At 44.4% G+C, this 72089-nt stretch overlaps 1 pseudogene; it reads right to left on the bottom strand.

Annotated features, from left to right (window-relative positions):
* Positions 1-27370: 27370 nt before the first annotated feature.
* On the bottom strand, positions 27371-39632 carry LOC147991367 (uncharacterized; annotated as a pseudogene).
* Positions 39633-72089: the final 32457 nt, after the last annotated feature.

Here is a 72089-nt window from a genome sequence, read left to right as displayed (position 1 = left end):
TGCAGTCCAAAGCACCCATCTAGTTTGCACACATCTAGGGGGAGCCCGTCTATATTCTAGAGAGGAGGGGTTTGCGTTTGCTCAGTATTATTTCCCTTTGTGCAAATCCCGTATTGTCATCAATCCACCAAAAAGGGGGAGATTGTAAGGGCATATTTATCCCTAAGGTGTTTTGGTGATTGATGACAATGCTTTTGCGGATTAATCGTGTGCCATGAGTTTCCCAGACGTTTCATCGCTAGGCACAAGACGGTTTGGTGCGCCTCGAAGACTATTGAAGACAACGTTTTTCTACGTTTCTTTTTGGTGGACTTGAGTCATAGGAAAGCCGTACTATTAAGAGGGGGTCCGCGTCGGAAAGGTTCGGGTGAAATCATCACGTACACGTTTTCTTCCTTGTCTCCACCTTTCCCATACGCATTGGAGCATCCTCCGTTTATCCTCTTTGCTTTGTCCTGGTTGCTGATATTGGGCTTGCGGTAGTACTGCTCCCTGGAGCGGTAGTACCGCAGGCACCAGCAGTAGTACCGTACTTAAGCATGGTAGTACCGCGGGAGCCCACGGTAGTACCGCTCCTTCGGAGCCGTAGTACCGTGGCCCCCAGGCCAAATGCCGCTTCTTCGCGGTAGTAGGGGCGGATGTAATTTTTTTAATCCGCGCCTCCGTGATAGTACCGCACCCCGTGCGCGGTAGTACCGCGCGCGGCCTGGCTTAGCTGCCAGGCGGTAGTACCGCTCCTCAGCGGTAGTACTGTGTCGGATTTTTGCATCGTCTGTTTTCCAGCGGAAGTAGGCACAGATGTATTTTTATTCATCCGCGCTCTTCCCAGGCTAGGATTTTCCTGCCTTGCGGTAGTACCGCAAGGGGGAGCGGTAGTACCGCGCCTGCGGCAGTACCGCCCTCAGCCCTTGTGCTACAGGTCTGTCCTAGCCCCTGCTGCTGCGGTAGTACCGCGGTCCCTCACGGTAGTGCCGCATGGCCTTGCGGTAGTACCGCTGGTCAGGGGCGGAAGTACCGCATAGCCTTACGATAGTACCGCTGGTCAGGGGCGGTAGTACCACAAGTCGTGGGCTGGTTAGGTGGATAACGGTTGGATTTTGTCCACAACTATATAAGGGGTGTCTTCTTCCTCTAGTTGACCACCTCTTCTAACCCTAAGCTCCATTGTTGCTCCAAGCTCCATTTTCACCCGATCTCACTCCCTAGCCAATCAAACTTGTTTATTTGCTCGGGAGTGGTTGAGAAGGCCCCGATCTACACTTCCACCCAAATAAATTTGATTCCCCCCACTAATCCCTTGCGGATCTTGTTACTCTTGGGTGTTTGAGCACCCTAGATGGTTGAGGTCACCGCAGAGCCATAGTCCAATGTGGTGAAGCTTTGTGGTGTCGTTGGGAGCCTCCAATTAAGTTGTGGAGATTGCCCCAACCTTGTTTGTAAAGGTTCGGTCGCCGCCTCCAAGGGCACCAATAGTGGAATCACGACATCTCGCATTGTGTGAGGGCGTGAGGAGAATACGGTGGCCCTAGTGGCATCTTGGGGAGCATTGTGCCTCCACACCGCTCCAACGGAGACGTACTTCCCTTCAAAGGGAAGGAACTTCGGTAATACATCCTCGTCTCCACCGGCTCCACTCTTGGTTATCTCGTGCCTTTGCTTGTGCAAGCTTATTTCTGATATATCTCTTGCTTGCTTGTGTACTTATCATTGTTGCATCATATAGGTTGCTCACTTAGTTGCATATCTAGACAACCTACTTTGATGCAAAGTTTAAATTGTTAAAGAAAAGCTAAAAATTGTTAGTTGCCTATTCACCCCCCTCTAGTCAACTATATCGATCCTTTCAAGGGTTTTGGTTGATTTGTGTCTTAAGGTGTTATTCTAGTACGAACTCTAGGATAGATTGAACAGAAAGAATAGCTTCGTGTTATTTTACTACGGACTCTTGAATAGATCGATCAGAAAGGCTAACTTTGAGGTGGTTTCGTACCCTACAATAATCTCTTCGTTTGTTCTCCGCTATTAGTGACTTTGGAGTGACTCTTTGTTGCATGTTGAGGGATAGTTATATGATCCAATTATGTTATTATTGTTGAGAGAACTTGCACTAGTGAAAGTATGAACCCTAGGCCTTGTTTCCTAGCATTGCAATACTGTTTGTGCTCACTTTTACCACTTGCTACCTTGCTGTTTTTATATTTTCAGATTACAAAAACCTTTATCTACCATCCATATTGCACTTGTATCACCATCTCTTTGCCGAACTAGTGCACCTATACAATTTACCATTGTATTGGGTGTGTTGGGGACACAAGAGACTCTTTGTTATTTGGTTGCAGGGTTGTTTGAGAGAGACCATTTTCATCATACGCCTCCCACGGATTGATAACCTTAGGTCATCCACTTGAGGGAAATTTGCTACTGTCCTACAAACCTCTGCACTTGGAGGCCCAATAATGTCTACAAGAAGAAGGTTGTGTAGTAGACATCACCCCCCTCTCCTGGTGCACCCAGGTGGGTTGTCCCCACCTGGTGGCCTCGCAGGCCCTAATTCCGGCGCTATAAAATCCTATTTTCGGAGAAAAAATCAAGGAGAAAGAATTATAGCAATCCACAAGATGGAGTCGCCGCCAAGCCCTGTTCTTCCTCGGGAGGGCAGATCTGGAGTCCGTTTGGGGCTCCGGAGAGGGGAATCTTCGTTCTTCGTCATCACCAACCCTTCTCCGTCGCCAATTCCATGATGCTCCCCACCGGGAGTGAGTGATTCCTTCATAGGCTCGCTGGTCGGTGAGGAGTTGGATGAGATTCATCATGTAATCGAGTTAGTTTTGTTAGGGCTTGATCCCTAGTATCCACTATGTTCTTAGATTGATGTTGTTATGACTTTGCCATGCTTAATGCTTGTCACTTTGGGCCCGGGTGCCATGATTTCAGATCTGAACCATTTATGTTATCACTAGTATATCCATGTTCTAGATCCGATCTTGCAAGTTATAGTCACCTACTATGTGTTATGATCCGGTAACCCCAGAGTGACAATAACCGGGACTTATTCCGCTAATTACCGTAGTTTGAGGAGGGAGCCACTCCTTCAATGCTAGGCATGATGATTTCAATGATGCTCACATAAAAGATAATAATTGAAACATAAAGAGAGCATCATGAAGAATATAACTAGCACAACGATGCTATTTCAATGATGCTTACAGTAATTCTATAAATAAACTGCTATAGAAAAAATAAATATAAAATTCTTGCCAAATTAGATGATATTGATAAAATGCTAAGATAAATGGTTTAACTTTCCATGATAGAACCAAACGAAAAGAACTCAGAGATCAATTGGGCAAGATTTTGAAACAGGAGGAATTGAAATGGTTGTAGAGATATGTAAAAAAAGAAGGTAGTAACACTAGATATTACCATGCCAAAGTTTATGGCAGAAGGGAAAAAATAAGATTGTTTCTTTAGAGCAAAATGAAGGGGTGATAGAGGGTGAGAAATAATTACTTACATATATCACATGTTTTTATAGAAAAACTTTTTGGGTATGCTACAGAATCAAAGAGTTATTTCAATATTTAGGAGGCTTTAAAACTTATAGAAATTTTCAGAATGGAAGAATTACAAACTGTAGTATTTCATATGTGAAAAAACAAGAGCCTCAGTCCTCATGGTCTTCATGCTGATTTTTATCGGTATTTATAGGAAGTTGTCAAATGAGATTTGAAAAGCCTGCTCGATGATTTTCATAGTGGGGTTCTTGACATTGCTAGATTTTATTATGGTATGATCAATTTAGTCCCGAGAACCAGGGATGCCAAACAAATCTAAAAATTCGGTCATGTAAGTTTACTGAATGTTAGTTTCAAAATTATTACCAAGGTTCTGATGAACATGCCTGGCAGAGTGGTTCCACCCCATATCTCCAATGTTCAGACTTCTTTGTCAATGATAGATACATTGTGGAAGGTGTTTTACTATTGCATGAAGCTTTAAATTATATTCATCATAAGAAACAAAGTTCTTTGCTCTTTAAAGTACACTTTGAAAAGGCTTATGACCAAATTAAGTGGCCTTTCGTTTATCAAATGTCAAAATTAAGAAACCTTATTGATAAATGGTGTGACTGGATCATGCACACTATGAGAGGGGGTCATGTTGGGGTCAAAGTGAATGACACAATTGGACCTTATTCTAAAGCTCACAAAGGATTGAGTCAAGGGGATGCTCTCTCTCCCCTTTATTTTTTGTTCTAGTTGTTGATGTTCTTGCCATTATCATGGATAAAGCTAAGTAAAATGACTTTGTAAAAGGGATGCGTTGTGAAAATGTGCAAAAGGGGGTAAATATGTTACAGTATGCTGACGACACAATCTTCCTTTTACAAGATGGTGAAAACAGTGCAAAAAATGAAGTTTATTCTGAGTGCTTTTGAACAAATGTCCAGTCTGACAATTATTTTCCATAATATATTTGGGGATGGTATTCATAAAGCTCACACTTACTAGGGGATCTTCACTTGTAGGTTATAAGTTGGATGATATTCTCCTGAGATATTGGAGAGTCCTCGTTTCCAATCTTAGACTTAAAAACAAACACCAGAAAAGGGGCGACTAACGAGATTGAGAAAATATGTGCTTACTGGCAATGGAGAGTGGTTAATATTGCTGGTAGGGTCACCTTGGTTCAGTCCTGCTTGACTAACACGCCATTATACATGATGTCATTTTATCACCTTCTAGTGTGGATTAAGAAGAAGTCTGATTTTTTAGAGTCAGATTAGTTTGGCAAGCACATGAGGATAATAAAAAATATCACCTAGTCATCTGGAAAACCCGTTGTGAGCCAAATGATCAAGGAGCCTTAGGAATCCTTAATCTAGAGCTTATGAATAAAGCTCTCCTTGCAAGATGGTTCCGAAAATATAGACTGAAAATGGCCCTGACAAGATATTTTGCTTAGCAAATATGTGAAAGGTAATTGCATTTCTGGAATTAAGCCTAGAATGGGGGTGTCGGTGTCAAAACCGGCGGATCTCGGGTAGGGGGTCCCGAACTGTGCGTCTAAGGCGGATGGTAACAGGAGGCAGGGGACACGATGTCTTACACAGGTTCGGGCCCTCTTGATGGAGGTAAAACCCTATGTCCTGCTTGATTAATATTGATGATATGGGTAGTACAAAAGTAGATCTACCACGAGATCAGAGAGGCTAAACCCTAGAAGCTAGCCTATGGTATGATTGTATGTTATTGTTGTGTCCTACGGACTAAACCCCTCCGGTTTATATAGACACCGGAGAGGGTTAGGGTTAGACAAGGTCGGTTACAAAGGAGGAGATATATATATCCGTATTGCCTAGCTTGCCTTCCACGCCAAGTAGAGTCCCATCCGGACACGATACGAAGTCTTCAATCTTGTATCTTCATAGTCCAACAATCCGGCCAAAGGATATAATCCGGCTGTCCGGAGACCCCCTAATCCAGGACTCCCTCAGTAGCCCCTAAACCAGGCTTTCAATGACGATGAGTCCGGCGCGCAGTATTGTCTTCGGTATTGCAAGGCGGCTTCCTCCTCCGAATACACCACGGAAGAATTTGAATACAAGGATAGTGTCCGACCCTGCAAAATAAGTTCCACATACCACCGTAGAGAGAATAATATTTCCACAAATCCAATTTGCTGGCTTGTTTTGGCAACACGACATTATGCCATGGACCGGTGATTATTCGAACCGTTTCCTTTAACTAGCCCCGCACATAACGCGAGACAGTTTTTTGACACGTCTTGTCAAAGTAGAGATCATGTCCCCCTTATTACGGGATTCTCATCAATACGGGCGTGGGTAACCCAACCGCGCCATCGATTACGGCGCTTGGGGGATAAGCGAGTTTTACCAGGCTAGTGGGGACGCATAGTTTCGTCCACCCATATAAAGGGATAAGGATTCACCCTTTCATCCACGCCTTCTTCCTCCTTTGCTCATCCATTTTCGCGCACTCGAGCTCCAGCGCCCAAGTCCGCACTTCCCACCTCAACCTTCTCCAACCATGTCCGGAGCGGGAGGCAGGTGGATGGTCTCCTTCGTCACGGAGGGACACATCAAGAAGCTGAGGAGAGCCGGATACCTGCCCGACGACATCGCGCACGGCTCCCAGATGAGGGGCAGCTCATCCCCACCCCCAGGCCCCATGAGAGGGTAGTGTTCCTTACCCATTTGCTCCGCGGACTGGGATTCCCTCTCCACCCATTCGTCCGGGGGCTCATGTTCTACTACGGCCTGGATTTCCACGATCTGGCCCTGAACTTCATCCTCAACATCTCAGCGTTTATCGTCGTGTGCGAGGCCTTCCTCCGCATCAAGCCCCACTTCAGCTTATGGATGAAGACCTTCAATGTCAAGCTGAAGGTAGTGAGCGGCCACCAGGCGGAGTGCGGAGGCGCCATGGTGGGAAAGATGCCCAACGTCACATGGCTCGAGGGCTCCTTCGTGGAGACCGTAAAGGGGTGGCAATCGGGGTGGTTCTACATCACCGAGCCGCGTGACCCCAAATGGGCAGCGGCCCCCGAGTTCCGATCTGGCATCCCCACGCGGCTCACCTCCTGGCAAGAGAAGGGCCTGTCCTGGGGTAGTTCGCGAGAGCTGACCGGACTGCAAACATGTATTCAAAACACGGTGAACAAGAAGCTCAAACTCGTCAACATAGTCCAGGTCATGCTCATCCGCCGGATCCTCCCGTGCCAACAACGGGCTTTCAACTTGTGGGAGTTCGACTCGGCCCAGCACCGAACTCTGAACAGGCTCTTCGACACAACTCACGAGGATGCCTGGAAGGTGCTATTCAAGGGTGCCGAGGTTCCCCCTCCCACTACCGAGGATCGCGGATTCTGCGCGAAGCGCCAAGCCAGCGCAGTAAGCTGTTTTACCTCTCACAGGATACTTGTTTTTCATAGTTTGACTCTATGCGGGATCTAAGCTCCCGTACCTTTGACAGGACTGGCAGGAGACGGCCGGACAGATCGACTGTCCGGGTCCTTTGCCCGAAGGCCCAGAAGACGCTCTCCTAACGAAGATGCTGACTCCGGCTCCTTACAAGGTGCCGGAGAAGACCAAGAAGGCCAAGGGAACCCGAAAGAGTTCCCGACGCCAGGCGTCATCGGACTCATCGTCCGATTACTCTGCGACACACTCCTCCCCCGAAGATGAGGAGGAAGAAGAAGATGCTCCCCCTTCAGTTGGGGGAGACAAGAAAAGGAAGGCCACCCCAACTGGGGAGGCCGAAGGGTCCAAGAAGGGAAGGACTCTCCTTCCGGACAGTTCCACCACCGCCGCTGAAGGCGAAGACGAGTGGCTGCTCAGGGCCAAGCCCCTGGCGAAATCGTAAGTATTCGGATACCAGAGTAACTCATAGCATTCCTTTGTCGCACTGCTTCCCCTAACGCCGAATATGATTATGCAGGCTGCCACGAGCTAGTATCGACGTATTGTCGGACGGCTCCCTGGGCTCGTCGGATATGGATAGTGATCCACTTCCGACCGCCACCTCCCCTTGCCCGGCGGACGACGCCGAGGTATTGTCTCAAGAGGCACCGGGTCGAGGGGAGACAGTCCCGGAGGCGCCTCAAGGCGACCTTCCGGACTCCGGGAGCAGAGGGAACAAAGCCCCTGAGGGCTCCGAGTTTGGCCCTCAGCCGAACACCGCGCCGGAACCTCCAGTGCTTCCTAACTCGGGCAGGCGGCCTCCTTCCAAGAGGGGCAAGACGCCTGTGCCGGTGACCTCTGTCCATCCAGAGGCGCCGGACAATCTGCTGGGAGCGCTTCGCAGCGCTTCCATCGACGAGGAGCACCGTACTATTATGAGTGCGGTGGTCCAGAAGGTTCAGTACACCAAGAGCGGATTGACTGAAGCCTGTGCCGGCCTTCTAACAGGCTTTGAGGTAAGTGTTTAAAATATAGGAAAAATATTACCGCATAGACAGTAGCCCCTGATGCTCTGTTCGGTGTTCATAAAGAAAAGCCGAACAGAGGATCAAACAATATCGCAGGAGTCTAATATAAGTATGTCAATATGCGTATGCAGGCTTCGCTGCTGGCATCTGCTACACTGACTGCGGAGGTCGCCACACTGAAGCAGGACCTTAAAGGGTCCAAGGACGAGCTCGGCCTTGCTATGAGGCAGCTCGAGGAGAACAAAGGTAAGTAGTACCTAGTCTATGGATATGTATAAAAAGAATGCGATTGCAAAATGACAGGATCATCATGAATTTGTCAGGGGCCACGACCGAAGTGGCGACCCTAAAGCAAGCGCTGTCCGAGGCCGAAGATAAAGCGGCCAAGGAGCACACCGAGCGGGAAAGGCAAGAGGCTCGGGTGGGCGAGGTGCAGCAAGAGCTCCAGGCACTCATGACGAAGCACGCGGCGTTGGAGCTTGACTTGAAGACGCGAGAGTCTGAGCTTGCCGCGGCCCTTGAGAGCGCAAAGAGTGCCAAGGCTGAAGCCCAAAAGGCCCTCCAGGAGATTGACGCGATGAAGAAAATAGCGGCGAGTAAGGCATTCTATATGCAAAGCAAGCATGTGAAATTAAATTACCTATTACTTACCCGAATCCGGAGCTCTCCAGGAGCATTCGCAGATTTGACCCACAACGTGTCGGATGCCGCACAGTTTTACCAGGCTGAGGAGGGAAGCTCAATGGAGAAGCTGTTCTGATCTCAGTATACTGGGACCGAACACCCGATGCCTCTGAGCGACCAGCTAAAGCAGTTGGTCGAGCTACACAAGGCGGCCGAACAGGCCATGAAGGGCCTTATAGTCCGTCTGTGGCCTGGCGACGCCCTTCCGAACATCTACTTCGGCCTGGTGAGGCGGCTTGTGGATGCCTGCCCACGGCTGGAAGTTGTCAAGCGGTCCGTCTGCATCGAAGGTGCACGCCGGGCTTTCGCCCGTGTGAAGGTGCAATGGGCCAAGCTAGACGCCGTGAAGCTGATCAAAGAAGGACCGCCGCAGGGCAAGGAGCATCGCACCCCCAAAATTTATTATGAGGGTGTCCTGAAGGGTGCCCGACTTGTAGCGGACGAATGTCCAATGGATGTAATATTTGAGTAAACTTGCTCCTGTGATCCTGTATGATGAAAACTTGTTTCATATGCGCTATGCAACGCTTGTTTGAATTTAAAATATTACCTTCTGTTTGGCTGTTTATCCAATCTGAGAGATGGCTAGTCCTCGGCTTCTGCCCCCATGCCGCGAGTGTTGGGGTGTTCGGGATAAACCTGAGCACTCTTGTTCACATTTTTGGGTCCTTCGAGGGAGGTGCTCAGCACAGCGAATAAGGCAACTGGACTAATAATGCTTTATCACTCTCACTTAGCCATAGAATTCTATAATTTTAAATTTCGGCGAAGCCCCTGGTATTCGGAAGGCCGAATTCGGGGTGCGATACACGCCTTTAAGCCAGACAGGACCGGCTCCTCGCTCTAAGCGGCATAAGTCTTTAGGGACTCGAAACCTCGCCGAATAGCAACCAGTCTCTCGCCTTATCATGACAGTCAGTTTTAGCTTTCTCTACTGAGGTGCTTAGCCCAGCAAAACCGGGGCACAATCACAGTAGTTCTCCTAGTGCTACCTTAGGTACCAAAACATAGGAGCCGGGCAAACCCAACATTTGACCAAAGACATGATTCTAAGCTGATGCATATAATGCTATAAGTTCAGGGTGCCGCACTTGTGAAAGTGTTCGGACTTCTCACACCATATTTGTGGGGTACTTAAGCCCCTGGTGTATTGGCCATACCAAAGTGTACGGTTGCAAGGCATCATTAATGAACACATATATAAAAAAAGAAGAATGCAATAATAGTCTTAATGCTATGCATTGTTTATTCAAAAAGGTGCGTTAAAGCAGAATGATACAGATAGTGCAATAAGCAAAAAGTAGGACTATGTCCCTTACAAGGGCAAGCTGAGGAATAGTATTAAAGCAAATATTTCACTCCTTATCGTAATCCACCTAGGAGTTCCGTGGTGTGACATAGCTTTCTGCCTCCTTGGTTGCTGCATCATGTGTTCGGCAATCATGCTGCCGGATAGGGTTTCCAGAGATTAAAGTCCTGAAAGAGAAAAATAACAAAGCGGGAAGCCCCTGGTGCAGTTTAAGCCGCGTATTGGGGCGTGCCTTAGTTGTGCCCCCCTCCCCGCCTGTGCCCATGGTATTTTTAATGCGTAATTATGTACGCGTGGCACGAATTTCGCCGTTTGGCTTGGGCCGGGGTGGGGGCCGCATTGCTACGCGAGCTCAGATCGTGCCGGGCGGTCTAGTTGCCGATTACTCCGTGCGCGCTTGAAGGTGTCCGGGTCTTGAAATGCCGAACTGGTGGATTGCCTTGAGAGGCTGCTTTGCGCTTCTGCTGCGAGGGCCGCAGTGTGCTCCTCCGTGCGGAGAGAGTGCTCCGTGTTTCCATTAATTGTGATGACCCCCCGAGGTCCTGGCATCTTGAGTTTGAGGTATGCATAATGCGGTACCGCATTGAATCTTGCAAATGCGGTTCGCCCGAGCAGTGCATGATAGCCACTGCGGAACGGGACTATATCGAAGATTAATTCTTCGCTTCGGAAGTTATCCGAGGATCCGAAGACCACTTCCAGTGTAATTGAGCCTGTGCAATGGGCCTATACACCTGGAATGACGCCTTTAAAGGTCGTTTTTATGGGTTTGATCCTTGAGGGGTCTATACCCATTTTGCGCACTGTGTCTTGGTAAAGCAGGTTCAGGCTGCCGCCATCCATAAGGACTCGAGTGAGGTGAAATCCGTCGATGATTGGGTCTAGGACCAGTGCGGCGAATCCGCCATGACGGATACTAGTGGGATGGTCCCTGCGATCGAAGGTGATCGGACAGGAGGACCATGGGTTGAATTTTGGGGCGACTGGCTCCAACGCATATACGTCCCTGAGCACATGCTTCCGCTCCCTCTTGGGGATGTGGGTTGCGTATATCATGTTCACCGTCCATACTTGTGGGGGGAACCTCTTCTGTCCTCCGGTGTTCGGCTGCCGGGGCTCTTCCTCGTCATCACTATGTGGCCCCTTATCTTTGTTTTCGGTAATTAACTTGCTGGCCTGCTTGAATACCCAACAATCCCTATTGGTGTGGTTGGCTGGCTTGTCGGGGGTGCCGTGTATTTGACACGAGCGATCGAGTATGCGGTCCAAACTGGATGGGCCCGGAGTGCTTCGTTTGAATGGCTTTTTCCGCTGACCAGGTTTAGAGCCTTTGAATCCGGCATTGACTGTCGTATCTTCAGTATTATCACTGTTAATGCGGCGCTTATGTTTGTTGCGACGTGACCTGCTATTGCCGTCCTTGGTATCCGAAGTACCATGGTTCTTTGATATGTTATTACTGCGAGCCAGCCAGCTGTCTTCTCCCGCACAAAAGCGGGTCATGAGTGTCATGAGGGCTGCCATAAATTTCGGCTTTTCCTGACCAAGGTGCCGGGCTAGCCACTCGTCGCGGATGTTCTGCTTGAAAGCTGCTAGGGCCTCTGCATCCGGACAGTCGACGATTTGATTTTTCTTTGTTAGGAACCGAGTCCAGAATTGCCTGGCCGATTCTTCTGGCTGCTGGATTATGTGGCTCCAGTCATTGGCATCTGGTGGTCGCACATAAGTGCCCTGAAAGTTGTCGAGGAATGCGGCCTCCGGATCTTCCCAACAGCTAATGGACTCTGCTGGCAAGCTGTTAAGCCAATGCCGCGCTGGTCCTTTGAGCTTTAGTGGGAGGTATTTGATGACGTGTAAGTCATCGCCGCGGGCCATGTGGATGTGCAGGAGGAAATCCTCGATCCATACCGCAGGATCTGTCGTGCCGTCGTATGATTCTATATTTACGGGTTTGAAACCCTCTGGGATTGGATGATCCATTACTTCGTCTGTGAAGCATAGGGGGTGTGCGGCGCCTCTGTATTGGGCTATATCGCGACGCAGCTCGAATGGGTCTTGCCCGCTGTGTTCGGCCCGGCCGGATTTACGTTTACTGTATCCGGCGTGACGTTTATCGTCTTGCATAGTGGCGCGCCCTCGTGATCCGTAGATCGATCTTGCATGTTTTGCTTTGTCCTCCAATACGTCTCGCAGGTCTGGCGTATTTCCCCATGCCTTTTTATTTGAATGGCGTCGGGGTGCACGCTGAGTTTTTGGCTGGAATGCCTCTCTATCGCAGCCACGAGGTGGCCGATCAGCCGCGTCATACGCTTCTTCCTCCAGTCGGGGTAGCAACCTGCATTTTGGGTAACTCTTGGAGGGGCGCTCGAGTTTATATTCCTCGGCCGCGAGGACTTCAGTCCATTTGTCAGCTAGCAGATCTTGATCAGCTTGAAGCTGCTGCTGCTTTTTCTTAAGGCTATTTGTCGTGGCTATAAGCCGGTGCCTGAAGCGCTCTTGGTCGACGGGATCCTCTCGCATGACGAATTCGTCATCGTCGAGGCTTGCCTCGTCTTCGGAGGGGGGCATGTAATTATCATCCTCCGCCTCTCCATCTGCCGCTCTCTCTGGAGGGCTGGCTCCTCCATCCTCCTGCTCTAAATCTTGCTGGAGGGGATTGTTGCCATCTTCGGCACTATCCGGAGTGTTATTATCTCTTGTGCCGGTATCAACACTTTTTCTTTGGCGGGACTTAGAGCGGCGCCGCTGACGTCGATGCTTGTGTTGCTTCTTGGAGGGGTCATACTCCGTTGTCTCGTCGCCATTACCTTCTCTGGGTGTGTCCACCATGTATATATCATATGATGAGGTGGCTGTCCGATGCACTGTGGACAGTGGTTCCTCTTCGTCTCCCGCATCGTCGTCCATACCGTCGATGTCTTCGGAGTCAAAGTCGAGCATGTCGGTTAAGTCATTGACAGTGGCTACTAAGTGGGTGGTGGATGGGTAGCGAATTTCTTCGTCATCCGCATCCCAATCCTCCCGGACATAGTTCGGCCAGGATCCTCCTGACAAGGAGAGAGATCTTAATGAGTTCAGTAAGTCGCCAAAGGACGAGTGCTGAAAAATATCCGCGAAGGTAAACTCCATGATCGGCGCCCAATCGGATTCGCTCGGAACGGGCACAGGCGGTTCGGAGTCCATGGCCGGAGAAGGATTCGGTAGTCTGACAACACGGCTCTCGTGCAGGGTAAGGTCGATGTTCGGCTCGATCGCCGCTGAGGGTAAGGCCTCCGTGGCGGGGTCTATCCACCCGTCCATGGACGGCGCAACTGGCTCCGAATTGAGAGTCGGAGCGGCTGCTGGTGAGATCTCCTGAACACGGTCTGATGGTAGAGCTAAATCGTACTCATCGTGACCGCGTGACGCACAAGGCAGAGGCTCGAATCCGTCGAAGATCAAGTCTCCGCGGATATCGGCTGTGTAGTTTAAGCTTCCAAACCTGACCTGGTGGCCAGGGGCGTAACTTTCGATCTGCTCCAGATGGCCAAGCGAGTTGGCCCGCAGTGCAAAGCCGCCGAACACAAAGATCTGTCCGGGGAGAAAAGTCTCACCCTGGACTGCATCGCTATCGATGATTGTAGGAGCCATCAAGCCTAACGGCGACGACACAGAGGAACTCTCAATGAAAGCACCAATGTCGGTGTCAAAACCGGCGGATCTCGGGTAGGGGGTCCCGAACTATGCGTCTAAGGCGGATGGTAACAGGAGGCAGGGGACACGATGTTTTACCCAGGTTCGGGCCCTCTTGATGGAGGTAAAACCCTACGTCCTGCTTGATTAATATTGATGATATGGGTAGTACAAGAGTAGATCTACCACGAGATCAGAGAGGCTAAACCCTAGAAGCTAGTCTATGGTATGATTGTATGTTATTGTTGTGTCCTAGGGGCTAAAACCCTCCGGTTTATATAGACACCGGAGAGGGTTAGGGTTACACAAGGTCGGTTACAAAGGAGGAGATATACATATCCGTATTGCCTAGCTTGCCTTCCACGCCAAGTAGAGTCCCATCCGGACACGAGATGAAGTCTTCAATCTTGTATCTTCATAGTCCAACAGTCCGGCCAAAGGATATAATCCGGCTGTCTGGAGACCCCCTAATCCAGGACTCCCTCAGGGGGATTCCCACTTCGGGTCGAGTTTGTTGAAGGTTAAAGATATTTTTTATCAACATTGTAAAAAAAAACTTGATGATGGTAGAAATACTAGGTTCTGGGGAGATTGGTGGGTAGGTGATAAACCTCTAAATCTAGCTTACCCCAAATTATAATTATCAGTTTTGATCATAACATCTCTGTAGCTGATGTTATTGAAAAAGGTTGGGATAGTTTTTCATTCAGAAGATCTATATATGGTGAATCTCTATACTTGTGTAATAGTTTAAAAACGAGATGTGAGGAAACTAAAATGTCCGGAGGTAAAGATCAAGTAAAATGGATGCTTACCTCTTACAGGAAACCCATTGTTAGATATCTGTATGTTTATCTCATCAAAGCTACTTGCGGTTTCCCACATAAATTCTCGTGGAAAAATAAAATCCCTCTAAGATTAAAATATTTTTGTGGCTTATGGGCAACAAAAGTATCTTGACTAGAGATAATTGTTTGGAAAGAGGTTGGAAAGGTAACAAAACTGTGTGTATCGTGGACAAGATGAAACAATTGATCATTTGTTTTTTGGGTGTTCTGCCTCTATGCTGGTTTAGAGGTTATTAAAACGTTCCTTTAATCTGAATTGCACATCTAAAGTTTGAATGAATGATTAGGTAGATGGATCAAAAGCTTTCCGAAATCTAACAAGAAATTTGTTCTTGTTGATATTGATGCGATGTTTTGGATGATTTGGAAATGTAGGCGTAGTGTAATTTTTGAAAGGAAGATTATTTCAAATCCCATTACAATGGTTAAGATAATGTGCTCTTGGATCATTGATTGGTCCTTTTGCAGATAAAGGAGGACGAACAAAAGGTGTTGATGCTGGGGAAAAATAACAGAGCGCATAACAAGTGAAGTTTAACAGGCTTCGCAAGGGTGGAGGTCTGCAATTATGTGGATCGATGGCTAGCTTGTTGCTGCTTCTCGCTGCTTCTGGGTGATCTGCTGCTTTGATCGGTTGCTTTTGGCAATGTGTCTTGTTCTATGTTTCTGGTTTTCCTAGGCTCAGTTTAGCTTTGCCCGAATGGTTAGTCTGCTTTGATATGGTTGGTCTTTTGGTGATGTTGAGTCTCAAACTAGCTTCAGGGCCATACGTTGCATGATGTGTATAGTCAAAAGATCACCATGTATGAATCTATGATGCATCTAGGAAAGATGCATGAAGGATGGCCAGAAATTGCTTTTGGATGCCAAGCTTCATGGAGGCCTCCAAATTCAAAATTCATGAAAAATTATATTTTTACATTAAAAAAAATCTGAAAAAAAATACATAGATAGATGGAGGCATAATGCACAAGTGTGTAACAGGACGAAATATATTGAAATGAGGGTTGTGCAAAAAAGACAAATATGAGACTTTTTAACACATGATACCGGTCATCCTCCCATTTTTGTACGGGTCGCATTTCAATGTATTTCATACTGAAATTTTACACACATACGTCTCTCATCCTTGTTTACTTATACAATTTTTTTCGGATTTTTTTGAAACCAAAATTTTTGAATTTTGAATTTTTCAAGAATTCGGCCTCCATGGAGGCCGAGATCCAAAACCCCGTTCTCGAAGGATGGTAGCATATACAAATTTAGTCCAACTAAAAAAAAAGGATGTAAACTTATAGTGACAACGGTGAGGAGTGCGGCAACTGTCTAGCCTAGGGAAAAAAGGCTGTTCTTACCCACCAACCACGTTACCAGGGTCGATCTCTAGCTAGGATCGACGACAGGCATAATGTGACTTATACTGTCTACTCCGAATACTCTGAAGGTGGTATGGTAGACCGCGTCCATTTGTTATTTTTTTCAGTCGATTCGGATACTGTCAGAGGAAATACAACCAGAAACGTTCAGACTTGAGGACGAGGCCGAGACGTGCATCAGTGCGTGCAGAACCGAGATTGGGAAGCACGAGGGGACAACGTACGGGCATCGCGCCGGGGCAGCATATGCCTTCTCTGGCCTTTTTAATCTCCTTTCCGCCGGGAAAGGAAGATTAAGGCGTGGGTGGATGCTGAGGCGATCCAGTCATGTCCGACGAGTGCTCGGTGCTTTCCTCCAACTGGACTGAACTGAACTGAACCATTTTAATTTGAGCGTCAACTGAACCCAACTGAAGTGGGCATGCGGGCGCGCAGTGGCAGTGCTGCGCGATCTTGGTCGGCTCCTTTTTTTAGCCCGCGTGGTCGGCGCCTTTAATGTACTGTTCATCGTCCATCTCGATGCACATGGAGGTGGTACTACCGCAACGCGACGCAGATGTGTAATTCTGTCAAGCACCGATGAGTGCTGATTTGGTAAGGTTAAGCAGGTTTGTAAAAAAGGGAAAACAGATGCTGAGGCTGCGTGATAACGCAAGAGGGATGGGATATGCGTACGTTGCCTTTTCGTGAGGCCATGTTCGTCGTCGTCGTCGTCCTTGTCGTCGTCGTGTGTTTGCTTGTGCTTTTCTTAACCTGCGTGACCACGAACTCGTCGTCGCTTTAGGGTCTACCCGTGCCTTTTCCTAGCCCTGCTCCCTTTTTCTCCACCGCGGGACGCCTTTCCATCGGAATCCCAAGAGTCTGCGTCCGTATGATGTGCCATGGTATGCGCCGGTATAATGCCACGGTAGTCCGAGAGTGGTAGGAGGAAAAGGGTGTGCTCGCGTACTCATGTGGAGTGGGCACTGGACAGATGGGGCGGAAGCTGCACCCGTGGTTTCCGGCCTCCCAGCTAAAGTGGAGTTTTCTTTTTGCGGAAAATAAAACTTAATTTCAGACGGAAAAAAGGAGTGGCGAGAAATACTCGACTGAGTTTGTGGGTTCATTTGCGTCAGTTGCCTATGTGCCCACGGCCTAGTAGTCTTCTCGGCTGAGCTGATAAAACGGGGCGCAGCTATGCGTAGCTTAGGCCAACTCAACGCAGCGACCCAAAATCAGGGGCGGGGCCAGAACATTTTTGGAGCCTGGGTAAATTGAGCCTAAGTGTATAATCTAGAATTCAAAAATCGGCTATTCAGATGAGCATATAATATATCACCAAGTGAAAACATAAACATAATAGTCACAGAAAATGTGATTTTGAAATAAACTAATATATAATGTATCAAATTTTCGTTTCATATAGCAAATAAGTGAAGACTTGACAACAAAAGATACATAACCGGTCTTCCATAGAGGCAAACTCGTCATGTTGACAACAAAAGTAAAAATATACATACCAGATGTCATCAGATGTGATTGTGCAATTTCTTTCAGCACGGCAAAAGCATCTCTCACTTGTTCATTTTTTTTCAAAAGAAAGACACACAACCAGCTTAAATCTCTAGTTGCCAAAATCTCTAGAAGGCACTACAAGATTAAAAATGAATTTGTAATTAAAACAAATTTAGTTGTGAGATGTTAATATATTCAAAATCAAAAGCAAGAATAGAGAGATCACATGGGACATACCGACATTGCACTAAAGAAAATCACGAGGCAAATGCCCTTTCCTAGAACTCATTGCAATAAATGTTCGAATAATATCCTTATCACAATTGGCTTGAATAATTCGTACTTTGTTACACGGAATCAAGTGTTGTCGCGTCCTCCAATACAGTTTTGAAAAATTCACTAACATATCATTATTCTGACAGAAAGCACTTATACAAGGGTTCATATATTATGCATTGATCATGAAGATCAATGCATCATACACCATGGATATCAGAAGGAAAAATACTTATATATAGATCCTATCTGTATCGATATGCAGAATTCCAGATGGTACCTAAGTATGAACTATGAAGCAAGTCCGGGATAGTTTGGCGGAGGATCTCATAGAAATACTTCGATTTTATAGTATCCAACAGCTACAAATTCAATTTTCTCTTGTCCCCAACAAGGAATCCCTAAATTTAAGCCCAAAGTCTATCAATGAGTCAATCCCAGCCGGCTAGACAAGATCAATTATTCAGAGATGAGAGAAAGGAGGGGTTGACGAACGAGGTAGAGTGCCTGGCCGTCTGGTGTCCACTCGCCGCCGGCCGTGCTTCTAGCAGTCTCTAGGGCAGCCGCCATCCCCAGTCGCCAGTCCGCGCACTGGCCGCCTGTGAGAAACAAAGGGACAAAGAGTTGGACTGATCTATCCGTCGATCGTACGAATTCCCTCGTGTCTTGCACTCGTGAAAGAGAAGTTGTTTCGGCCCGGGCTGCAGAATGCAGTACTATTGGGCTGTGAACATGTGAGAAACGAAGGCCCAAATTTGTTTTGCATGGGTAAATCCAGCTACCGAACATGTTTAGCCCTTTATTATCTGTAGGATCGCTGCTTTCGAGGAGCAAGCGAGCCCGGGCAAGTGCCCAGGGTCGCTGGGCGGTGCCTCCGCCACTGCCCAAAATGGACACGGATTTTGTCCGTTTGGGTCGCCAAAATGGATGGTTGACACGGACGAACAACCGGATACCACATATATATATCCAACATGGAAGATGCATTTCAAATGATCGAGGAAGACGTGGACGAGGAGGGAGTGGCCGTCGAGCTGTGCGCGTATCAAGGAGGCCGACGCCTCAAGCCCGGCGCCCAGGCAGACCGACTACTGCACAGTGTAGCCACACATGTTGATAGAGTACGCAGATCTCTCAAATAATAGCAGCAATCTCTCTTAGATATATGATTTAGTGGCGATTACTGATAGCGGTACAAGAATCGGTAGCTAGGGTTCGTCGCGAGACGGGAGGGAAAGGGGAAAAGAGCCGAGCCGTCGTTTGCCTGATCCACCAGATGCCTGAGCCTGCCCCTGTTCCCTCCTCAAGTAGACGCGTAGACGGGCTTCAGTTAACCCCACGACGGCCCGAGGACGCGTGGGTTGGGCTTCCTGGGCCGGACCGCCCGCGGGGCAGTGGCGACGTGGTCGTTGGCGCTAACTTGCGGGTCTGGCCTGCCAGGGGCGTTGACATCCCCCTCTCCTTGAGTCGAGGCTTGTCCCCAAGCCTCAGCGAGCGGGAAGCGCTCCTTGAGACTGGCCTTGTCTTCCCAAGTTTCTCCCGACACATCTGAATTGGACCAGCGGACGAGAACTTGCTCGCGCATCTTGCCCTTCTCTTGTCTCCATCTTGACTGAAGGACTGCCACAGGGACCGCAAGCTCGTTAGAACAATGAGGAAGATGAGGTTCAACAGCCATACCCGTGTTCAGAACGCGTCGAAGCAGCGAGACGTGGAAGACTGGGTGGATCGTTGCTTGTGGAGGAAGTTGGAGCTTCTACGCGACTTCGTTGATCTTGTCTATGATCGGGAACGATCCATAGTACTTGTATGACAACTTGTGGTTTGCTCTTGGCGCGACGGAAGTTTGGATATATGGTTGCAGCTTCAGGTACACTTGATCACCAATCTCAAAGGTTCGCAACGATCGTTTCTTATCCGCCTTGCTTTTCATCAGTTGCCTTGCCCTATTCAGGTGTTGCTGCAACAGCTCCTGGACTGCGTCTCTCTCCTCAATCCATGATTTGAGAGCTGGTACTGAGCATGTGTTCTCTGCTGTGATCCCCCAGTGCCGTGGTTCGTAACCAAATATTGCTTTGAAAGGTGTCATGCCTATAACCGAGTGGTGGGAGTTGTTGTACCAGAATTGAGCCAACGGAATCCAGAAACTCCACTGTCTTGGGCATGCTTGAGTGAAACATCTCAGAAAGGTTTCCACACACTGGTTAACTTGCTCCGTCTGACCGTCTTTTTGAGGGTGGTTGGCTGTGCTCAGTCTGAGCTGAGTGCCCGTGGCCTTGAATAGCTCTTGCCAGAAGTGGCTTGTGAACACCGGGTCACGGTCGGACACGATCGCTCCCGGAAGGCCATGCATTTTGTAGACTTGCTGGATGAAAAGTTGGGCGACTGATGCCACAGTGTATGGATGGGCCAGGGGCAAGAAGTAGCTGAACTTGGTTCTTTTATCGACTATCACCAGGAGGCAGTTGAACCGGCTTGATTGTGGGAGGCCATCCACAAAATCCATGGTAATCATGTCCCATGGTGTTGTAGGGATTGGCAAAGGTAATAAGAGTCCTGGCGAAGCCGCTCTGTCCGGCTTGGCTTGCTGACACACCGAGCAGCACTGAACGTAGTGTTTGATTTGAATCTTCATCTTGGGCCAAGCGAAGAGGCGTCTGATGCGTCTGTAGGTGACTGGGAATCCCGAATGACCTCCTACCGGGCTGTCATGGCAAGCTTGAATGATGCGTTGTTGTATATGTGTTCCCCCCCAGGCATATCCTCCCCTTGAATCTGATTAGGCCCTGCTATAGTGTGAACCATCCTTTGGAATCTTCACGCACTTCTAGTTGTTCCAGAAGCTTCTGCGCATGAGGATTGCTATTGTAGCTGTTGACGACGTCCTCCAGCTAACTGGGTTGACACGAGGTGACCGTGTTAAGTGTCTCTGCTTGGTTAGCTCGCGATAGGGCATCTGCGCCGTTGTTTTCAGTTCCCTTCTTATACTTGATACGGTACCTGAGCCCTAACAGTCTGGTAAAAGCTTTCTGCTGCCACGCACTGTTCAGCCGCTGCTCTTCTAGACGAGTGAGGCTCTTTTGATCTGTGTAGATGACAAACTCTGTGTGCTGTAAATATGGGTGCCATTGGTCCACGGCAACTATGATTGCCAGGTAGGTTGACGAACCTTAATATCGTGGACTAAGGGCTTTGCTCATGAATGTTATGGGGTGCCCCTGTTGTCGCACAATTGCCCCTATGTCGCGGTCCCGCGCATCTGTCTCGACTGTGAATGGTTGCTCAAAATTCGGCAAGACCAGAACCGGTGTTGTGATGAGTTGCTGTTTCAAGACTTGAAAGGCAGTTTCTGTAATCAATGTCCACAGAAACGGAACGCCTTTCTTCAGTAAGTTGAAGAGTGGCCGTGCGATCACCCCAAAGTTGTGCACGAAATAGTAGTATCCTGTGATACGTCTCCGTCGTATCTATAACTTTTTATTGTTCCATGCCAATATTCTTCAACTTTCATATACTTTTGGCAACTTTTTATACTATTTTTGGGACTAACATATTGATCCAGTGCCCAGTGCCAGTTCCTGTTTGTTGCATGTTTTTAGTTTCGCAGAATATCCATATCAAACGGAGTCTAAACGGGATAAAAACTGACGAAGATTTTTTTGGAATATATATGATTTTTGGGAAGAAAAATTCACACGAGGTGGTGCCGAGGAGGCCACGAGGCAGGGGGCGCGCCCGAGGGGGGCAGGCGCGCCCCTGACCCTCGTGGCCACCCCGTAAGGCGTCCGATGCCCTTCTTTCGCCGCAAGAAAGCTAATATCTGGATAGAGATCGTGTTAAAATTTCAGCCCAATCGGAGTTACAGATCTCCGGGAATATAAGAAACGGTGAAAGGGTAGAATCTGAGAACGTAGAAACAGAGAGAGACAGAGAGACAGATCCAATCTCGGAGGGGCTCTCGCCCCTCCCATGCCATGGAGGCCAAGGACCAGAGGGGAAACCCTTCTCCCATCTAGGGAGGAGGTCAAGGAAGAAGAATACGAAGGGGCCCCCTCTCCCCTTCTCTTCCGGTGGCACCGGAACGCTGCCGTGGCCATCATCATCATCATCACCGCGATCTACACCAACACCTCCGTCATCTTCACCAACATCTCCATCACCTTCCCCCCTCTATCTATAGAGGTCCACTCTCCCGCAACCCGCTGTACCCTCTACTTGAACATGGTGCTTTAAGCTTCATATTATTATCCAATGATGTGTTGCCATCCTATGATGTTTGAGTAGATTTTCGTTGTCCTATCGGTGGTTGATGAATTGCTATGATTAATTTAATTTGCTTGTGGTTATGTTGCTGTACTTTGGTGCCCATCATATGAGCGCGCGCGTGGATCACACCATAGGGTTAGTTGTATGTTGATAGGACTATGTATTGGAGGACAAGAGTGACAGAAACTTCAACCTAGCATAGAAATTGATGCATACGGGATTGAAGGGGGACCAATATATCTTAATGCTATGGTTTGGTTTTACCTTAATGAACGTTAGTAGTTGCGGACGCTTGCTAATAGTTCCAATCATAAGTGCATAGAATTCCAAGTCAGGGATGGCATGCTAGCAGTGGCCTCTCCCACATAATACTTGCTATTGGTCTAGTAAAGTAGTCAATTGCTTAGGGACAATTTCGCAACTCCTACCACCACTTTTCCACACTTGCTTTATTTACTTTATTGCTTCTTTACTTACAACAGCATTTAGCTTTTATTTACACGCTTTTTATTATCTTGCAAACCTATCCAACAACACCTACAAAGTACTTCTAATTTCATACTTGTTCTGGGTAAAGCGAACATCAAGCGTGCGTAGAGTTGTATCGGTGGTCGATAGAACTTGAGGGAATATTTGTTCTGCCTTTAGCTCCTCGTTGGGTTCGACACTCTTACTTATCGAAAACTGTTGTGATCCCCTATACTTGTGGGTTATCCAGACCTTTTTCTGGCGCCGTTGCCAGGGAGCAATAGCGTGGGGTGAATATTCTCGTGTGTGCTTGTTTGCTTTATCACTAAGTAATTTTTATTTGTTGTTCATAGTTGTTTTCTATCTTTAGTTATGGGTAGGAAACGCAAAATACCAAAAAAATTAGTTGTACCTACTAAACCAATGGTTGAAGAACCACTCAAAATCTATCACACTGCTGAAGCTTATTACTTGGATCATCTTTGATCCCTATGTGCTCGTGCTGAAACCCCAACTAGCTTAGTTGAGGGCAAATCTTTAGATGAGCATACTTGTTATGTGCGACACCGAATATCTGAAAAAGGGAAAAAATTTATTGGGTCAAATTCATCGTTTGCAATGCTATGCTTGGAATTTATGCGAAATATATGATATTACTTGTTGTTATGAAAACCCTAAGAAACACCTTCCCTATCAATGTGAGTTTAGTGATAATGAAATCGTATCTTCGTATGCTAAGGGTGTTTATAGTTACTATGATGTTCAACAAACTGAAGAATTTGTTGCTTTTAAGGGTGCTTATGAAATTGCTTCTTTGATTGAAATGTATGATGCTACTCTTTACAAATCTGAAAATTTTGACATACTTAAATATTGCTATGATAATTATGCTTCTAATGCCTATGTTGAACCATATATTGAGGACTACCCCGCTGTCCAAGAAGAGACTAATGAGCGGATTAGCTACCCGTGCCCACCTTCTAATGAGAGTAAATCTTCAACCCATACATTGTTTAATTTCCCTTCATGCTTACCGAAGGATAATTGCTATGATGATTGTTATGACCCCGTTGATTCTCTTGAAATATCCCTTTTTGATGATGCTTGCTATGCTTGTGGCCAAGATGCCAATATGAATTATGCTTATGGAGATGAACTTGCTATAGTTCCTTATGTTAAACATGAAATTGTTGCTATTGCACCCACACATGATAGTCCTATCATCTTTTTGAATTCTCCCGACTACACTATATCGGAGAAGTTTGCCCTTATTAAGGATTATATTGATGGGTTGCCTTTTAAGGTTGCACGTAATGATTTTGATGAATATAATATGCATGTGCTTGCTGCTCCTACTTGCAATTATTATGAGAGAGGAACTATATCTCCACCTCTCTATGTTTCCAATATGATAAAATTGCAAGAAACTGCTTATGATATGCATTGGCCTTTACTTTATGTGCATGAATTGCTCTTTTATGACATGCCAATGCATAGGAAGAGAGTTAGACTTCATTGTTACATGATATATGTTACTCTGTGCTCACTACTAAATTACAAATCATTGTTAATTAAAATTGGCTTTGATATACCTTGGGATCCAGGTGGATTCACTACTTGAGCACCATATGCCTAGCTTAATGGCTTTAAAAAAAGCGCTGCCAGGGAGACAACCCGGAAGTTTTAGAGAGTCATTTATTTCTGTTGAGTGCTTTCATATAGTTTAAAAACAACAAAAATAAAGAGGGGAACCCAAAACTTTTTCAAAAAGGAAAGTGAAAGTAAGAAAGACAAGCATTGTTGAAGTGGGAGAGCTCCTTGAACTTTGTTCGTGCTCACTGAAACTTTGTGAATCTTGATTACAGAAACTTTTCAAAAAAAAATAATTATCCCCTTGTACAATTCCATTGTATTATAAAAATAATGTGCCAAGGTTTGCCTTTAGGATGTTTACATTTGCTTGATGGTTTGTACGGTGCAGGACAGAAACTTTGGCTGTAGTGCGCGATTTTACATTTTTAGCTGGAACGTCAAATGGTTCTGATTCTTTTTGCACTGTATTTATATACAAATTTTTTATTTTTCCTAATTTTGGCAGAATTTTTCAAGTATCAGAAGTATGGTGAATGTTCAGATTGTTACAGACTGTTCTATTTTAGACAGATTCTGTTTTTGATGCATAGTTTGCTTGTTTTGATGAAACTAATGATTTATATCAGTGGATTAAGCCATGGAAAAGTTATATTACAGTAGACACAATGCAAAAACAAAATATGAATTGGTTTGCAACAGTACATAGAGTAGTGATTTGCTTTATTATATTAACGGATCTTACCGAGTTTTCTGCTGAAGTTTTGTGTGGATGAAGTGTTCGATGATCGAGAAGGTCTCAATGTGAGAAGAAGGAAGAGAGGCAAGAGGTCAAGCTTGGGGATGCCCGAGGCACCCCAAGTAAATATTCAAGGATACTCAAGCGTCTAAGCTTGGGGATGCCCCGGAAGGTATCCCCTCTTTCTTCAACAAGTATCGGTATGTTTTTGGATTCGTTTCGTTCATGCGATATGTGCAATCTTGGAGCGTCTTTTGCATTTAGTTTTCATTTTTATTTTATGCACCATGCTGGTATGAGGTAGTCCTTGGTTGATTTATATAATGCTCTTTGCACTTCACTTATATCTTTTGAGTATGGCTTTATAGAATGCTTCATGTGCTTCACTTATATCATTTGAAGTTTGGATTGCCTGTTTCTCTTTACATGGAAAACCGTCATTTGTAGAATGCTCTTTTGCTTCACTTATATTTGTTAGAGCGTGGGCATATCTTTTGTAGAAAGAATTAAACTATCTTGCTTCACTTATATCTATTTAGAGAGATGTCAGGAATTGGTCATTCACATGGTTAGTCATAAAATCCTACATAAAACTTGTAGATCACTGAATATGATATGTTTGACTCCTTGCAATAGTTTTGCGATATAAAGATGATGATATTAGAGTCATGCTAGTGGGTAGTTGTGGATTAGTAGAAATACTTGTGTTGAGGTTTGTGATTCCCGTAGCATGCACGTATGGTGAACCGTTATGTGATGAATTCGGAGCATGATTTATTTATTGATTGTCTTCCTTATGAGTGGCGGTCGGGACGAGCGATGGTCTTTTCCTACCAATCTATCCCCCTAGGAGCATGCGCGTAGTACTTCTTTTTGATAACTAATAGATTTCTGCACTAAGTATGTGAGTTCTTTATGACTAATGTTGAGTCCATGGATTATACGCACTCTCACCCTTCCATCATTGCTAGCCTCTCTAGTATCGCGCAACTTTCGCCGGTACCAAAAATCCACCATATACCTTCTTCAAAACAGCCACCATACCTACCTATCATGGCATTTGCATAGCCATTCCAAGATATATTGCCATGCAACATCCATCATCATCATATACATGACTTGAGCATTTATTGTCATATTGCTTTGCATGTTCTTAAGACAGCTAGCATGATATTTTCATGGCTTGTCCGTTTTTTGATATTATTGCTACGCTAGATCATTGCACATTCCAGTACACCGCCGGAGGCATCCATATAGAGTCATACTTTGTTCTAGTATCGAGTTGTAAGTAAATAAAAGTGTGATGATCATCATTATTAGAGCATTGCCCCAGTGAGGAAAGGATGATGGAGACTATAATTCCCCCACAAGTCGGGATGAGACTCCAGACTTTCAAAATAAATAAAAGAGGCCAAACAAGACCAAATAAAAAAGGCCAAAGAAGCCCACCAATAAAATAAATAAAATAAAAAAAAGAGAGAAAAGAGAGAAGGGGCAATGTTACTATCCTTTTACCATACTTGTGCTTCAGAATAGCACCATGTTCTTCATATAGAGAGTCTCTTGAGTCATCACTTTCATATACTAGTGGGAATTTTCATTATAGAACTTGGCATATATATTCCGATGATGGGCTTCCTCAAATGCCCGAGGTCTTCATGAGCAAGCAAGTTGGATGCACACCCACTTAGTTTTCAGTCTGAGCTTTCATACACTTACAGCTCTTAGTGCATCCGTTGCATGGCAATCCCTACTCACTCACATTGATATCTATTGATGGGCATCTCCATAGCTCGTTGATACGCCTAGTTGATGTGAGACTATCTTCTCCTTTTTTTCTTCTCCACAACCACCATTCTATTCCACCTACAGTGCTATGTCCATGGCTCACGCTCATTTATTGCGTGAAAGTTGAAAAGGTTTGAGAACGTCAAAAGTATGAAACAATTGCTTGGCTTGTCATCAGGGTTGTGCATGATGTGAATATTTTGTGTGGTGAAGATGGAGCATAGCCAGACTATATGATTTTGTAGGGATAACTTTATTTGGCCATGTTATTTTGAAAAGACATGATTGATTTATTAGTAGGCTTGAAGTATTATTGTTTTTATGTCAAATGATAGACTATTGCTTTGAATCACTCGTGTCTTAATATTCATGCCATGATTAGATATGTGATCAAGATTATGCTAGGTAGCATTCCACATAAAAAATTATCTTTTTATCATTTACCTACTCGAGGACGAGCAGGAATTAAGCTTGGGGATGCTGATACGTCTCCGTCGTATCTATAATTTTTGATTGTTCCATGCCAATATTCTACAACTTTCATATACTTTTGGCAACTTTAGCTCCTCGTGCGTGCGTAGAGTTGTATCGGTGGTCGATAGAACTTGAGGGAATATTTGTTCTGCCTTTAGCTCCTCGTTTGGTTCGACACTCTTACTTATCGAAAACTGTTGCGATCCCCTATACTTGTGGGTTATCATCCCGCGAGTCTGAAAAAACTGCGGACGCCCTTGACATCTTGTGGAGGGGACCAATTAGCCACTGCTGCTATCTTGGTCGGGTCCGTTGCTACGCCTTGTGCGCTGATGACGTGGCCCAGATAAGATATCTTGCTTTGTCCGAAAGCACACTTGCTGAGCTTCACTTTCCAATGGGCCTTGCGAAGCAGCTCCAACACCTGTCTCACATGTCACTTGTGTTCTTCCAATGTGGCACTAAAGATCAAGATGTCATCGAAGAAGCATAGGACACAAATGCGTATCACTGGCTTGAGTGTTGTAGTCAGCCCTTCTATGAACGTGGGTGGGGCCCTAGCTAGTCCAAAGGATAACACATTGTACTCAAAATGGCCCTGGTGTGTTGACAAAGCCGTCTTGTGATCCTCCCCTGGAGTGAGTCTGATCTGGTGATAACCCGCGCGCAAATCCAGCTTTGAAAACCATGCTGCTCCATGCAGTTCATCAAGAAGTTCTTCGATGACTGGGGCTGGGAACTTGCCAACTACTGTGATGGCATTCAATTGCCTATAATCAATACAGAGACGCCAAGTCCCGTCTTTTTTCTTAACCAGGATGACTGGGGATGAAAATGGGTTGTTGCTACGCTGAATGACTCCTGATTTCAACAATACCTCGACCTGAGCTTCTATCTCAGTTTTCTGCTCCGGGTTGTATCGATATTGTCTGACATTGACTGGTCGTGCTCCTGGGATCAGAGGAATGCGATGATCGCACACCCTCCTAGGTGGGAGCCTAGTTGGCTCTTCGAACGCATCTGGAAATTGGTCCAAAATCTCTTGAATGCAGGCTGGTGTCTGTTCCAAGTCCTCATGCTGAGGTGCGACCACACATAGAAGTATGACATGCGTGATTGACCCTTTGCTGCACAGGTTTTGTAGTTGCAAACTGTTGATGGTCTGGCAACTCGTCGAGGCCGCGTCGTGTCCTATGAGATGGAGCGGACCCGCTAGTGTGGGGATCTCAATGAAATGAGCGCGCCAGTCGACTTGCATTGGATTGTGCTCTTCTAGCCAATCCATGCCCAGGATGGCATCATATGTGCCTAGGGCCAGCACCTTCAAGTCCGTATAGAACTCGTGCCCTTGAGCGTACCAGGCGCATTGTGGAGCTACTTCTGTGCAGAGTAGCTCGCCTCCATCTACCACTCGCATGCGGTTGGGCTTGGAGAGAGGTTGAACTCCTAAAAGTTGTTTTGCTAGCTGCTCGTTGATGAAAGAGTTGGAGCTACCTAAATCGACAACATGACTACTTCGTGCCCCTGGAGCCAAGCTCTGAGCTGAAAAGCCTTGGCTGAAACCCCTCCTGTAACTGCAGATACTGAGATGGCCATGGTTGTGTCTTGGAGTCCTTCATCTGAACCCAATTGTGTGTCGACGATGCTATCAAGGCCGAAGATGTCCAATAGCTCTTCTACCACATGCACCTAAACTGTGGTGGGGCACACATGGTCGTGCCCCCACCTCTCGCCGCACTTGAAGCACATCCCCCAGGCCCGTCGATAGTCCCAGAGTGTCTTGAGCTTGGACGCGTCAGCACGGGTGGCGTTTGTGCCGCGGCGATCTGCCACTGGGACCAAGCGCACCGGTGGAGGGGGAAGCGACATGGGTGTGCCTCCCCACTGGGGCAGCTCTGGTGGACGCAGGAGGCTGCCGAACGCGCCCTTGGCCACCTCTTCTTGAAGCAGAGCGAGTGCACATGCCGTATCCAGGTCCGGTGGTCGTTGCACGAGCACCACTGCCTGAATATCCCTCCTCAATCCCTCGACAAAACGAGTCAAGAAATAAAAAGGATGGGTCGTGTTAGAATATGATGACAAGTGATTGATGATCAATTCAAACTGCTCGATGTAATGTGCTACTGAAGATGTTTGGCGGATAGTATAAACTGCCTAATCAGCGCCTCGTGCCGACCGCGCCCAAAACGAGTGCAGAGTAATGCAGTAAACGCCTCCCAGTCAAATTCTGCGAGCCGCTTCTGTATGGATTGAAGCCAAACAACGGCTGACCCTAAGAAGTTCAGAGCCGCCATGGGTACCCAAAATGAAGGTAAAATGCCAAACATCTGGAAGTACCGCTCACACACAGTTTTCCACAGATTCGGTTGTCGCTCGTGAACTACGGAAATGGAATGGATGGGTGGGATTGGCCCAGCCCTGACAGTAGTTGACTTGCGTGTGTGATACGTCTCTGATACGTCTCCAACGTATCTATAATTTTTTATTACTCCATGCTATATTATCTACTGTTTTGGACATTATTGGGCTTTATTATCCACTTTTATATTATTTTTGGGACTAACCTATTAACCGGAGGCCCAACCCAGAATTGCTGTTTTTTGCCTGTTTTAGGGTTTCGAAGAAAAGGAATATCAAATGGAGTCCAAACAGAATGAAAACTTTGGGAACGTGATTTTTGGAACGAACAAGACCCAGGATACTTGGACCCTACGTCAAGAAATAAAAGAGGAGGCCACGAGGTACGGGGCGCGCCTACCCCCCCTCCCAGACGCGCCCTCCACCCTCGTGGGTCCCCTGTTGCTCCACCGACGTACTCCTTCCTCCTATATATACCTACGTACCCCCAAACGATCAGATACGGAGCCAGAACCCTAATTCCACCACCGGAACTTTCTGTATCCACGAGATCCCATCTTGGGGCCTGTTCCGGAGCTCCGCCGGAGGAGGCATCCATCACGGAGGGCTTCTACATCAACACCATAGCCTCTCCGATGAAGTGTGAGTAGTTTACCCCAGACCTTCGGGTCCATAGTTGTTAGCTAGATGGCTTCTTCTCTCTTTTTGGATCTCAATACAATGTTCTCCCCCTCTCTTGTGGAGATCTATTCGATGTAATATTCTTTTTGCGGTGTGTTTGTCGAGACCAATGAATTGTGGGTTTATGATCAAGATTATCTATGAACAATATTTGAATCTCCTCTTAATTCTTTTATGTATGATTGGTTATCTTTGCAAGTCTCTTCGAATTATCAGTTTGGTTTGGCCTACTAGATTGATCTTTCTTGCAATGGGAGAAGTGCTTAGATTTGGGTTCAATCTTGTGGTGTCCTTTCCCAGTGACAGTAGGGGCAGCAAGGCATGTATTGTATTGTTACCATCGAGGATAACAAGATGGTTTTTTTATCATATTGCATGAATTTATCCCTCTACATCATGGCATCTTGCTTAAGGCGTTACTCTGTTCTCATGAACTTAATACTCTAGATGCATGCTGGATAGCGGTCGATGAGTGGAGTAATAGTAGTAGATGCAGGCAGGAGTCGGTCTACTTATCTCGGACATGATGCCTATATACATGATCATACCTAGATATTCTCATAACTATGCTCAATTCTGTCAATTGCTCGACAGTAATTCGTTCACCCACCATAAAATACTTATGCTCTTGAGAGAAGCCACTAGTAAAACCTATGGCCCCGGGGTCTATCTTCATCATATTAATCTTCCAATACTTATTTATTTCCTTTGCTTTTATTGTACTTTGCATATTTGTCATGAAAATACCAAAAATATTATCTTATCATATCTATCAGATCTCACTCTCGTAAGTGACCGTGAAGGGATTGACAACCCCTTATCGCATTGGTTGCTAGGAGTTATTTGTTTTGTGCAGGTACGAGGGACTCGCGCGTAGCCTCCTACTGGATTGATACCTTGGTTCTCAAAAACTGAGGGAAATACTTACGCTACTCTGCTGCATCACCTTTTCCTCTTCAAGGGAAAACCAACACAAGTGCTCAAGAGGTAGCAAGAAGGATTTCTGGCGCCGTTGCTGGGGAGTCTATGCAAAAGTCAATATACCAAGTACCCATCACATACCCTTATCTCCCGCATTACATTATTTGCCATTTGCCTCTCGTTTTCCTCTCCCCCACTTCACCCTTGCCGTTTTATTCGACTCTCTCTCTATCCTCCCTCTCTTTCTCTATTTGCCTCTTTTTGCCCGCTTGCTTTTTGTTTTCTTGTGTGTTGGATTGCTTGCAGGTCACGATGGCTCAAGATAACACTAAATTGTGTGACTCTACCAATACCAACAACATTGATTTTATTAGCACTCTGATTGCTCCTCTTACCGATGCTGAATCTTGTGAAATTAATGCCGCTTTGCTGAATCTTGTTATGAAAGATCCATTTTCCGGCCTTCCTAGTGAAGATGCCGCTACCCATCTAAATAGCTGAGTTGATTTGTGTGATATGCAAAAGAAGAAAGATGTGGATAATGATATTGTTAAATTGAAGCTATTCCCTTTTTCGCTTAGAGATCATGCTAAAGCTTGGTTTTCGTCTTTGCCTAAAAATAGTATTGATTCTTGGAACAAGTGCAAAGATGCTTTTATCTCTAAGTATTTTCCTCCCGCTAAGATCATCTCCCTTAGGAATGATATTATGAATTTTAAGCAACTTGATCATGAACATGTTGCACAAGCTTGGGAGAGGATGAAATTAATGATACGCAATTGCCCTACTCATGGTTTGAATTTGTGGATGATTATACAAAAAATTTATGCCGGATTGAATATTGCTTCTAGAAATCTTTTATATTCGGCCTCGGGAGGCACTTTTATGGAAATCACTTTAGGATAAGCTACTAAACTCCTAGATAATATTATGGTTAATTATCCTCAATGGCATACTGAAAGATCTACTAATAAAAAGGTGCATGCGATAGAAGAAATTAATGTTTTGAGTGGAAAGATGGATGAACTTATGAAATTATTTGCTAGTAAGAGTGTTTCTTCTGATCCTAATGATATGCCCTTGTCCACTTTGATTGAGAATAATAATGAATCTATGGATGTGAATTTTGTTGGTAGGAACAATTTTGGTAACAACGCGTATAGAGGAAATTTTAATCCTAGGCCTTATCCTATTAATCCCTCTAATAATTATGGTAATTCCTACAACAACTCTTATGGAAATTATAATAAGACGCCCTCTGATTTTGAATCTAATATTAAAGAATTTATTACTTCGCAAAAGAATTTCAATGCTTTGATTGAAGAAAAATTGCTTAAGGTTGATGAGTTGGCTAGGAACTTGATAGGATTTCTCTTGATGTTGATTCTTTGAAACTTAGATCTATTCCTCCTAAGCATGATATCAATGAGTCTCTCAAAGCTATGAGAATTTCCAATGATGAGTGCAAAGAACGAACCGCTAGGATGCGTGCTAAGAAAGATGCCTTTATAAGAGCGTGTTCCTCTAGTTCCTATGAAAATAAAGATGAATATCTAAAAGTTATTGATGTGTCCCCTATTAAATCTTTGTTTTGAAATATGAATATTGATAATGATGGGACTGGATATGATCCACCTTTACCTAGAAGGCGTTCCAAAAATTCGGAGTTTTTAGATCTTGATGCTAAATTTGATGAAAGTGGGATTAAAGAAATTAAAACCCTAGATGTTGCTAAACCCACTATTTTGAATTTCAAGGAATTTAATTATGAAAATTTCTCTTTGATTGATTGTATTTCCTTATTGCAATCCGTGCTAAATTCTCCTCATGCTTATAGTCAAAATAAAGCGTTTACTAAACATATCGTTGATGCCTTGATGCAATCTTATGAAGAAAAACTTGAGTTGGAAGTTTCTATCCCTAGAAAACTTTATGATGAGTGGGAACCAACTATTAAAATTAAGATTAAAGATCATGAATTCTATGCTTTGTGTGATTTGGGTGCTAGTGTTTCCACGATTCCAAAGACTTTGTGTGATTTGTTAGGTTTCCGTGATTTTGATGATTGCTCTCTAAACTTGCACCTTGCGGATTCCACTATTAAGAAACGTATGGGAAGAATTAATGATGTTCTTATTGTTGCAAATAGAAATTATGTGCCCGTAGATTTTATCGTTCTTGACATAGATTGCAATACTTCATGTCCTATTATTCTCGGTAGACCTTTCCTTAGAACGATTGGTGCAATTATTGATATGAAGGTAGGAAATATTAGATTCCAATTTCCGTTAAGGAAAGGCATGGAACACTTTCCTAGAAAGAAAATTAAATTACCTTATGAATCTATTATGAGAGCCACTTATGGATTGCCAACCAAAGATGGCAATACCTAGATCCATCCTTGCCTTTTATGCCTAGCTAGGGGCGTTAAACGATAGCGCTTATTGGGAGGCAACCCAATTTTATTTTTATTCCTTGATTTTTGCTCCTGTTTAGTAATAAATAATTTATCTAGCCTCTGTTTTGGTTCTGTTTTTTGTGTTTAATTAGTGTTTGTGCCAAGTAGAACCGTTGGGAAGACTTGGGGAATGTCTTGATATCTTGCTGTAAAAAACAGAAACTTTAGCGCTCACGAGAAATGCTGCCATTTTTATTTGGAAAGTGGTATTTAGTTAATTCTTTTTTCATATGATTAATAGATAAATTCCTCAAGTCCAGAAATTTATTTTAGAATTTTGGGGGTTCCAGATCTTGCGCTAGCTACAGATTACTACAGACTGTTCTGTTTTAGACAGATTCTGTTTTTCGTGTGTTGTTTGCTTACTTTGATGAATCTATGGCTAGTAAAATAGTTTATAACCCATAGAGAAGTTTTAATACAGTAGGTTTAAAACCAATATAAATTAATAATGAGTTCATTACAGTACCTTGAAGTGGTCTTTTGTTTTCTTTCGTTAACGGAGCTCACGAGATTTTCTACTTTAAGTTTTGTGTTGTGAAGTTTTCAAGTTTTGGGTAAAGATTTGATGGATTATGGAACAAGGAGTGGAAAGAGCCTAAGCTTGGGGATTCCCATGGCACCCCCAAGATAATTTAAGGACACCTAAAAGCAAAAGCTTGGGGATGCCCCCGAAGGCATCCCCTCTTTCGTCTACTTCTATCGGTAACTTTACTTGGAGCTATATTTTTATTCACCACATGATATGTGTTTTGCTTGGAGCGTCTTGTATGATTTGAGTCTTTGATTTTTAGTTTACCACAATCATCCTTGTTGTACACACCTTTTGAGAGAGCCATACATGATTTGGAATTTGTTAGAATACTCTATGTGCTTCACTTATATCTTTTTGAGTTATATAGTTTTGCTCTAGTACTTCACTTATATCTTTTAGAGCACGGTGGTGGATTTGTTTTATAGAAACTATTGATCTCATGCTTCACTTAGATTATTTTGAGAGTCTTAAATAGCATGGTAATTTGCTTAAATAATCCTAATATGCTAGGTATTCAAGATTAGTAAAAAAATCTTATGAGTGTTTTGAATACTAAGAGAAGTTTGATGCTTGATGATTATTTTGAGATATGGAGGTAGTAATATCAAAGTCATGCTAGTTGAGTAGTTGTGAAATCGAGAAGTGCTTGTGTTGAAGTTTGCAAGTCTCGTAGCATGCACGTATGGTAAACGTTATGTAACAAATTTGAAACATGAGGTGTTCTTTGATTGTCCTCCTTATGAGTGGCGGTCGGGGACGAGCGATGGTCTTTTCCTACCAATCTATCCCCCTAGGAGCATGCGCGTAGTGCTTAGTTTTTGATGACTTGTAGATTTTTGCAATAAGTATGTGAGTTCTTTATGACTAATGTTGAGTCCATGGATTATACGCACTCTCACCCTTCCATCATTGCTAGCCTCTTCGGTACCGTGCATTGCCCTTTCTCACATTGAGAGTTGGTGCAAACTTCGCCAGTGCATCCAAACCCCGTGATATGATACGCTCTTTCACATATAAACCTCCTTATATCTTCCTCAAAACAGCCACCATACCTACCTATTATGGCATTTCCATAGCCATTCCGAGATATATTGCCATGCAACTTTCCACCATTCCATTTATCATGACACGTTCATCATTGTCATACTGCTTAGCATGATCATGTAGTTGACATAGTATTTGTGGCAAATCCACCGTTCATAATTATTTCATACATGTCACTCTTGGTTCATTGCATATCCCGGTACACCGCCGGAGGCATCCATATAGAGTCATACTTTGTTCTAGTATCGAGTTGTAATCTTTGAGTTGTAAATAAATAGAAGTGTGATGATCATCATTAATAGAGCATTGTCCAAAAAAAGAGCCAAATAAAAATAAAAGGGACAATGCTATTATCCTTTTCCACACTTGTGCTTCAAAGTAGCACCATAATCTTCATGATAGAGAGTCTTTTGTTTTGTCACTTTCATATACTAGTGGGAATTTTCATTATATAACTTGGCTTGTATATTCCAACAATGGGCCTCCTCAAGTGCCCTAGGTCTTCGTGAGCAAGCAAGTTGGATGCACACCCACTTAGTTTCTTTTGTTGAGCTTTCATACATTTATAGCTCTAGTGAATCCGTTGCATGGCAATCCCTACTCCTTGCATTAACATCAATCGATGAGCATCTCCATAGCCCATTGATGTGAGACTTTCTCCTTCTTTGTCTTCTCCACATAACCCCCATCATCATATTCTATTCCACTCATAGTGCTACTGCTATATCCATGACTCACGCTCATATATTGCCTGAAAGGTTATAGGTTTGAGATTACTAAAGTATGAAACAATTGCTTGGCTTGTCATCGGGGTTGTGCATGATGAGAGCATTCTTGTGTGACAAAAATGGAGCATGACTAAACTATATGATTTTGTAGGGATGAACTTTATTTGGCCATGTTATTTTGAGAAGACATAATTGCTTAGTTAGTATGCTTGAAGTGTTATTATTTTTATGTCAATATGAACTTTTATCTTGAATCTTTCGGATCTGAATATTCAGACCACAATTAAGAAGAATTACATTGAAATTATGCCAAGTAGCACTCCGCATCAAAAATTATCTTTTTTATCATTTACCTACTCGAGGACGAGCGGGAATTAAGCTTGGGGATGCTTGATACGTCCCCAACGTATCTATAATTTTTGACTACTCCATGCTATATTATCTAGTGTTTTGGACATTATTGGGCTTTATTATCCACTTTTATATTATTTTTGGGACTAACCTATTAACCGGAGGCCCATCCCAGAATTTTGTTTTTTGCCTGTTTTAGGGTTTCGAAGAAAAGGAATATCAAACGGAGTCCAAACGGAATGAAACCTTCGGGAACGTGATTTTTGGAACGAGCAAGACCCAGGAGACTTGGACCCTACGTCAAGAAATAAAGGAGGAGGCCACGAGGTAGGGGGCGCACCTACCCCCCCCCCCCCTAGGCGCGCCCTCCACCCTCATGGGCCCCCTGTTGCTCCACCGACGTACTCCTTCCTCCTATATATACCTACGTACCCCCAAACGACCAGAGACGGAGCCAAAAACCTAATTCCACCGCCGCAACTTTCTGTATCCACGAGATCCCATCTTGGGGCCTGTTCCGAAGCTCAGCCGGAGGGGGCATCCATCACGGAGGGCTTCAACATCAACACCATAGCCTCTCCGATGAAGTGTGAGTAATTTACCTCAGACATTTGGGTCCATAGTTATTAGCTAGATGTCTTATTTTCTCTTTTTGGATCTCAATACAATGTTCTCCCCCTCTCTTGTGGAGATCTATTCGATATAATCTTCTTTTTGCGGTGTGTTTGTTGAGACCGATGAATTGTGGGTTTATGATCAAGATTATCTATGAACAATATTTGAATCTCCTCTGAATTCTTTTATGTATGATTGGTTATCTTTGCAAGTCTCTTCGAATTATTAGTTTGGTTTGGCCTACTAGATTGATCTTTCTTGCAATGGGAGAAGTGCTTAGCTTTGGGTTCAATCTTGCGGTGTCCTTTCCCAGTGACAGTAGGGGCAGCAAGGCACGTATTGTATTGTTGCCATCGAGGATAACAAGATGGTTTTTTTATCATATTGCATGAATTTATCCCTCTACATCATGTCATCTTGCTTAAGGCGTTACTCTGTTTTCATGAACTTAATACTCTAGATGCATGTTGGATAGCGGTCGATGAGTGGAGTAATAGTAGTAGATGCAGGCAGGAGTCGGTCTACTTGTCTCGGACGTGATGCCTATATACATGATCATACCTAGATATTCTCATAACTATGCTCAATTCTTTCAATTGCTCAACAGTAATTCGTTCACCCACTGTAAAATACTTATGCTCTTGAGAGAAGCCACTAGTGAAACCTATGGCCCCCGGGTCTATCTTCATCATATTAATCTTCCAATACTTAGTTATTTCCTTTGCTTTTATTTTACTTTACATCTTTATCATAAAAATACCAAAAATATTATCTTATCATATCTATCAGATCTCACCCTCGTAAGTGACCGTGAAGAGATTGACAACCCCTTATCGCGTTGGTTGCGAGGAGTTATTTGTTTTGTGCAGGTACGAGGGACTCGCGTGTAGTCTCCTACTGGATTGATACATTGGTTCTCAAAAACTGAGGGAAAGACTTACGCTACTCTGCTGCATCACCCTTTCCTCTTCAAGGGAAAACCAACACAAGTGCTCAAGAGGTAGCAGTCTCCAACGTATCTATAATTTTTCATTGCTCCATGCTATATTATCTACTGTTTTGGACATTATTGGGCTTTATTATCCACTTTTATATTATTTTTAGGACTAACCTATTAACCGGAGGCCCAGCCCAGAATTGATGTTTTTTGCCTATTTCAGAGTTTCGCAGAAAAGGAATATCGAATGGAGTCCGAACGGAATGAAACCTTCGGGAACGTGATTTTCGGAACGAACATGATCGAGGAGACTTGGACCCTACGTCAAGAAACAAAGGAGGAAGCCATGAGGTAGGGGGCGCGCCTACCCCCCCCCAGGCGTGCCCTCCACCCTCGTGGGCCCCCTGTTGCTCCACCGACGTACTCCTTCCTCCTATATATACCTACGTACCTCCAAACGATCAAAGACGGAGCCAAAACCCTAATTCCACCGCCGTATCTTTCTGTATACATGAGATCCCATCTTGGGGCCTGTTCCGGAGCTCCGCCGGAGGGGGCATCGATCACGGAGGGCTTCTACATCAACACCATAGCCTCTCCGATGAAGTGTGAGTAGTTTACCTCAGACCTACGAGTCCATAGTTATTAGCTAGATGGCTTCTTCTCTCTTTTTGGATCTCAATACAAAGTTCTCCCCCTCTCTCGTAGAGATCTATTCGATGTAATCTTCTTTTTGCGGTGTGTTTGTTGAGACCGATGAATTGTGGGTTTATGATCAAGATTATCTATGAACAATATTTGAATATTCTCCGAATTCTTTTATGTATGATTGGTTATCTTTGCAAGTCTCTTCGAATTATCAGTTTGGTTTGCCATACTAGATTGATCTTTCTTGCAATGGGAGAAGTGCTTAGCTTTGGGTTCAATCTTGCGGTATCCTTTCCCAGTGACAGTAGGGGCAGCAAGGCACGTATTGTATTGTTGCCATCGAGGATAACAAGATGGTTTTTTTATCATATTGCATGAATTTATCCCTCTACATCATGTCATCTTGCTTAAGGCATTACTCTGTTTTCATGAACTTAATACTCTAGATGCATGCTAGATAGCGGTCGATGAGTGGAGTAATAGTAGTAGATGCAGGCAGGAGTCGGTCTACTTGTCTCGGACGTGATGCCTATATACATGATCATACCTAGATATTCTCATAACTATGCTCAATTCTGTCAATTGCTCAACAGTAATTCGTTCACCCACCGTAAAATACTTATGCTTTTGAGAGAAGCCACTAGTGAAACCTATGGCCCCCAGGTCTATCTTCATCATATTAATCTTCCAATACTTAGTTATTTCCTTTCTTTTATTTTACTTTGCATCTTTATCATAAAAATACCAAAAATATTATCTTATCATATCTATCAGATCTCACTCTCGTAAGTGACCTGAAGGGATTGACAACCCCTTATCGCGTTGGTTGCGAGGAGTTATTTGTTTTGTGCAGGTACGAGGGACTCACGCGTAGCCTTCTACTGGATTGATACCTTGGTTCTCAAAAACTGAGGGAAATACTTACGCTACTTTGCTGCATCATCCTTGCCTCTTTAAGGAAATCCAACGCAGTGCTCAAGAGGTAGCAATGTGCAAACAGAGACAGAGGGGTGTATACGCTGCCAGAGAGGAGGACGGACCTGTTGCCGGGGGTGGCGGTGGCGTCCGGAAGGACGCCGCCACGTTCCCCCGTGGCAATTTGAAGACGTCGTGGCCATTGGGCCCTTGGAGATTGTTGCCCGTGCCGCCATCGGCCCCTGTGAGGATGCCGGTCGTCGCAGAAGGGCCTTGTTTCGGATTCGTCACTTTTGGCTCCTCACTCGTCCTGGCCAACGGCGGCTGCGCCATCTGGAGAGTCGCCACCGTGTCGCCTAGATCAGCGACTCGCTTCTCCAGATCCGGGCGCCAGTTGACTAGATCGTCGATCTTGGCCGTGGAGGCTTGGCTCTCCGCGATCGTCATGTTCTGGGCCTTGGGGGTGTTGTCGAGCCGGTCGAGGAAGGCTTCGATCGACGGATCCATGGCGACCAAGTGCGTCCGAGCTTGCCGAAGCCCTCTGGTCTCGATGATTTACGCCAGAGTGGAGTGGTGGAGGAAGGATTGCTGGTCTCTGATACCAGATGATAGAGTACGCATATCTCTCGAATAATAGCAGCAATCTCTCTCAGATATATGATTTAGTGGCGATTACAGGTAGCGGTACAAGAATCGGTAGCTAGGGTTCGTCGCGAGACGGGAGGGAAAGGGGAAAAGAGCCGAGCCGTTGTTTGCCTGATCCACCGGATGCCTGAGCCTGCCCCTGTTCCCTCCTCAAGTAGACGCGTAGACGGGCTTCAGTTAACCCCACGACGGCCCGAGGACGCGTGGGTTGGGTTTCCTGGGTCGGACCGCCCACGGGGCAGTGGTGACGTGGTCGTTGGCGCTGACTTGCGAGTCTGGCCTGTCAGGGGCATTGACACATGTGCGGGTGCCAAGCCTCTGCCAGCGGGGACGACAGAGACGCACTGGATCTACACCACCAACACCCGCCTGCACCAGTGAGCACCCGCCCCGTCACGCTCGCCTCGTCGTGGCATGGGAACGTGCACGCCATCGCGCACTACCAAGGATGGTTGCGCACCGAGGATGGCGCATGTTGCCTGCCAGTCGTCGTCGAGGTCGCGCGCGCCGCTGCAGTGCTAGATCCCCTACTCATATTTCTCCTCCCCGCCATGGTGCTCATGCTGCTTGTGCGGCGTCGAACCTGGGAGGGCCGCGACAGCACGATGGAGTGGTGGGCCTTGGGCAGCGGCAACGAGGTGCAGGAAGCGGGCAGCAGCTGGGCATCCATGACGGGCATGTCGAGGGGGTAAAGAAAAGGTGGAGAGAGAAAGGGATGGGCGTGCCCCCTTGTTCCGATGATAGACGAGCCAGGGCTCGAATGCAGCGGACACAGCCGGACATGGAGGAAACAGGAAACACCCGGTTTGTGTCTGCTTTGTACCCAAACCAAGAGAAAATTTGGGATGGAAAATGGGCTCGAGCGAACACAAAATGGATAAAAAGGGGAATTGGTCTCTACGTCGGGGTTGGGCCGTTGTTTTTGTTCGTTTAGACTAAAAACGGTCGTGCTTTGGAGTTCGCCCTATGCAGTGACATTCCCTATTTGGCGCTTCAGGCACCCATTCCTAGTGTTTTTGCAAACGGGCGCTCATAGCGCATATAGTTGGCCCATGACAAACGGGCTCCTCAGATGCAGCGGACACAATCGGACGCGGAGGACACAGAAAACGCCCAGTTGCTTCGGGCCCAAAGCGAGAGCAAATTTGGGATAAAAATGGGTCCGAGTAGACATAAAACTAACAAAATTTAGGAATTGGTGTCTGCGTTCGGCCATTGTTTTTCTCCGTTTAGGCTGAAACTTGAAACGGCATTGATTCGTTTTTTATTCCTTTTCTTTTTTTATTTTGCTAAATTGAATGAAGTTTGTTTCAAAATTGATGATTTTTTTTAAAAAATCAATGAACTTTTTTTCAAATGTGGTAAACTTTTTTAAAATTTGATGAACTGTTTTCCAGTTCGGTGAATATTTTTCAAGTTCAATGGACCTTTTTCAAAATCAGTGAACTTTTTAAAATTTTGAACTGTTTTAAAAATTCATGAACTTTTTTCAAACTGGATCAGCTTGTTTTCAAAATGGATATTTTTTTCAAAATTGGTGAACTTTTTAAATTTTGGATGAATTTTTTCGAACTCAAGTGTCTTTTTTCAAATCTGTGAACTATTTTTAAAATCATGAACTACTTTCAAATTTGATGAGCTTATTTTCAAAACAGATGAACTTTTCAAAATCCATGCACATTTTTGAATTCTCAAATTTTTCTATTTTTTCTTTTTTGAAAGTCAATGCTTGACCTGTCATTTTTTTGAAAGTCAAAACCCGAGCATAGCCTCTCTTTCATTTTCTTTCAATATATGTCGTTCCTTTGTTCTCTCATTTTTATCTTACATTTGTTTTATATTTTAAAAATACTCTAAATACATATATTTCAGAATCTAATTGTTGTTAAAAAGTTGTTTGCTTTATTTAAGAAAATGTTGATAGCATTCAAAAATATGCTTGTGACATTTCAAAATGCTTACATGTTTAAGAAAATGTACGTGGACATTTTGGAAAAATGTTTACACATTGAATAATAATATCCACATAATTGAAAAAATATTTTTATCATTCAGAAAAATTATGTTAAAATTAATCAAATGTTCACGTGTTAAAAAAATACGCCATGACATTTAAAAATGTTTATATGCTGTAAAACAAAAGTTCATGTCATTTAGAAAATATAGCATGTCATTAAAAAATGGTTCAGCAGGTATTTTAAAACAATTAACATATATTTATAAAGAGTTCAAAACATGTATTTGAAAAAATGTTACTCGCATATTAAGAAAAATATTAACATGTATAAAAAAGAAATTTATTTGAAGAATGTACAATGTCTATGAAAACATGTATTATAAGAAATGTGATTCATGTATTAGTTAAACATTGATAGAAAAATGCTCATGATATACACAGAAAACATACAATGTAAATGAAAGAAAGTATATACGTGTTGATAAATAGAAAAGAAAAAAGGAGCAATGAAAACCAAGAAAATGGTAGAGAAGCATAGAAATGCAGAATAAGGTGAAACAAAAGTAAGATGAATAACAAAAAAAACAAAGAAAACTGGTGGAGAAACATAAAAAAAGAAGAAGATTGGTGAAAACAAAAAAAACATGAAATGGAAACAACAAACAAAAACAAATGAAATCAAAGAATGAAACAACAAAACCATAGTATACCGTAAAAACGATGAAAACCATAAGGAGAAACACAAAAAATGAAATAAAAAACAATTAAAAGCGAAGGAAACACTAGAAAACACAGAAAAATAAAATACTGAGAAAACAGTAAAATTTGTAAAAACACAAAGAAAGAGAAGGAAAACTTAGCGAAAACCCTAAAGAAAAAACAAAATAAAGAATGAATGAAACCAATAAAAACTGGACTCGCCCAATCAATAGACAGATAGAAGAAGAAACCATCAAAACCCTAAACGAGCGAGCGAGCGTAACGAAACCCAAGTGAGCCAGCAAACAAAAAAAACTTATGAAGCGAGCCGGTCCAGTAATTACGCAAGGAAAAAGTCTTCAGGCCAGACGTATTTTTTTAAACATCAGTACAGACGTAAACGCTCATACATACGGGCATACACTCACCCTACGAACGCGTACACGCACACCCTACCTCTATGAGCACCTCCTAGCCGGCATGTCATCTTGAAATTTACGAAGCCACCATAGACGCCTCGTCACCGACGAAAGCGTCTCCTCCCACTGAAAGCGCATCGCCGAAAATCCTAAAATAAATCCAGGAATAATGCGAGCATCAGGACTTGAACCTTGGTGGGCTGAAGATACCACTGTCCCTCTAATCATTCAACTGCAGGTTGGTTCGCCAGGCCAGACGTATTACTATCTTAGTACGAGCCCTGGCGGTTCAACATGAGCGCACAATATTGTTTTTTGTTGGACAGGTAGTTTATTCGTACCTTGGCAGGCCTGTGGCCCTTTCTGCATGTTTTTAGTTGCCTTTCTACTTTATTACTCCCTCCCTCTTCCCTCCATTTTTTATATAAGGTGTACTTGTTTTTAATAAAATTTCATAATGTAAGGTGCATTTCTTCTAATTTCTCGCAATTCCATCGTTAGCCCTTCGAAAAAAGGAGAGTATCTCTCCCCCGATTGCATGCATATTTTCTTGTAAAGAGAAAAAAGAAAAGTACCTCTTTTTTTATTGTGTTTGTCTCTTATTTTCCTTCCCTAGTGATTTAGTTGCTGCTAATCACTGATTTTGCCAAGGTTTATTTCATCCTAACATGTGTATCATGTGTCTTAGTCACCGTACTAGAAATAATACACCTTATATAAAGGAATGAATGGAGTATAATGTAAGACGTTTTTTTTTACTCAAGAGTAAAAAATACCATATATTATGGGACCGAGGAAGTAGCTTATTATGGCAGATTTTATTTCTATTTTAATCACAAACTTACTCCCTCCATTCGTAAATATAAGGTGCAATCATTTTTGTGAAAGTCAAACGTACATCTGTTTGTCCAAAAATATGAAATAAAATATCATAATCCGCAATACAAAATAAATAAAATATGAATTTTTTATTTATGCATGTAATGATATAATTTTGGCATTGTAGGTACATGAGCGAACGCTATCAATAAGTGCCATAGACATTGACTACAAACTCCGCCAGAGCGCCATGATAGTGGAGAGGTCCTTCCGATATTCCGTGGAACAGAATTCAAAATTCCTTCTTCACCGTTCTGCATGAGTCAAATAATACCAAGTGATTATTACTGCAGAGGTCGTTTCGATGCGTCAAAGGCAGGGGCTTCGTAAAGTAGGCTTCCGCGAGACGGCAGCGGAAGATGCCACCTTCATATCACATGTGGTGGGTCATGTATCTCTATACTACTTAAAAAAACGTAAGATTTCTATTTTACCTTTCTCTTCACCACCCTTTCGTCCAACCTTTCATTTATATGACAATCAATCATCTTAATTTACTTATCTTCTGAATCAATTCCACTTTAGTTTACTTATAAAACTTCTAATCAAAATATAAGGTAATTCACGGTCATGATTTGATGAACATTTATTTACAAAATCACATTATTATTGATAGGTAAATCATAAGCTAATCATACTATAATATTTATATCCCGTTACAACACACGGGCATTATTCTAGTATTAATTCAAATCATTCATTCGGATAATTCTACGCACGTGTAAATTTCTTTGATCCTATCCTGTAAGAAAAGTACTACATCAGAGAACATGTAGGAAAGCCACAGAAGCTAACAACCGAACAAAATAACGGTACGTGCGTGCTTTCTGAAGTTGGGGAGACCGGACGGACTTTTGACAGAGCATTTCCGTCGTGTGGTGTGGTGTGAATAGAAGCGTACGTCAACCCTTGAACAGTTCGCTTCCAGCAGTCAATGCAACACATTTGTGCAATACTCCACAACACAACACACGTAACACTCCGCACATGTTTTATTGAGAGAAATGTGCATGCTTTTCTTACAAGAAGAACAAACAGTGTGATCATGCAGTCATGCTCGGATGAACACGCAGTTTGTTCACCGGCGTGATCTGCATTTCCAGCGAAGCATATAAAAAGGTTGACGCTACACGTCGGCCGGGTCAAATCTGAATAAGATCGGTCGTCTTGGCAGCCGTTGGATGATGAGCGCGCCAACCATTCCGTCTCTGTCCATCGGTCGCAGTCCTGCGCAACAACGACCATGTTGCGCTCGACCCGGCGGAACACAAGTACACAACCCCTGTTGCACTCCGGCTCAAACCTTCTTCTATCATTGCAAGATGTCCTATGTTTGCGGTTGCAACGGGCCCTTGTTGCAACCTGCCATTGAGCACATCAGCCTTCCATCTGTTTGTGTGTGTGTGTGTGTGTGTGTGTGTGAGAGAGAGAGAGAGAGAGATTGAAGAGGAAGGAACTGCTCGCTAAAGATAGTGGATAGTTGTGGGCGGGCCCCATGCAGGACAGTCGTCGCGCGGGAGAGGCGGCAGACGCTTGCAGTGGAATCGATTGGTTCAAATGAAGCATTTCCCATATAAAATTAGAGATGATACCCACATGTTGCTGTGAAAATTGGTAGTAATATATTTTAATAACATTTTAGAATATCAATATTTCAAATAATAGTATGTGAACTGAATCTGAAAACACACAATTTAATGTATTTAATTGTTATATTATTATAACATATTTACTGAACAATAGTAGCATAATAGAATTGAAATGACTAGACATTTTCTCATTTATGTTTGCATGTTGAGGTGAACCTCTTTTATGCATGATGACATGTCGAGATACTATAGTTGCACGTTAAGAGAAGTAGATTAGTGTAGATTGCCTATTTAGAATGTATTCCCTCCGTTCCTAAATATTTGTCTTTCTAGAGATTTCAAATGGTCACCACATATGGATGTATATAGACATATTTTAGAGTGTAGATTTACTCATTTTGCTCCATACGTAGTCACCATTTAAAACCTCTAAAAAGACAAATATTTAGGAACAGAGGAAGTATTTAAACTCTATATAAATGTAAAAGTATAAGATGTAAAAAGAAATCTTGTGTGCGAGAGAGAGAGGCAAACCCGTTGTCTCTAGCTAGAACCAAATTAATAAGCCCCGAATTAGTACAAAAGCAATATTACATTCAAAAATTTTATGGTTCAACCATATTGTTTTCTATCCAGACCTAGGACGCCCATATGGGACACCTAGGTGCCTAGGCACCTTGCCTAGAAACCGTTGGATCACACTAAGATGTGTGCACGTGTAATTACTATTAACACTAATTCATAAATGCGTTAGATTTTTATTTGGAAAGAATTATTGCTAATTATTGCTTAATATGAACACTTAATAACCACCCAAATTAAGTCCATGCATGTCTCATACGTCACGTAGCTGGGTATTTTTTGTGTATAATGGATGTCGTATTTTTTATGTGCGCTCCTTTATTTTTCACTGACTATCTAATAACTTAAATAAATTACTAGGTATATACATACATAACCTAAAATATCTTAGATATACTTTTATACTCGAAATATGTTGGATATATATTAAATACCCGTACGTCACGTAGTCAGGCATATACATAGTCATATTTTACTTTAGATACACATGTCCACTGGATATGTACAATATTTTCCAAGCTTTTTCCGCGCAGCCGGGTATACAAGTGTGCAAACACCTTGGGTATTTTCAGTTGAAGTATATTATTTGATGTATAACATTTTTCTACATTTTTTCACATAACCGGGTATATACATCGATTGGGTATGTACAATATTTTCCTACCCTTTTTCATATAGCCTTATATACGTCGATTGGGTGTTACAATATTTTCGTCAGTAGGTATTGTATAACCGTATTGGATAGTTAGGAAACAAAAATAAAATGTAGTTAGTCAACAAATAAATTATTATGCATATACATACCCACGTACATACAACCTTTCGTTAGTAAGTATGATACCCATTTTAGATAATTAGGAAAAAAATGTAATAGTTCAAAAAATAAATTACTGAATATATACATACATGCATATGTATATAATTTCGTTGGTAGGTATTAAATACCCATATTAAATAGTTAGAAAATAAAAATACGTGTATTATATACCTGCAGCAATTCGAACAAAATCAACACTAATATATTTTATTGTATGGCAAGTGTTGCATGCCTAATAATTAGATCCAAAAATAAAACATAAGTATGGAAAGTCTTGCATGAAGAATAATTAGAAAACAAATTAATATATCATAGTTTCCAAAACTAACAAGGTGCCCAGGCACCTAGGTGCCCCATCTATTTTACCTATATATATATACATACATATATATATATATATATTAAAATATGCATAATACTAGCAAGATGCCCGTGCATTGCACGGAATATCAAGATGCATTTTTTTACAAAACGCATGTTGTGATTGACCCATGCAGAAGTAATCCCATGTGTAAAAACTAATTATATCTCGAGAATTTCATCGAAAAAATGGTATCTTGAGAATTTCATCGAAAAATGATATCTTGAGAAAGATGAGAGATAAGGTGAGAAAGAGTGGGGCGCGATGGTGGTTGGTGGTCGGACTTAGCGGAGGCATGGGGATGGACGACGCCGGCAGCAGCCATCATGCCAGATTGTTTCAGTGGCTTCCTTTTTTAATTACTCAACAATGAAGTTGTGGAAGATAAAGATGAACGAGAGAGGTGTGTGTGAAAAAAATGAAGGAAGCACCCAGAGAGCGACACGTGACGGTGATCGTTGTGAGGCTCTCGAAGGAGCGCTCGTTAACTAGTTGCTCCTTCATATAGCCTCGACGGTTCAACATGAGTGCACAATGTTGTTTTGGGCTGTACATGTAGTTTATTGATACCTTGGCAGGCCTGTGGCCATTTTTGCGTTTTTTACGCCTTTTTACATTATTAGCTTATTATGGAAGATTTTATTTTTATTTTTATCACGAACTTACTACCTCAGTTCGAAAATATAGGGTGCAACATTTCAACAAAAAAGGTGCAATCATTTTTGTGAAAGTCATACATACATCTGTTTGACCAAAATTATGAAATAAAATATCATCATCCGCAATATAAAATAGATAAAATATGAAAAATACTTTTATTGATGCATGTAATGACACATTTTTGGTATTGTAGGTATTAGTACATTTATTCTAAAAACTTGCTCAAACATGCATAATTTTGACTTTTGAAAAAAAAACAATACATCTTATATTTTAGAACGGAGAGAGTATAACATATTCCTCTTCACATACACGGGCACAAGTGACACTACAATGGGGTACATGTTTTTAAACTGTCACGAGGGACGATCCCAACTATATACCAAAAGAAACATTTTAATCTTGCGATGCATGCATCGATAGATTACAACAAAATGAGGGGAAATGAGCGAATGGGTGCCCATGACAGAGCACAGCCACCCGATTTTACACAAAAGTATCACCCAAGAGTCACAAGCAGCTGCGTGGTACATGAGCGAACACAATCAATAATTGCCATCGGCATTGACTACAAGCTCCGCCAGAGCGCCATGATACGGGAGAGGTCCTTCCGATATTCCGTGGAATGGAATTCAGAATTCCTTCTTCACCGTTCTGCATGAGTCAAATAGTAATACCAAGTGATTATTACTGCAGAGGTCCTTTCGATGCGTCAAGGCAGGAGCTTCGTACAGTAGGCTTCCGCGAGACGGCAACGGAAGATGTACACTGTATATATTAATTTAATTCATTTAGATAATTCTAGGCACGTGTAAATTTCTTTGATCCTATCCTGTAGGAAAAGTACATCAGAGAACATGTGGAAACCCACGGAAGCTAACAACCGAACAAAATAACGGTACGTGCATGCTTTTTGAAGTTGGGGAGACCGGACGGACTTTTGAAAGAGCATTTCCTTCGTGTGGTGTGGTGTGAATAGAACGTACGTCAGCCCTTGAACAGTTCGCTTCCAGCAGTCAATGTAACACATTTGTGCAATACTCCACAACACAACACACGTAACACTCCGCACATGTTTTTTTAAGACAAATGTGCATGCTTTTCTTACAAGAAGAACAGGAGTGAATTATAAAAAACCACCACATTTAAAGTTCAAACATCCAATTGCCACCACATTTCTAGCGCGTCTCAAAAATCCACCACTTTTCTTGTAAATTTTCTCAATAAAAACAAATGACCGGTTTGTCGCAGTTAACATGATTTCTGACAGGGCTGGCCCACCCGTCAGGTGCCACGTGGGCAAGGCCAGACGACGAGTGGGTTGACGGCCGTTAGCGCTGTCGGTGCCTAACCCATCCCCTCAACCCTTGAACAGTTCGCTTCCAAGTTCCAACAGTCAATGCAGCACATTTATGCAATCCAACGCACGTAAGAGCATCTACAGTCACATATGACAAATCCGGTCCCTTAAACGCCTACGAACACTGTCCGGACATGTCCGCGGGCAGTGACCGGACGCATTTTAAATTTCACTTGTTGCATCCGGTCATCTCATACTCGATTCTTATAAATCCATACAAAGACATGCAAAAGGAAATAGAACCTACGTACTACGTCGATCCTAGCTAGTCCTCGTCGGAGATCACGACGATCTCCGTGTCCGGCTCCGGTGGCATGGGCGGCAGCTACAGCTCCGGCTGCTCCGCTCTAGCCTCCTCCGTCTCTATCTCTGCATCGAGCTCGGCGAAGAGCGCATCAGACTCTGCCTGCTCCTGCCGGAGGAACGTTCGGTTGGCCTCCACATAAGCCTCATCCTGGATGGACTCCAGGATGGCCTGCTACTCGGCCATCTCGTCGGACTGGGTGACGACGAACTCCGCCTCCGCCTGCTCCATGTTGAAGGGCAGCACCTGCTGGTCTGGCTCCTCCGCCTTCTCCACCTTCATCGGAGCCATCTCCTCATCCTCCTCCTCCTCCTCCGGCTCCGGCGAGACCGGAGGCAGCCCGACAGCGATGCGGGCGGCACGCGCAGCTTCCCTCGCCCAGATCTGCTGCTGGATCTCGTAGCGGCGCTCCAGCGTCAGCATGACATAGTAGGTGATCTTGCTCCGGACCATGGCGGAGTGCCGGAGCATGGGCAGAGCGCCGGAGCGGGAGAGAAAGGAGGCGGATGGGTTCGGACTGGCGACGTGGAAAGGGGGAAGGGGGATGGGTTAGGGTTGCGGGACGGCGGCCGGCTTAAATACCCGGATTTCGTCTTGGGTGGCGAGCCGGAGCAGCGCCACGCGGCGTTCACACCGCGGCGACGGACGCGGCGTCCATTGGACTGCCGAGTTTCTGGACGTTTTCGTGTGGGGCCACGCCATCAGGCCGACGTGGCGGGCATGCCCGGGCGCCCCCATATTTGGGCTGTATATGAAGGGTGCTGGTCAGCTGGGCGTTTGAGGGCTGTTTAAAAGGCCCGTCCGGGTCAAAAAATCGTGACCAGACAATGACCGGGCGGCCTGCCCGGACGTATGAAGCGGGTTTAAGAGGTCCGGTTGTAGATGCTCTGACACTCAGCGCATGTTTTTTTAAGAGAAAAGTGCATGCTTTTCTTACAAGAAAAAAAACAATGTGATCGTGCAGTCATGCTCGGATGAACACGTAGTTTGTTCACTGGAGTGCTCTGCATTTCCAGCAAAGCATATAAAAAGGTGGACGCTACACATCAGCTGGGTGAAATTTGAATAAGATCGATCGTCTTGGCAGCCGTTGGATGATGAGCGCGCCGACCATTCCATCTCTGTCCTCGGTCGCAGTCCTGCGCAACAACGACCATGTTGCGCTCGACCCGGCGCAACACAACCCCTATTACACTCCAGCTCAAACCTTCTTCTATCATTTGCAATATGTCTTGTGTTGCGGTCGCAACCTGCCATTGAGCACATCAGCCTTCCATTTGTGTGTGTGTGTGTGTGAGAGAGAGAAGAGGAAGGAACCGCTCGCTAGAGATAGTGGTGGGTGGGCCCCATGCAGGACAGTCGTCGCGCGGGAGAGGTGGCATACGCTTGCAATGGAATCAATTGGTTGAAATGAAGCATTTCCCATATAAAATTAGAGATGATACCCAGATATTGCTGTGGAAATTGATAGTAATATATTTTAATGAAATTTTAGAATATCAATATTTCAAATAATAAATGTGAACTGAATTTAAAAACACATAATTTAATATATTTGATTGTTATATTATTATAACAGATTTACTGAACAATAGTAGCATAATAGAATTGAAATGACTAAATATTTTCTCATTTATGTTTGCATGTTGAGGTGAACCTCTTTTATGCATGATGACATATCAAGATACTGTAGTTGCACGTTAAGAGAAGTAGATTACTGTAGATGGCCTATTTAGAATGTATTGTATGATATTATGGTTTAACTTTATCTAAATATAAAAGTATAAGATGTAAAAAATAATTCTTGTGTGTGTGTGATAGAGAGGCGAACCCGCTGTCTTCAGCTAGAACCAAATTAATAAGCCCCAAATTAGTACAAAAGCAATATTATATTTAAAATTCGTATGGTTCAACCATATTGTTTTCTATCCAGCCCCTGATATATATATATATATATATATATATATATCAAAATATCTATATCTATACCTATACCTATTATTAAAGGAAGGTGATATTCTTGGTTTCGTCCCGCTTTGTTTGATCCCGCTTTAATTAATTTCCCGTACGCTATTTAGTTTCGTTACTTGCTACTCGTTTTGGTCCAACGGAGGAAGCCCATCTGGCGGCGCACTGTGGCCCAGGTCCGGAGAAAAATAAAATTGTCAATGGGAGGGTTCGATCTCATAACCTGTCAACAGGTCACGCATAGTTTGTTCAACTGACCCAGCTAGATTTATGAGTGGACTTTTTTTCCCATTGCAACGCACAGGCCTTTTTACTAGTGCATAATAAAAGGTAGTTGCTCCAAACTTTTACAAAAACAATTCTAGAAAGGATACATAGAACACTGAGGCCATGAAGCTATTTCCTCACCAAAGACCAGATCTCATGCTCTTCCTGCGACACCATGAAGATGGCACAATGGCTGCACAACAGACCCACGAATGCCAATGGGGGTTCTCCAGCTATTTTGAGCTGCAACGCAATGCAAAGGCTACGCTCACAACGGAGACATTAAAGCAATTTTATGACATCCGCAGAGTACCAACACGAGCAATCCAGTGAAATATAATTGCACTGCCTCATGGTTGTCAAACTCGAACCGATAGACTTAACTCGAACAAAGAACATGCTACATAATCTACAACAGATTTGCTATTTCATATCTAGATGTGAAATAGCTATCTCACATCTAAGTCTAGAGCTATTGGATTCTGTCCTGTCTTTAGGATTCGTGCACACATTTTTTTTTCTGCCCCCGCCTCCTGCGTTCGCCCGTTTCTTCGTACGAGCCTGATTCGCATCGATGTGCTCGTTGTTGTTTGTTTTTCCTCGGTTGATTGTGTGCGCACGGCCGGGCTTTTTTTGTTTTTGTTGGCCTGTTATGCACACACAGCTTTGGGCTGTTATACGCATGTCCTTTTGCCAGGCATTAATAGGAAGGCACAGCGATTTCATTCTTTCATGATTAAATGTGTTGTTTTTCCTGCCTAAGATGTGTTGTTTTCCATGGTGGGGTGCAGGGTAGAAATGCACGAGTCGGTTCTGCTGTTTTTTTTTTCACTTTTACGTTTTATTTTTTGTTTATTTGTGTTAAAGTTATGAACTTTTTAAAATTTAAATGCTTGTAAATTCATGATTTTTAAAAAGAATTATGATAATTTTGTTTCTAATTTTATTTTTTGTTGCTTTTCTCGGTATTCATTGTTTTAATTTCTTTTGCTTTTTCTTTGTTTCCTTTGTTTTTCTTTATTATGTTCTTTCTTGGTTTTCTTCAATTTTTTGTTTCTTTCTTGGGTTTTCCTTCTTTAATTTTTGCATTGGTTACCTTTTGTTTTTTGGTTTGAATTGTTTCATTCTTGACTTTTGTGTTTTTTTCTTAGTTATCATTGTCTTCATTTTTTTCATAGGCTTTGGGTTTTCTGTTTCTTTTTTCTATTTTGGTGGTTTCTGCATTTTTCTTTGTTTCTTTGCCGATCTTACTTGGTTTTTTTAGCACATGTCAACTTATTTCAATATACACTAAATATTTTTGAATGCAACACAAACATATTTATATCCATGATTAGCATTTTTTTGTCTTTGTTTATTTATTTGTTTCAAGTTCATGAACTTTTTTTCAACACATTTAGCAATGTCTCATCTAGATTTCTGATCGCTCGACTTGTTCGTTTTTAAAATGTTTGTGAAAATCTTGATCATGGATTATTTTTTCATGCACGTCTTATACTTCCATGTCTCGTGTACGTCCGGTGTCCACTTGTCATCCCGTTCACGTGTGTGTCTTTTGTTGGGCCGACTTCGTGATGCAATCTCGAGACCCGTTTTTCTTTTTGGCATGCATTTTATAAGTTGAAGACATGAGTTGGTCACTGCTTTGTAACACCCCGGATATGATTTACCTAATATGTAATCCAACTCTTGCCGTTTCCGGCGTTAAGTTATTTTATTCTCTCGGGTTCGGGTTTTTGTCTCCGTGTGTTGTTGTCGTTGTCATGCATCTCATATCATGTCATCATGTGCATTGCATTTGCATACGTATTCGTCTCATGCATTCGAGCATTTTCCCCGTTGTCCGTTTTGCATTCCGGCGCTTCGTTCTCCTCCGGTGGTCATTTCTACCTTTCTTTCGTGTGTGGGGATTAAACATTTCCGGATTGGACCGAGACTTGCCAAGCGGCCTTGGTTTACTACCGGTAGACCGCCTGTCAAGTTTCGTACCATTTGGACTTCGTTTGATGCTCCAACGGTTAACAGAGGGACCGAAAAGGCCTCGTGTGTGTTGCAGCCCAACACCCCTCTAATTTGGTCCAAAACCCACCAAAACCCTCTCCATCATCTAGAGCATTCGATCACGATCACGTGGCCGAAAACCGCACCTCATTTGGACACTCCTAGCTCCCTCTACCTCTATTTAAAGACCCCTCCGAAATTCTTCTTCTTCCTCCCCCGAAACCCTAAAAAAACATCTCCGCCGCCGCCGGACACGTCTGGACGGCGCCGGACGCGTCTGCCGCCTCCGCCGACCAACCCGGTGCCGCCACGTGGCCGGGTGCGCCCACATCGCCGCCTCCCGCGCCGCCAGCCCGCAGGCCCGTACGGGGCCCTCCCGGCCCACATCGTCGCCGCCTCGCGCCGCCTGAGAGCCCGCAAGCAGCCCTCGTCCTCCCCGCGCGCCGCCCGCGCCTGCTCGACCCAGCCGCCGCACCACCGCCGCCGGCGAGCGCCGCCACCAGGGCGCTCCTCCCCGCCGCCCGACGCGCCGTCAGCCCGCGCCGGCGAGCGCCGCCATCGCCACCGCCGCGCCGGCTGTCTTCCTCCTCCTCTGGCGCCCTCCAAGTTCCTCTCCGGCGATCTCCTCCGTCTCCAGTGAGCTCCAAGATCCCGGCGAACCTCGAAGTTCGTGCGGCCAGATCTGGATCCGGATCTCGGATCAGTTGACTTTTTTTGCCCGAAACCCTAATTATTTGGCATTGTTCATCGCATCGTAACTTTGCACCCGTAACTCCGTTTTGGGCATATAGCATATCAAAATGTTCATCTCAGAGAGTACATCATTTCATCTTATTGCATCATTTTCATTTGAGTTCATCTTGATGCCCGAAATGTTGTTATAAGAATGCTATTTGAGATAATTGTCAGATCTGCTGCTCCAATTAGATATTTGTCATTTTTGCCATGATTATTGTGTGCATGATATGCCCCTGAGCTCTACATGTGTTTTGTTATATGTTTTTCCATCTATCCAGAGGTGTAACCCATGTATTTTTGTGATGTGTGTGGTGACTAGCACAAGCTTGCAAAGTGGAGCATTCGTTAATGCTGATTTCAGGGACTTAGCATTTCCACTAAGTCCTGGACTGATTTATCTCATTATGCCATATGTTCATGTTGTTTGCTAGTGATCCGTGCCTCTTTTGAGGATGATCAGTGAGGATGTTTTGTTAATCCTGTAGTGCTCCATCCATCCATGCCTTTGTTTGCAATTATGGAGCATCCTAGCTTGAGTCAATCGAGCTCTACTTTTGCTATTTCGTGAATCTGGGCAGATTGTCTACTTGTTAGCGATTTTCCCGAGGATGTTGTAGTTGATCCGTGCATGCTATGTTATTGTTCTTGCCATGTCTAGCTTGTATTTTGCATATTCTTGATGGGTGTATGCTTGGATTGTCATGACTTGCTCTTTAGTGAGTGCATCGAGCTCGCGAACATGCCTACTTGATATCTGATTTTGCATGCTCCAGTTTTTCACTAAGTCTGAGAACTGATTATGTTTTTGCCATGTTCACATGCTTGCAAATGTATTTTTCTGATTCCTTTTGGCTCAAGGTCACTAAGGGACTTTTGTTAAGCTCTTTGAGTATCTCCATGCCATGCTTTACTTTGCCATGTTCAGGTCCTTTAGCATATAGTTTTCATACTCCAAAGTGTGCTATCTCATCTGAAATTCCAGACAAGTGTTAATTTCACTAAGTCTGAAATCTGTTTGCCAAATGCATTTTTGCCATGCTTGTTTGAACCTGTTAATGGACGAATTGGCCGTAGCTCAGTGTTCATATTTTGTTAAGCATCATGAATGGATCCCTGCCATGTATTTTGTTGTCATGTTTGGGTGATGTAGCATGTTCATCTTGTTGCATTTAGATGGCTACTTGCTGTAAATCGCAGACCGGTGTCATATTTGAATTGCTTGCCATTTCCAAACCGTGACTCCGATTCCGGTGATCTTTATATCGTTTTCAAGAGATTTCATCTCATCTTTCCAGTGGCACACTTGGATTTCCAAGTTGAGGCCAGGTTCATTCATTCTTTGTCAAATCTTGCATATGCATCTCATATCGCATCCCACATAGCATACCATGTTCGCATCATGTTGTTTGAGCTTTGCACGTGGTTGATTGTGTCTTTGTTGCTTGTTTGTCTTGTTTGGGTAGAGCCGGGAGACGAGTTCGCTAAAGAGGAGACCGTTGAGTTTGCTTTCGAGAATCCAGTCAACTCTGACAACTTTGCAGGCAAGATGACCATACCCTCGAAATCACTGCTATCTTTGCTTTGCTAGATGCTCGCTCTTTTGCTATGCCTATGCTACGATGCCTACCACTTGCTTATCATGCCTCCCAATTGCCATGTCAAACCTCTAACCCACCATGTCCTAGCAAACCATTGATTGGCTATGTTACCGCTTTGCTCAGCCCCTCTTATAGCGTTGCTAGTTGCAGGTGAAGATTGGAGGCCGTTCCTTGTTGGAACATTATTTACTTGTTGGGATATATTTATATTGCGATGTTATCTTAATGCATCTATATACTTGGTAAAGGGTGGAAGGCTCGGTCTCTCGCCTAGTGTTTTGTTCCACTCTTGCCGCCCTAGTTTCCGTCATATCAGTGTTATGTTCCCGGATTTTGCGTTCCTTACGCGGTTGGGTTATAATGGGAACCCCTTGATAGTTCGCCTTGAATAAAGCTTTTCCAGCAATGCCCAACCTTGGTTTTACCATTTGCCAGCTAGCCTCTTTTTCCCTTGGGTTTTCGGAGCCCGAGGGTCATCTTACTTTAAGCCCCCCTTGGGCCAGTGCTCCTCTGAGTGTTGGTCCGACCGAGCTGCCTGCGGGGCCACCTCGGGGAAACTTGAGGGTTGGTTTTACTCGTAGCTAGTCTCATCTGAGTGTGCCCTGAGAACGAGATATGTGCAGCTCCTATTGGGATTTCTCGGCACATTCGGGCGGTGTTGCTGGATTTGTTTTAACTTGTCGAAGTGTCTTGTAGAACCAGGATACCGAGTCTGATCGGAATGTGTCGGGAGGAGGTCTATTCCTTCGTTGACCATGAGAGCTTGTCATGGGCTAAGTTGGGACTCCCCTGCAGGGATTTGAACTTTCGGAAGCCGTGCCCGCGGTTATGGGCAGATGGAAATTTGTTAATGTCCGGTTGTAGATAACTTGAACCGTAACTTAATTAAAATGAATCAACCGTGTGAGTTACCGTGATGGTCTCTTCTCGGTGGAGTCCGGAAAGTGAACACAGTGTTGGAGTAATGCTTCCCGCAGGTTGCTCTCTAGTTATTCGTTCGCGCTTTGCCTTCTCTTCTCGCTCTCTTTTGCGAACAGGATAGCCACCATATATGCTAGTCGCTAGCTGCAACTCCACATATTCTACCTTGCCTTACCTATAAGCTTAAATAGTCTAGATCGCGAGGGTGCGAGATTGCTGAGTCCCTGTGGCTCACAGATTACTTCCAAACCAGATGCAGGGCCTGATGACTCCGTTCCAGATGACGCGCTAGAGCTCAAGTGGGAGTTCGACGAGGACTCACGCCGTTACTATGTTTCTTTCTCTGATGATCAGTAGTGGTGCCCAGTTGGGGCGATCGGAACCGTGTCGCATGTTGGGTTGTTCTTTTATTTTGGCGCCGTAGTCGGGTCATGAGTGTTTGGATGATGTAATGCTATTTATGTACTTTGATTGACGTGGCGAGTGTAAACCAACTATGTATCTCCCCTTTTATTATCTATATATTACATGGGATGTTGTGAAGATTGCCTAACTTGCGACATTGCTTTCAATGCGGTTATGCCTTTAAGTCATGCCTCGACACGTGGGAGATATAGCCGCATCGAGGGCGTTACAAGTTGGTAATCAGAGCCTTCCCCGACCTTAGGAGCCCCCACTAATTGATCATTTTTAGCAGCCGTTGTTGAGTCTAGAAAAATGTTTTGAGTCATTTAGGAATTATATATCGGAGAGTTTAGGAATTCTTTTTACTTCCCAGTCTCCTCATCGCTCTGGTAAGGCATCCTGACGTAGAGTTTTGACTCTTCTCTTCTCAAATTTCACAAAAAAATTTAGGATCACGCGGGTATCTTGGAATCATTCCGATGGTTTTGTGACGAGAACATTGTTCTTGGTGCCTCCTGTCTTTAGGGGTTGTGGCAGTGTCCCGGGGAGTTGAGCTCCGAGGTGTTGTCATCACAATTTTATCGTTGCAGTTCTGGAATACCTGAGCTTAGTACGTCGACATCGAAAATCTCTTTTATGCAGTTTGTTGGTGAGATAACCTCGACGCCACCCAGTACTGGGGCGGGAGTTCGGGAGTATCGCCATAACTTGTATAACGGATGCTTTTCGAAGGTTGAGGTAGATGGTTTCCGAAGTTTTTTTCGGTTATGTGTTGAAGGATGGATACAGCTGGATGTAGGATTTGCTAGATTTGGGTGAGATATTATGCTTCCCCTGTATCCCCAACACCTGATTGCATAAACGGAAAGGTTCGGAAGTTTCATAGGTGGGAATTCTTGTAGCTCTAGCTCTTCTTCCACGGATATTTGGTTTGAGATTGGGATTTCTTTCCGAGTATTCGTTCTTGATCTGTACGTTGTTGATTTATTCCTCTACCTAAATTCTAAGTGGCTTCTCAATTTATGGGTATGTGACCATTTCAAGTGAAATGCATTCGTTCATTTTGTTCGGATGTGAAGACTATATGTTGCAATTTTCATTCCGTTGGATTCAGCTTCAATATTTGTCTATCAATGTGCTAATGGATGTCAACCTCTTCAGGATGGCTCCTCCAACGCGCACGACTCCGAATCCTGATCCGCCACCACCTCCACCTCCTCCGGAGGCATGGCAAGCTGTGATGGCCGCAACCAATGCAAACATGCAGTTGATCATGCAAATTCTTCAAGAGCGCAATCAAGCGAACCAAGGCAACCAAGGCAACAATCAGAATCACTTTGCTACACTCAACCAGTTCCTTGCAAATCAGCCAAAGACTTTCAGCAATTGTGTTGATGCAACTGATGCTGACGATTGGCTCATGGATCTGTGCAAGCATTTCGAGTGCAGTAACGTCAGGCCTGAGGACTTTGTCAAGTTCGCTTCCTTCCAACTCAAAGACCAAGCTGCAGAGTGGTTCCAGCAGTACAAAGATTCCAGAGGAGGCCGTGTGATTACCTGGGATGAATTCCGTCAAGATTTCAAAGCTCATCATATCCCTCAGAGCGTGGTCGAAAGCAAGTGTGAGGAATTCCGCAACCTGAAGCAAGGCTCTTTGTCTGTCTATGACTACAACAAGTTGTTCCAGAAGCTCGCCCGCTTTGCTAAGCAGGACGTCCCTGATGAGAAGAGCATGATATACCAGTTCAGGGGTGGTCTCAGAGAAGAAATCCAGCTAGCTCTTGTTCTCTTTGAGCCCTTGAGGTACGATGAGTTCTACAACATGGCATTGAAGCAAGAGGCCGCTCAACTGAGGTGTGATGCTTCCAAGAAGCGAGTCAGAGATGTTACTCCATCTTCCTCTACTCAAGTGGCCAAGCAGCAGAAGTATTGGCTTCCTCCTCCTCCGTTTCGTCAGCCGTTTCAGAAGAGCAAAGGTGGCAGTGGATCTTCCCACCCACCCAACCCTGGATTTCAGAATAAGACTTCGTCTCAAGCTCCAAGATCGAGTGCTCCTATCACCATCCGCTTTCAGAGGTCACGTACAACAAGTGTCAATAGAAGGGCCATTATGCCAACAAGTGCTTCAATCAGAGGCGTCTCCCTCCTCCTCCTCCTGTGAGATCAGCAAGTACAGATGTGGTCAAGCATAATCCCAAGCACGCCAAGGTCAACTTGATGAATGCAGCTCAGACAGAGGATTCGTCAGATGTCATCATGGGTAACCTTCTTGTTAATTATATTCCAGCAAAAGTACTTTTTGACTCTGGTGCATCGCATTCCTTCATGTCATTCCCATTTGCATCGGAGAACAATTTTAGTACTAAGGCATTACCTAGAGCTATGCAAGTCGTCTCTCCAGCTAAGCGTCTGAGTTCTAGTATGATGATTCTGGATATTTCTATCATGATGGGTGATTTCAAGTTTCTGGCTTCTCCAATGGTTCTTGGTAACTCGGATATTGATCTTATTCTCAGGATGGATTGGCTTTCTAAGCACAAGGATCAGCTTGATTGTGCAGCCAGGCAGATTCAATTGACTCATTCATTTGAGGATGTAATTGTCTTTGCTGCTCGGGATAATACAATCCTTCTGTTTTCTCTCAATGAGAAGGGTGAACTGGATGCTATCTCGCAGATTCCAGTCGTTTGCGAATATCAAGACGTCTTTCCAGAAGAGCTTCCAGGAATGCCTCCGCACCGGCCAGTTGAATTTGTCATCGATCTCGAGCCTGGCACGGAACCAGTGTGCAAGCGTCCTTACAAGCTCGGACCTGAAGAGTTGAAGGAGCTGAAGAAGCAACTCGATATTCAAGAGCGAATGGATCTCATCCGACCTAGTTCTTCTCCGTGGGATTGTGGTGTTCTTTTTGTGAAGAAGAAGGTGTTGGAAATATGCCCTAGAGGCAATAATAAATTAGTTATTATTATATTTCCTTGTTCATGATAATCGTTTATTATCCATGCTAGAATTGTATTGATAGGAAACTCAGATACATGTGTGGATACATAGACAACACCATGTCCCTGGTAAGCCTCTAGTTGACTAGCTCGTTGATCAATAGATGGTTACGGTTTCCTGACCATGGACATTGGATGTCGTTGATAACGGGATCACATCATTAGGAGAATGATGTGATGGACAAGACCCAATCCTAAGCCTAGCACAAGATCATGTAGTTCGTATGCTAAAGCTTTTCTAATGTCAAGTATCATTTCCTTAGACCATGAGATTATGCAACTCCCGGATACCGTAGGAGTGCTTTGGGTGTGCCAAACGTCACAATGTAACTGGGTGGCTATAAAGGTACACTACGGGTATCTCCGAAAGTGTCTGTTGGGTTGGCACGAATCAAGACTGGGATTTGTCACTCCGTGTGACGGAGAGGTATCTCTGGGCCCACTCGGTAGGACATCATCATAATGTGTACAATGTGATCAAGGAGTTGATCACGGGATGATGTGTTACGGAACGAGTAAAGAGACTTGCCGGTAACGAGCTTGAACAAGGTATCGGGATACCGGCGATCAAATCTCGGGCAAGTACAATGCCGCTAGACAAAGGGAATTGTATACGGGATTGATTAAGTCCTTGACATCGTGGTTCATCCGATGAGATCATCGTGGAACATGTGGGAACCAACATGGGTATCCAGATCCCGTTGTTGGTTATTGATCGGAGAACGTCTCGGTCATGTCTGCATGTCTCCCGAACCCGTAGGGTCTACACACTTAAGGTTCGATGACGCTAGGGTTATAAAGGAAGTTAGTATGTGGTTACCGAATGTTTTTTGGAGTCCCGGATGAGATCCCGGACGTCACGAGGAGTTCCGGAATGGTCCGGAGGTAAAGATTTATATATGGGAAGTCCTGTTTTGGTCACCGGAAAGGTTTCGGGGTTTATCGGTAATGTACCGGGACCACCGGAGGGGTCCGGGGGTCCACCGGGGGGGGGCATGGGCCCCAGAGGCATACATGGGCCAAGTGTGAGAAGGCACTAGCCCCTAGGTGGGCTGGGGCGCCTCCCACTAAGGCCCATGCGCCTAGAAGGGGAGAGAGGGGCAAACCCTAAGGGCAGATGGGCCCTAAGGCCCATACTCCCTGCGCCTCCCTCTCCTCCCCCCTTGTGGCCGCCACCCATAGATGGGTTTGGGGCTGCCGCCCCTCTAGGGGTGGGAACCCTAGAGGGGGCGCACCCTCCTCCCCTTCCCCTATATATATGAGGCCTAGGGGCTGCCCAATACAGACGATCTGATCTCCGCCTGTTGGTGCAGCCCTCCCTCTCTTTCTCCTCATATCTCGCGGTGCTTGGCGAAGCCCTGCAGGATTGCCACGCTCCTCCATCACCACCACGCCGTTGTGCTGCTGCTGGATGGAGTCTTCCTCAACCTCTCCCCCTCTCCTTGCTGGATCAAGGCATGGGAGACGTCACCGGGCTGTACGTGTGTTGAACACGGAGGTGCCGTCCGTTCGGCACTAGGATCATCGGTGATTTGGATCACGACGAGTACGACTCCATCAACCCCGTTCTCTTGAACGCTTCCGCATAGCGATCTACAAGGGTATGTAGATGCACTCTTCTTCCCCTCGTTGCTAGTCTCTCCATAGATAGATCTTGGTGACACGTAGGAAAATTTTGAATTTCTGCTACGTTCCCCAACAGTGGTATCAGAGCTAGGTCTATGCGTAGTTTCTATACACGAGTAGAACACAAAGCAGTTGTGGGCGTTGATATTGTTCAATATGCTTACCGTTACTAGTCCAACCTTGATTCGGCGGCATTGTGGGATGAAGCGGCCCGGACCGACCTTACACGTACTCTTACGTGAGACTGGTTCCACCGACTGACATGCACTAGTTGCATAAGGTGGCTAGCGGGTGTCTGTCTCTCTCACTTTAGTCGGATCGGATTCGATGAAAAGGGTCCTTATGAAGGGTAAATAGCAATTGGCATATCACGTTGTGGTTTTGCGTAGGTAAGAAACGTTCTTGCTAGAAACCCATAGCAGCCACGTAAAACATCCAAACAACAATTAGAGGACGTCTAACTTGTTTTTGCAGGGTATGCTATGTGATGTGATATGGCCAAAGGATGTGATGAATGATATATGTGATGTATGAGATTGATCATGTTCTTGTAATAGGAATCACGACTTGCATGTCGATGAGTATGACAACCGACAGGAGCCATAGGAGTTGTCTTTATTTATTGTATGACTTGCGTGTCATTGAACAACGCCATGTAATTACTTTACTTTATTGCTAACCGGTAGCAATAGTAGTAGAAGTAATAGTTGGCGAGCAACTCCATGGAGACACGATGATGGAGATCATGATGATGAAGATCATGGTGTCAAGCCGGTGACAGGATGATCATGGAGCCCCAAGATGGAGATCAAAAGGAGCAATATGATATTGGCCATATCATGTCACTATTTGATTGCATGTGATGTTTATTATGAGGAATAATCTTGTTTACTTAGAACGACGGTAGTAAATAAGATGATCCCTCATAATAATTTCAAGAAAGTGTTCCCCCTAACTGTGCACCGTTGCGACAGTTCGTTGTTTCGAAGCACCACGTGATGATCGGGTGTTAGATTCTAACGTTCACATACAACGGGTGTAAGACAGATTTACACACGCGAAACACTTAGGTTGACTTGACGAGCCTAGCATGTGTACAGACATGGCCTCGGAACACAGAAGACCGAAAGGTCGAGCATGAGTCGTATGGTAGATACGATCAACATGAAGATGTTCACCGATGTTGACTAGTCCGTCTCACGTGATGATCGGACACGGCCTAGTTGACTCGGATCATGTAATCACTTAGATGACTAGAGGGATGTCTATCTGAGTGGGAGTTCATAAGATGAACTTAATTATCCTGAACATAGTCAAAAGGTCTTCGCAAATTATGTCGTAGCTCGCGCTTCAGTTCTACTGTTTAGTTATGTTCCTAGAGAAAATTTAGTTGAAAGTTGATAGTAGCAATTATGCGGACTAGGTCCGTAAACTGAGGATTGTCCTCATTGCTTCATAGAAGGCTTATGTCCTTAATGCACCGCTCAGTGTGCTGAACCTTGAACGTTGTCTATGGATGTTGCGAACATCTGACATACACATTTTGATAACTACGTGATAGTTCAGTTAAACGGCTTAGAGTTGAGGCACGGAAGACGTTTTGAAATGTCGCGAAACATATGAGATGTTTCGATGGCTGAAATTGGGATTTCAGGCCTGTGCCCACGTCAAGAGGTATAAGACCTCCGACGATTTTCTTAGCCTGCAAACTAAGGGAGAAAAGCTCAATTGTTGAACCTGTGCTCAGATTGTCTGAGTACAACAATCGCTTGAATCGAGTGGGAGTTGATCTTCCAGATGAAATAGTGATGGTTCTCCGAAGTCATTACCACCAAGCTGCTTGAGCTTCGTGATGAACTATAATGTATCTGGGACATATATGATGATCCTTGAAATATTTGCGATGTTTGACACCGCGAAAGTAGAAATCAAGAAGGAGCATCAATTGTTGATGGTTGGTGAAACCACTAGTTTCAAGAAGGGCAAGGGCAAGAAGGGATACTTCATGAAACGGCAATTCAGCTGCTGCTCTAGTGAAGAAACCCAAGGTTGAACCCAAACCCGAGACTAAGTGCTTCTGTAATAAGGGGAACAGCCGCTGGAGCAGAATTACCTTAGATACTTGGTAGATTAGAAGGCTGGCAAGGTCGATAGAAGTATATTGGATATACATTGTGTTGATGTGTACTTTACTAGTACTCCTAGTAGCACCAGGGTATTAGATACCGGTTCGGTTGCTAAGTGTTAGTAACTCGAAATAAAAGCTACGGAATAAACGGAGACTAGCTAAAGGTGAGCTGACGATATGTGTTGGAAGTGTCTCCAATGTTGATATGATCAAGGATCGCACGCTCCCTCTACCATCGAGATTGGTGTTAAACCTGAATAATTGTTATTTGGTGTTTGCGTTGAGCATAGACATTATTGGATTATGACTATCGCAATACGGTTATTCATTTAAAAAGAATAATAGTTACTCTATTTATTTGAATAATACCTTCAATGGTCTTGCACCTAAAATGAATAGTTTATTGAATCTCGATCGTAGTGATACACTTGTTCATGCCAAAAGATATAAGATAGTAATGATAGTACCACCTACTTGTGGTACTGCCACTTAAGTCATATCGGTATAAAACGCATGAAGAAGCTCCATGTTGATGGATCTTTGGGCTCACTCGTTTTTTGAAAAGTTTGAGACATGCGAACCATGTCTATTGGTGTTTATGCATGAAGAAACTCCATGCAAATGGACCGTTTGGACTCACTTGATTTTTTGAATCACTTGAGACATGCAAATCATACCACATGGGCAAGATGACTGAAAGCCTCGGTTTCAGTAAAATGGAACTGGAAAGCAACTTGTTGGAAGTAATACATTTTGATGTGTGCAGTCCAATGAGTGCTGAGGCGTGTAGTGGATATCGTTATGTTCTTACTTCACAGATGATTTGAGTAGATGTTGAGTATATTTACTTGATGAATCACGAGTCTGAATTATTGAAAGGTTCAAGTAATTTCAGGGTGAAGTTGAAAGATCGTCGTGACAAGAGGATGAAGTATCTATGATATGATCATAGAGATGAATATCTGAATTACGAGTTTGGCACAGAATTAAGACATTGTGGAAATTGTTTCACAACTGATACAGCCTGGAACACCATAGTGTGATGGTGTGTCCGAACATCATAACTGCACCCTATTGGATATGATGCATACCATGATGTCTCTTATCGAATTACCACGATAGTTTATGGGTTAGGCATTAGAGACAACCACATTCACTTTAAACAGGGCACCACGTAATTCCGATGAGATGACACCGTATGAACTATGGTTTAGAGAAACCTAAGCTGTCATTTTTTAAAAGTTTGGGGCTGTGACGCTTATGTGAAAAAGTTTCAGGCCGATAAGCTCGAACCCAAAGCGGATAAATACATCTTCATAGGACACCCAAAACAGTTGGGTATACCTCCTGTCTCAGATTCGAAAGCAATAAGGGATTGTTTCTAGAATCGGGTCCTTTCTCGAGGAAAAGTTTCTCTCGAAAGAATTGAGTGGGAGGATGGTGGAGACTTGATGAGGTTATTGAACCGTCTCTTCAACTAGTGTGTGGCAGAGCACAGGGAGTTGTTCCTGTGGCACCTACACCAATTGAAGTGGAAGCTTATGATAGTAATCATGAAACTTCAGATCAAGTCACTACCAAACCTCGTGGGATGACAAGGATGCGTACTACTTCAGAGTGGTACGTAATCCTGTCTTGGAAGTCATGTTGCTAGACAACAATGAACCTACAAGCTATGGAGAAGCGATGGTGGGCCCGGATTCCGATAAATGGCTCGAGGCCATAAAATCCGAGAGAGGATCCATGTATGAAAACAAAGTGTAGACTTTGGCAGAACAGCTCGATGGTCGTAAGGCTATTGAGTGCTGATGGATTTTAAAAGGAAGACGGACAATGATGGTAAATGTCACCATTAAGAAAGCTCGACTTGTCGTTAAGATGTTTTCCGACAAGTTCAAGGAGTTGACTATGATGAGACTTTCTCACTCGTAGCGATGCTAAGAGTCTGTTGGAATTATATTAGCGATTACTGCTTTATTTATGAAATCTTGCAGATAGGATGTCAAAACATTGTTTCCTCGACGATTTTCTTGAGGAAAGGTTGTATGTGATACAACCGGAAGGTTTTGTCAATCCTGAAAGATGCTAATAAGTATGCAAAGCTCCAGCAATCCTTCTAAAGGACCGGAGTAAGCATCTCGGAGTTGGAATGTATGCTTTGATGAGATGATCAAAGATTTTGGGTGTATACAAAGTTTATGAGAAACTTGTATTTCCAAATAAGTGAGTGGGAGCACTATAGAATTTCTGATGAGTATATGTTGTTGACATATTGTTGATCAGAAATGACGTAGAATTTTTGGAAAGCATATAGGGTTATTTGGAAAGTGTTTTTCAATGGAAAGCCTGGAATAAGCTACTTGAACATTGAGCATCAAGATCTATAAGGATAGATCAAAACGCTTAATGGTACTTTCAAATGAGCACATACCTTGACATGATCTTGAAGGTGTTCAAGATGGATCAGTCAAAGAAGGAGTTCTTGCCTGAGTTGTAAGGTATGAAGTTAAGACTTAAAGCTCGACCACGGCAGAATAGAGAGAAAGGACGAAGGTCGTCCCCTATGCTTAAGACATAGGCTCTACAATATGCTATGCTGTGTACCGCACCTGAAGTGTGCCTTGCCATGAGTCAGTCAAGGGGTACAAGAGTGATCCAAGAATGGATCACAGGACAGCGGTCAAAGTTATCCTTAGTAACTAGTGGACTAAGGAATTTTCTCGATTATGGAGGTGGTAAAAGAGTTCGTCGTAAAGGGTTACGTCGATGCAAGCTTAACACCTATCCGGATAGCTCTGAGTAGAGATACAGGATACGTATAATGGAGAAACAATTTAGAATAGCTCCAAGTAGAACAGTTATTTGGAATAGCTCCAAATAGAACGTGGTAGCTGCATCTAGGAGATGACATAGAGATTTGTAAAGCACACACGGATCTGAAAGGTTCAGACCCGTTGACTATAACCTCTCTCACAAGCATAACATGATCAAACCCAGAACTCATCGAGTGTTAATCACATGGTAATGTGAACTAGATTATTGACTCTAGTAAACTCTTTGGGTGTTAGTCACATGGGGATGTGACCTTGAGTGTTAATCACATATCGATGTGAACTAGATTATTGACTCTAGTGCAAGTGGGAGACTGTTGGAAATATGCCCTAGAGGCAATAATAAATTAGTTATTATTATATTTCCTTGTTCATGATAATCGTTTATTATCCATGCTAGAATTGTATTGATAGGAAACTCAGATACATGTGTGGATACATAGACAACACCATGTCCCTGGTAAGCCTCTAGTTGACTAGCTCGTTGATCAATAGATGGTTACGGTTTCCTGACCATGGACATTGGATGTCGTTGATAACGGGATCACATCATTAGGAGAATGATGTGATGGACAAGACCCAATCCTAAGCCTAGCACAAGATCATGTAGTTCGTATGCTAAAGCTTTTCTAATGTCAAGTATCATTTCCTTAGACCATGAGATTATGCAACTCCCGGATACCGTAGGAGTGCTTTGGGTGTGCCAAACGTCACAACGTAACTGGGTGGCTATAAAGGTACACTACGGGTATCTCCGAAAGTGTCTGTTGGGTTGGCACGAATCGAGACTGGGATTTGTCACTCCGTGTGATGGAGAGGTATCTCTGGGCCCACTCGGTAGGACATCATCATAATGTGCACAATGTGATCAAGGAGTTGATCACGGGATGATGTGTTACGGAACGAGTAAAGAGACTTGCCGGTAACGAGCTTGAACAAGGTATCGGGATACCGGCGATCGAATCTCGGGCAAGTACAATGCCGCTAGACAAAGAGAATTGTATACGGGATTGATTAAGTCCTTGACATCGTGGTTCATCCGATGAGATCATCGTGGAACATGTGGGAACCAACATGGGTATCCAGATCCCGCTGTTGGTTATTGACCGGAGAACGTCTCGGTCATGTCTGCATGTCTCCCGAACCCGTAGGGTCTACACACTTAAGGTTCGATGACGCTAGGGTTATAAAGGAAGTTAGTATGTGGTTACCGAATGTTGTTCGGAGTCCCGGATGTGATCCCGAACGTCACGAGGAGTTCTGGAATGGTCCGGAGGTAAAGATTTATATATGGGAAGTCCTGTTTTGGTGACCGGAAAGGTTTCGGGGTTTATCGGTAATGTACCGAGACCACCGGAGGGGTCCGGGGGTCCACCGGGGGGGGGGCATGGGCCCTAGAGGCATACATGGGCCAAGTGTGAGAAGGCACCAGCCCCTAGGTGGGCTGGGGCGCCTCCCACTAAGGCTCATGCGCCTAGAAGGGGAGAAAGGGGCAAACCCTAAGGGCAGATGGGCCCTAAGGCCCATACTCCCTGCGCCTCCCTCTCCTCCCCCCTTGTGGCCGCCACCCATAGATGGGTTTGGGGCTGCCGCCCCTCTAGGGCGGGAACCATAGAGGGGGCGCACCCTCCTCCCCTTCCCCTATATATATGAGGCCTAGGGGCTGCCCAATACAGACGATCTGATCTCTGCCTGTTGGTGCAGCCCTCCCTCTCTTTCTCCTCATATCTCGCAGTGCTTGGCGAAGCCCTGCAGGATTGCCACGCTCCTCCATCACCACCACGCCGTTGTGCTGCTGCTGGATGGAGTCTTCCTCAACCTCTCCCTCTCTCCTTGCTGGATCAAGGCATGGGAGACGTCACCGGGCTGTACGTGTGTTGAACACGGAGGTGCCGTCCGTTCGGCACTAGGATCATCGGTGATTTGGATCACGACGAGTACGACTCCATCGACCCCGTTCTCTTGAACGCTTCCGCATAGCGATCTACAAGGGTATGTAGATGCACTCTCCTTCCCCTCGTTGCTAGTCTCTCCATAGATAGATCTTGGTGACACGTAGGAAAATTTTGAATTTCTGCTACGTTCCCCAACAGAAGGATAGAACGGACCGACTTTGTGTTGATTACCGCCCATTGAACAAGAAGACTATAAAGAACAAATACCCACTTCCCAACATCAACGAGCTGTTTGAACAACTCAAAGGCTCCCAAGTATTCTCCAAGCTTGATCTCCGTATGGGTTATCATCAGATTCGAATCTGTGAGCAAGATATTCCCAAGACGGCTTTCAGGACAAGCTATGGTTCATATGAATACACTGCCATGTCTTTTGGCCTCGTCAACGCTCCTCCGACTTTCTCTCGCATGATGAACTTCATCTTCAACGCCTACACCAATGACTTCGTTGTGGTCTATCTCGACGACATTCTGGTTTTCTCGAAGAATAAGGAAGATCATGCCAAGCACTTGCGTTTGGTACTCGATAAGCTGAGGGAACACCAGTTCTACGCCAAGTTCTTCAAGTGCGAATTTTGGCTCGATGAGGTTCTTTATCTTGGTCATATCATCTCTGCCAAGGGCATTGCGGTGAATCCTGAGAAGGTGTCTGCAATTGTGAATTGGGAACCACCTTAGAACGTGAAGCAACTCCGGAGCTTCCTCGGTCTCGCAAGCTACTGTCGAAGATTCGTTGAAAACTTTTCAAAGATCGCGAAGCCTCTCTCAAATCTTCTCCAGAAGCACGTCAAGTACGTTTGGTCTCCGGATTGTGACATCGCTTTCAACACTTTGAAAGAGAAATTGGTCACTGCTCCAGTTCTGACTCCGCCTGATGAATCCAAACCGTATGAGGTCTTTTGCGATGCCTCTCTCCAAGGTCTTGGCGCAGTGTTGATGCAAGAGAAGAAATTTGTGGCTTATACCTCTCACCAGTTGAAGCCCAACGAGAAGAACTACCTCACTCATACCTCAAGTTGGCGGCAGTTGTGCATGCTCTTTTGACTTGGAGACATCTCTTATTGGGAAGGAAAGTGGACATTTTCACTGACCACAAGAGTCTCAAGTACATCTTCACTCAGCCTAATCTCAACCTCAGGCAGACTCGATGGGTCGAAATGATTCAAGAGTATAATCCGAGTATCGAGTATACTCCAGGCAAGGCCAATGTGATTGCTGACGCATTGAGCAGGAAGGCTTACTGCAACAGTCTGATTCTCAAGCCTTATCAACCCGAGCTTTGTGAAGCTTTCCGCAAACTTAATCTACAAGTTGTTCCTCAAGGTTTCCTCGCCAACCTTCAAGTCTCTCCTACCTTGGAAGACCAAATTCGCCAAGCCCAGCTTCTTGATGCTATGGTGAAAAAGGTGAAGATTGGGATTGCCAAGAGTCAACCCAAGTACAAGTGCTACCGCCTTGATGACAAGGATACTCTCTTCTTCGAGGATCGTATTGTTGTGCCCAAAGGTGATCTTCGTAAGGTTATCATGAACGAGGCTCACAATTCTCTCCTCTCCATCCACCCTGGGAGCACGAAGATGTATCAGGACCTCAAGCAGGCTTATTGGTGGACTCGAATGAAGCGCGAGATTGCTCAGTCCGTGAATGAATGTGATGTCTGCAGAAGAGTGAAGGCAGAACACCAAAGGCCAGCTGGTCTCCTCCAACCTCTTGCCATTCCAGAATGGAAGTTTGACCACATTGAGATGGACTTCATGACTGGGTTTCCAAAGTCCAAGCGTGGCAATGATGCTATATTCGTTGTCATCGACAAACTCACTAAAGTGGCTCACTTTCTCCCTATCAAAGAGTCAATCACTGCAGCTCAATTGGCGGAACTCTATACCTCTCGAATTGTCTCTCTGCACGGTATTCCACAAGTGATCTCTTCAGACCGTGGCAGCATCTTTACCTCCCAGTTTTGGGATTCCTTTCAGAAGGCCATGGGCACCAACATCCGCTTCAGCACAACTTTCCATCCTCAAACTAGCGGTCAAGTCGAGCGTGTCAACCAGATTCTTGAAGATATGCTCAGGGCTTGTGTGATCTCCTTCGGCATGAAGTGGGAGGATTGTCTTCCATATGCTGAATTCGCCTACAACAACAGTTTTCAAGTAAGTTCGGGCAAGGCCCCATTTGAAATTCTGTATGGCAGGAAGTGCCGTACCCCTCTCAACTGGTCTAAAACCGGTGAACGTCAGCTTCTGGGTAATGACTTAATCACAGAGGCAGAGGAAATGTGCAAAGTCATTCGAGATAACCTCAAAGCAGCCCAATCACGCCAGAAGAGCTACTATGATAGTAAGCACCATGATTTGGCTTTCGAGATCGGAGACCATGTTTACCTCCGCGTCTCTCCAATGAAAGGTACTCGTCGCTTCGGTATCAAAGGGAAGCTTGCCCCTAGATACGTGGGACCTTTCAAGATCGTCAGCAAGAGAGGCGATCTCGCCTATCAACTTGAGCTCCCTTCAAACTTTGCAAATGTGCATGACGTGTTCCATGTCTCTCAGCTCCGAAAGTTCTTCAAGACTCCTGACCGCACCGTCAACTTCAAAGACATTGAGCTCCAAGCAGATCTCTCTTATCGTGAGCACCTAGTGGCTATTCTTGAAGAGACTGAACGCAAGACTCGCAACAAGTCAATCAAATTCCTCAAAGTCAAGTGGTCACACCATTCCGACCGTGAAGCTACCTGGGAACGCGAGGATCACCTCCGTTCTGAGTACCCGGCATTCTTTCAGTCCTAGATCTCGGGACGAGATCCTTTCGTAGTGGTGGAGTGTTGTAACACCCCGGATATGATTTACCTAATATGTAATCCAACTCTTGCCGTTTCTGGCGTTAAGTTATTTTATTTTCTCGGGCTCGGGTTTTTGTCTCCGTGTGTTGTTGTCGTTGTCATGCATCTCATATCATGTCATCATGTGCATTGCATTTGCATACGTGTTCGTCTCATGCATTCGAGCATTTTCCCCGTCGTCCGTTTTGCATTCCGGCGCTTCGTTCTCCTCCGGTGGTCATTTCTACCTTTCTTTCGTGTGTGGGGATTAAACATTTCCGGATTGGACCGAGACTTGCCAAGCGGCCTTGGTTTACTACCGGTAGACCGCCTGTCAAGTTTTGTACCATTTGGACTTCATTTGATGCTCCAACGGTTAACCGAGGGACCGAAAAGGCCTCGTGTGTGTTGCAGCCCAACACCCCTCCAATTTG

The sequence above is a fragment of the Triticum urartu genome, chromosome 1A (assembly GCF_056163025.1).
Source record: "Triticum urartu cultivar PI428250 chromosome 1A, HENAU_Tu73, whole genome shotgun sequence".
Taxonomy (NCBI): Eukaryota; Viridiplantae; Streptophyta; class Magnoliopsida; order Poales; family Poaceae; genus Triticum; species Triticum urartu.
Note: the sequence above shows the minus strand (reverse complement) of the source record. Positions and strands in the feature narration are given on the sequence as shown.